At 34.5% G+C, this 66,840-nt stretch overlaps 2 protein-coding genes and 1 long non-coding RNA gene across 7 annotated transcripts; 1 reads left to right on the forward strand and 2 right to left on the reverse strand.

Annotated features, from left to right (window-relative positions):
- The first annotated feature begins 706 nt into the window (after positions 1 to 706).
- On the forward strand, positions 707 to 27,759 carry LOC140747000 (uncharacterized). 2 transcript variants are annotated; one of them, XM_073079221.1, is made up of 5 exons: positions 707 to 1,168; positions 14,005 to 14,091; positions 22,822 to 23,017; positions 25,046 to 25,296; positions 27,142 to 27,759. In XM_073079221.1, exons 1-5 carry the CDS (start codon positions 829 to 831, stop codon positions 27,222 to 27,224), a joined length of 957 nt encoding a protein of 318 aa, XP_072935322.1. In that variant the 5' UTR covers positions 707 to 828; the 3' UTR covers positions 27,225 to 27,759. The 2 variants fall into 2 exon arrangements, with proteins under 2 accessions (XP_072935322.1, XP_072935331.1); XM_073079230.1 differs by lacking the exon at positions 25,046 to 25,296 and having other exon boundaries at positions 710 to 1,168.
- A 1,562-nt stretch (positions 27,760 to 29,321) lies between these two features.
- LOC140747014 (uncharacterized) lies at positions 29,322 to 35,125 on the reverse strand. Its single transcript, XR_012102837.1, has 2 exons — positions 34,012 to 35,125; positions 29,322 to 29,519 (listed from the first exon to the last, which is right to left on the reverse strand). It is a non-coding gene; the product is annotated as an uncharacterized LOC140747014 (long non-coding RNA).
- A 319-nt stretch (positions 35,126 to 35,444) lies between these two features.
- Osi3 (Osiris 3) lies at positions 35,445 to 60,070 on the reverse strand. Of its 4 annotated transcripts, none has more exons than XM_073079314.1 (6): positions 59,868 to 60,070; positions 49,352 to 49,515; positions 45,513 to 45,712; positions 42,658 to 42,872; positions 42,169 to 42,226; positions 35,445 to 35,895 (listed from the first exon to the last, which is right to left on the reverse strand). In XM_073079314.1, exons 1-5 carry the CDS (start codon positions 59,934 to 59,936, stop codon positions 42,197 to 42,199), a joined length of 678 nt encoding a protein of 225 aa, XP_072935415.1. In that variant the 5' UTR covers positions 59,937 to 60,070; the 3' UTR covers positions 35,445 to 35,895; positions 42,169 to 42,196. The 4 variants fall into 4 exon arrangements, with proteins under 4 accessions (XP_072935415.1, XP_072935406.1, XP_072935430.1 ...); XM_073079305.1 differs by having other exon boundaries at positions 35,445 to 35,910; XM_073079329.1 differs by lacking the exon at positions 42,169 to 42,226.
- Positions 60,071 to 66,840: the final 6,770 nt, after the last annotated feature.

The raw sequence follows: 66,840 nt of genomic DNA on the forward strand, positions 1-66,840 counted from the left end.
CCTCAAGATTGCACCTTAAACTATCCACGAACGGAAAACAATTGGACGGACACGCGATATTGAAAGAAAAGTGTATGTATTAACAAGGTATAACGCCGGGAACCCGTCGACTTTTAGAAGAATAATATGTTTTGCCCCCATATCAATTGTTGAACCCGCAATAGAAAAGTGTCTTCATTATTTTTTGTAATTAAAAATCTTAAATCTTATTTCTTTCTGTGCTATTAACGTTTGTTGGAAATAATATTCAATCTTAGTAAAATTTTGCCTAGCAACGTCGTAAAAATGACAATTATTGCTTAGAAAATTGTCAAATTTAATTTTAATCGTTAATAATAGTCAGTCAAAGAAAAATTTATGTAACAGGTTTGCAGGGCCTGTATGATTATATAATATAAATATATTATGTGCATCTTCGATTAGAATTAGAACAAAATATTAATGTCCGATGTATTTAAAACTAGTTAAATTGATTATAAATTTAAATCAATAAAAAAGAAAAATAACGTAACATTTGTTCTGCGTCACATCATCACGTCACATATTAAAATATAATGGTAACAATAAAAAATACTTACATACCAACGGATACACGTTACAACTTTGTATTACACGAAGCAATGCATACACACGAAGCCGATAAAAAATAATGCACACACGGACAGCAAGGAGCAGTGCAGCGTGACGATGGATAAAAATCATCAACGGAGGAAAGCAGGACCCATTGACGAACAAACCACCAATGCAGGTGGTTCGGCACAGGGCTGTGACCCACAAATGGATTGGTGACAACGTGTGAATAGTGTGGTGGACATTGAAGTGCTCGATATGACTGCGTTTATTTACTTGGTCGCCCTAACGGCGTTGAGCCAGGTGAACGCAAGGATTGTAGAACTGAGTTGCAGTGATAATGCCACGTGTATAGATAATATGGCGAAGGAGTTAGCGAGGAGTGTGAGGCAGCAGAAGACGGTGCGGCTATTCGATCTGTTCACTCTAGAACCATTGAATAATAGACAAGCGAGGAGTAACGTAGACCCTTTGACGAGAATGTTGAAGAGCTACGCGATCAGCTTCGACTGGAACGACTTTACGTTTAGATTCTCCAATCCTGACGACGACAAACAGACCTTGGACCTAGAAGTACTTGAAAGCAGATCAGTTAAAGGTAAGCGTTAAGCTTTATTTACTTTAGTTAGCAACTTTATTTATTTGAGTTATCTATCATCGCAAAAGATATAAAAACGAAATGGTATTGTTTGTAAACGTTAGAGATGATTCCAAAAACTATTAGACCGGTTCTAATTATTCAAAGATATTTCCAAAGACCTACTTCGCAAATGATCTGAATTGTGGTCAGAAACTAGTTAATCGTTATGCTTAGTTTAATATCTGAACGTATTGTTATTACTAATAAAGATATTACAATTGAAAACGTTAGTAACAGAGATATAATTGAAAGAAAGTGAGGATAGAGAATTAAAGAAAACACTGTAGCGTTAGTTAAACCACCAAAGCAAGGAGTATTCATCATAATGACGCTTATTAATTTACTTCCCCATAAAAGTATCGTAAACGTAGATTATACGTTAATTGTGTATATTTTGCTAAAGAAAGTTCCACATAAGATCCCTATCCCGACAGTGATACTCAACAATCCGATAACGCTAATAAGTGTATACACAGGAATCTTAAACGCTATCTAAAGACCGATAATTAAAAAGATATGCTCTGTTGACTTCGCAGTTTCTTCGTAGTAAAGGCTTGCTCATGGTTGTACTAGAAATACAGATAGTTAATTATGAATTATTATTAAAGTGTAATTGAAGAATTACTAAGCAGGAAATATTGACTGATATTGAATAAAAAGTTAAGACTTAAGTTTCATCAGCAACCCATTACTGTCCCACTGCTGGGCACGGGTCTCCTCTCATAATGAGAAGGATTAGGCTATAGTCCACCGCGCTGGCCAAGTGCGTATTGGTAGACTTCACATACCTTTCAGTTTTTTTTTTTTATAAATCTCTTAGGTATGCAGGTTTCCTCACGATGTTTTCCTTCACCGTTTAGCAAGTGATCATTAATTTTTAATACGCACATAACTTTGAAAAATCAGAGCCTGGGATTTGAACCTCGGACCCCTCGATCAAGAGGCTGAGTTTCTTAACCACTAGGCTATCACTGCTACGTGTAGTGATAGCCTAGCTATAGATATATATATAATATAAGAAGATAGAGCTAAGACTTAAGTTTAGTGAATGATAAAATTTGATCGGTGATTTTGTTGACAAAATTATATCAATCGATAAGGTGAAAAACAATGTGTAAATAATCGTTTAAAGTAGATCTTTTTCTGTAAATCTTACGTACAGTAAGTTGGGAGGGAAAGCTTGTAAACCTAAAAAGAACTATAAATGCTGTTTACTCATCAGTAACATGCATTTGTATAATAGAAGGACGGATATTTCAATAAGAAATTATCAGACCAGAGATCAAACTTTGAACCGTTTGCATAGCGGGTGTATATTATTTATGAGGTGTCATATCAGTCCAAAGAATGATAACAGGTGAAAAACATCCTAAATGAAAGCAATCTGAAAATGCGAGTGATTGGCTCTTAATCTAAGAAATATAGTAAACCAGAAGGAAGAAAGGATACAAGTTAAAGATTGTAAAAAGGAAGAAGGGAAAGAAAGAAGGAAGTAAGAATGGAATAAAGGAATATAAGAAAGAAAACGGATTGAAAAAGTATGGAGTGTACTAGAGTTGGTATAGAGTTTAGACACCATACATTTCAAGAGCTACTAAATGAATGCATAATCACTAACAGTAATGATCCTGTGAATATAAATAATTCCAACAAGATCCTACTTAATGACAAGCATAATTTAGACCGTTACGAGCTTGAAAGATATTTGAGGCTTGGTTTAACTAAACCTAGTGTTTCTTGTCCTGTGAATTATCAAGTAGCATCGTATACCGCAGTTTAATCCCGTTGTATTAGTGTCACTCCCCTTTCAGCTCAGAATTTATTGTCCAAGGCAGCGCTTCTCAACTTTTAATAGCACGTCGGATGTAGCGAATAGATTCTTGAGAAATGCTTCAGACTTAACATTTCTGAGAATTTCAAGAATGGAATGAGTTGAGAAATAAACAAGCATTCCTTGAACTAGTAAAAGAAATATTTTTTAATATTTTACAGTCAAAACACCAGTCTTAAATTTTTATATAAAGTTTAAGGCTAGGGATTATAGAAATGGAGTACTTAATTATTTTTGAATTCTGTAACTTTCTAAATAACTTTTATACAGACGTTTCTAAAATAGAAGTATTTTGCACGTGTGGTGCATTACCAATAAAAAATATGTGAATTTGTTTGTTAAGACATAAAAATGACTTGACTGATAATTTCCCATAAAATTGTTGATTTGTTTTATGAGATAGACTTCCTTATTACTAAATTTATTAGCGGCCGTTATTAATAATTAATCTTAAATTATTTTAGGCAAAAATTGGTTAAGATTGATTAATATTAACAGAGTTTAAAGGGCGCAGTAGAAATCAAAATAACATATAGTTTTAAATAAAATTAACCCATATGCTCTCAGAAGTTCTATGTGGACTCTGTCTTATTCTACGTTTATTAACGTGAAGATATGTAATTAGTATCGTTGGTATCATGGCAACCATTACAACTTTCTTTGCATTACCTTCGCTTCTCATATTTCTTTCTCTATTGTGTTTTTATTATTTGATTGTAATTTATAGCTCAAAGTTTGGTCCTGGGTTAGGCAGGCTTAGTGAATTTATTTTCTCTTAGGGTATGTGTATTTGTGTACTAATCATTGTGAGTTTACGATAAAGTAAAAAAAAAAAACATTTAATTTTTAAAAACATTTAATAATATATTTGTAAAAACATTTAATAAATGTTATACAAATAAATTACTCTAATTATTCGAATGAACAATGTTAGTTGAATATTCAAAAATATCGGATGTAACTAAATATCCTAATAAGAATGATAAAGGAAATCTTTATAGTCCGACTCCAGGGGTACTCAATTGCCATATCTTTTTTGTCTAATAATAAGAGTAATAAGATATTTTGAAGGCCAGTATGTGAGAAATCTTTCATGAAACATAACAATTCAGTTTTCGGGATAGTAACGTATATGTAGCGAAATTAGGTTCTACATGCAATCCTATCTCGAGTCAAATACAGGTTGACTGTGTAAACTTACTTTTTCATAAAAAAAACTTTGAGAAACACTGGCCACAGGTGATCTTCCTTAATTAATGAATGTCCAGCTACTCTTGCTGTGCTGTTTTCTTACACTACACATTAATCCGTGAGCGCTTAACAACCATTTGTTCAAGAATTACTACATGATGTTGAACTCAAATGTATTTAGAACTAAACTTGTCTTTTGAGCTTAGTTATTCCTTGAAGTGGTGTTAGAATAATAGAATAAGTAACTACTGTAATATGGGTATAACTTGAACAAATTTTTTGATGTAAGTAAAATATAGGTAGCTATACCCCGTAACGATACGTTATTGTAGGTGATTTTGATAAGAATAAATAGGTTTCTTATATTTATTTATTTATTTATTTATTTATTTATTTATTTATTTATTTATTTATTTATACTTTATTGAACCAAAACATAATTGTGGAACAAAAGGCGGGCTTAATGCTAAAAGCATTATCTCCCAGCCAACCTTTGGGCTGTGCAGAAAATAATAAAAGCGGTACAACAATAAAAGAAAAGAAAAAAATTAATAATGAACTGATTATTATTATATTAATAATGAACTGACACTAGGCATGTAGTTCACCTTGTGGTGAGTGACTACTGTCCCCCATAGATATATGTAATCAACCCTAGATAAGATGTACCATATTTCAACCACAGACGCGTTAATACCCCTGAGGACTAAGTTGGTACGCCCCAGCCAAGTAGGTCTTCCTTACCACACCCTTCACACCAGAACACAGCAGCGCTTAAAATTGCTAAAATTAAATATAAATGAGTGGGGATGGTGATTCTTGAATCGATCCAAAAATAGTAAAGAAGGCAAAAATTGTAAAATTTTGTTGTATATTAGGCAAAAATTGTATAATTACTTGTATAATTACCAACGATTAATTAATTGTATAATTACCAACAACGGGCAAACCTATTTCCCGTAAGCGTGCTAACTTTCATTGTGCGGAATTCCAGTATTTTCTTTTCGTGCGTGAGGAACTTGACTTAGAGTTATTGGCACGCGACTTACGGTCTGCGGCTAATTTACATTTTGTTTAGGTTAATTAATGCTGGAAAAAGTATGTATCACGCTTTATTGCGAGTTCTGTAACATTCCTATGTGATGCATGCACTGACACGCCTATATCTGTCTAACAGCACTGTTGAGTTTTTGTACAAGAGCTGGGGATGAATAATGTGTGTGCCGATGTCTGCAGATGTACTTAAAAATTATAATGGAGTAAAATATTAGACTATTATATTGAAACTTAAAAAATACTTTATCAAGAAGTCACTACATGGCGTTGTATTAAGAAGTTTGCCAATACAACAAAAACACAAGCGTATGGTTGGAAGAACGAAAAATTAGAAAAAGACATCGTCTTTACACATCCAACTCAGGGGCTACTACCATCTCTTAAAACAATATTATTTTAATCATACTTTTAGATTTTTGCAGTAAATTTAACTTTTTAAGCAAAATACGACAAATTTAGTTTGTTTAATACAATGGATAAGTAAAAAAATAATAAGGGTTTAAGTTTGTTCAACTGTGTATGACGGAATATTTTACTGTTTTAAGGAGGAAATAAAACTTTTCCTGAACTATGATGGTGGTTTTAAAAGATGGTGGTAGCGCCCAGATCATAGTAGCGCTCAACAATAATGTTATTAATGCAGAAATAGTTGAGGTGGTACCGCCGGAGTCCTACAAAAGTATGCACCTTATTTATTACAATTTAACGTAGTTCTCACTTTACAAATTTGCAACTTAATATACATTATTTTCATATTTCATTTTCATTTCAGCTGACAATTTTAAAAAAGTATTTGAACATTTTTAATGCTAAATTCAGGGAAAATGTGAGTGCGTGAAACTTTTTTTTATAACATAAGAGTAGACAAGTCGGACGAGCATGCAGTCAACCCCAGATAGGATTAGATATTCCTACCTGAGGTCGGCCACAGATGCGCCGCTACCCCTGAGGACTAAGCTGGAACGCCTCGGAAAAGTATATCTCCCTTACCACCCTTCAAGAAGGAACACAGCAGCGCCTAACACTGCTGTTATTAGGCAGAAATAGGTGTGGCGGTGGTGCCACCGGAGTCGAACCACAAAGGGTTCTACCACCTTCAAACTTGCTGAAATTACACACGGATTAATCTAACGCGCAATACTAAGACTAACTTCGAAAACAAAGTTTGTCTGTAGGTCAAAGCCAATATGTTATATTGGTTCAATTACACAGTCTATTACATATTAATGTAAGGCATTACTCCGAAGAGTCCGTATGCCCTCTAGATATTTGTTTTTATAACTTTATAGTCTCTTAAAGAAATATGTAAGGCATATTCGTTATTTACTATTTCTAAGTACTTCATAATATTGCAAATGCTGGCTGACTTATTTTTGAGGAGATCATTTTAGTTCTCATGATTAATGCATCTGTGATGGGCTTCAGCCCCTGCTTTTTTATAATATATGAGTAGCGGACGAGCATGCAGTCCACCTGATAGTACGTGGCTACTGCCGCCCATGAACGTCTGCAATCAACCCCAGATGGTATTAGATTCCTACCTGATGTCGGCTAAAGATGCGCCGCTACCTCTGAGGACGAAGCTCGAACGCCTCGGAAAAGTATGTCTCACTTACCACAACCTTCATACCAGAACACAGCAGCGCTTAACGCTACTGTTATGAGGCAGAAATAGGTGTGGCGGTGGTGCCGCCGGAGTCGAACCACAAAAGGTTCTACCTTCAAATAGTTTTAGATATTCACGAATAAAACCGCAACCAGCTGCTTGTTCGCAGTAATCCAATTTCCGTTAGACCTAATAAAATTAGTTTGTTTGAAACATTGATTGTTATTGCCTTTACAAATGTTTGTAGAGATTACGTTTGATTGGACAGATTCAAATTGGATTTGGAAATTATTTGGTCGAAAGCACAATTTTGTATTGTTACAACCTACTATATCTGCGAATAATTAATTTAATTTCTAAATTTACTAAAATTTGTATACTCTCTGTCACGGAAAGGTCGACGGCAAGCTTTCGAAAATATATTAACTTCGTAACGTGAGATTCCGTTGGGACCTTATTAGTCCGTGTCTTATGGCATCTGCCTACTTTAAAATGTAGGTAAACATACTTTAGTACTGAAAGTTATTGGAACTTTTTATTGTTTACTGCGTTGACCCATAACGTGATGAAAAATTGAGAACATTTAATCTAAAAATTATTTATTTTTGGCCATTTTGAACATTTATATTTCCTGTTTAATTATCTGTACTCCAATAACATTAACTAACAAATGAGTTACCTATAAAAGCACTAGAACACGATAGTTCAATATTTTCGATATACCTAAAATTTATCAATATGTTAATGCGTACATAAAACTGTCTGGATGGTTCTGAATGGTCGTAAATTTTATGGGGCCATAAATTTTATTATCTGTTTTACGCTACGTGCATGTCTTCTAGCGGCGTGCTTTCTAATCTCTTATAGGGAAAGATCAAGCCAAAGTGAGACCATAGATGGTCTATGTTCTAATCAAAGATAGTCTTTTGCCAAGGTAGCACCATCGACATATATATTTCTTCCTATTAACAGCAGTGTCAAACGCCGCTGTGTTCTGATTTGAAGGGTGTGGTAAGGGAGATATACTTTTCCGAGGTATTCCAGCTTAGTCTTTAGGGATAGCAGCGCATTTGTGGTGACCTCAAGTAGTCATCTAATTTTATCTAGGGTTAACGACAGATATCCATGGGCTGCAGTAGCCACTTACCATCAGGTGGACTGCATGCTCGTTCTCTAGTTCGATATTAAAAAATTCCATGCGGTTTTTTTTCACAGTATTCTGAACATATTATAATTTAGCAACATCGGGCGGGGTTCAGTTAGTTGGGTAACCAGTAGAATCTAATGCTAATACTACTGTAAAAGTATACCAAAGTGTAAAATAGCAGCCACCGGTCAAATCCGCGAGCATAAACTAGTAATCTACTCCAAAACCCATTCATAACGGATATGTTTTACGAGTTAAACAGAATCCGTCACAACTTCTAATTTTTCTGGACTACTTACATTCGCGTGTGCAACACGGTATACTAACGGTGGTCTGAATAATTCATCCGATCTCATTATTTGTTATAATTGTTTGTTTAGCTTGGATTGAATGATCTGCTATAAGTATCATACTAGGTTCCGGATTTGTTTTCAGTTTAATAGAATTTCATGGTTTTAAGGAAGTAGGGACTTTTTCCTATCATGAGTGAAATCAGGATGATTCCATTGATTTTCGAACGTATGTATGTACATATGAAAGCCTATGTATGTCTATGTATGTACATCTCTTCTTTGGTATGCCCTACAGCACAAATGGCTGAAATGTAGCAGTAAAAATATTTGAAACAATCAGTTTTTATTGTTATTATCCATAGATTAGTAAAGATTACTCACTCGTAACAAGAAAATGTACCCACTTTTGAAAATTGAAATAGTTGCGTAAAAAAGTTATGCCACGTGTCCGTGCTATAAATAAGTGTCCCTAAAATATTTGAAATAATCATTTATTTATTATGTAAATTACGCAGTATTAGTTATTTATTCGTAAATTTTCTCTAAAAATGTTTTTATTTGTCAAGAATTCAAAAAAAGAACTTACTAATAAGCCGTTTGTGGCTTCATGCAATTTCAAGGCGGCGAAGTATCTTTACTAATCTATGTTATTATCATAAACAGTGTAATTAAACAAACCTATCTAGTCAATATAAAAATATGAATTATGAACATAATAATAAGCATAACATTGTACTAAACTTATGTATCATAATATCTGGTTTAGACCTAATTATCTGTAACAGACTGCGCAAATATCTTCAATTTATTACACCAAGAAAGAGAATTTCCGCCATATTTTTCGTAAAAAACGTCTTTTTTCGCAGCCATTCAGATATAATGGTCTTGTAACTTTGTGATTTCGTTTCCGTGAGATAAAAATATTATCTGGGATTTTCATACAGATATGAATATTTCTACTCCAGGTAATGTGTTTATTTGTTTTGAGGATATTTTCTGTAATACTGAAGTAGCAAACCTGATAGCAAGTGGTTATTGCTGTGAAAACTTGGGTTTTACCACCCTCAAATGGTTAAATGTATGTCTATGGGCCGTAGTAGCCATTTATCATCAGGCCCTCTTATTTTTTTTTGTTTACGAGGGAGAAACCTTCAAAAGGTACCCTATGCCGTGGGAGCGGCATGGGGTACCATTTGATATTCATATCTGAATATTCCTATCTGAGGTCGGCCACAGATGCGCCGCTTCCCCTGAGGACTAAGCTGGAACGCCTCAGAAAAGAATGTCAGCCAAACCATAAATTCTTCTACCTTGAAGATTATATCGGCTTTAGATTCTCATGCAAAGCTGTATAAAATAGTATCAAAAAAACACTTACTAAAATTTTTGGCTCTCAATATATCAGACATTTCATCCCTACACAAACAAATTGAATTTACCTTTCTCTCACATTACTACGCCATTTATTAAATCTTTTTTGATTTACTACTTTGTTAGTGCCAAGACAAATAACCTTATAAAATACTGTTATAAGAAAACCACAGACTGAAGCAGGAATAGAAATGTCATATTGACGGTGGTAGAACCCTTTGTGGTTCGAGTCTGGCAACACCACCGCCGCACCTATTTCTACCTAATAACAGCAGTGTAAGCGCTGTATTCTGGTTTGAAGGGTGTGGTAAGGGAGATATACTTTTCCGAGGCATTCTAGCTTAGTCAGAGGTAGCAGCGCATCTGTGGCTGAGCTCAGCGAGGAATCTAATCCTATCTGGGTTGATTACAGATGTCCACGGGCGGCAGTAGCCACTTACCATCAGGTGGACTGCATGCTCGTATGCTACTCCTATATTATAAAAAAGAATAGACATGTCATATATTATTGTCACTTGAATGACACCTGAATATCGAATATTATTTCTTGACGTATTGTTATTTGGAAAAGCGACGGATTGAAGCTTCAATAGCGCATAATATTATTGTCATTTTGAATGACACGTAAGTATTGAATATTATTCCTTGACGGGATTCGTAATAGCCACAGACTTAAGTTTTAATACTTATAACCCATATAATCGTTTCAAGTGAAACTTAAGTGTTGAATATATTATTATTGATTGCATGTCATTGTGGCACGGTATGCCACATGTAAAAATGTACTCGTATTTTACCTAAGCAAAATTATCGCTTATTAGTTGTTTCTAATTCGAAATCATTTGTAAAATCCTGAATACAACTTAATTAATGTTTTAAAGTTGACGGCAAGCTACTTCAGTACCCATTTTATACAATTAGGAAATCACATTTAATCTCAATTTTAATCTTCTAAATATATATAATTCAAAGACTGACTGACATAGTGATCTATCAACGCACAGCCCAAACCACTGGGCGGATCGGGCTGAAATTTGGCATGAAGGTAGATGTTATGACGTACGCGTCCGTTAAGAAAGGATTTTGATCAATTCTACACTTAAGGGGATAAAATAGGGGATGAAAATATTACTTCGTAACGCGAGCGAAGCTGCGGGCAAAGGCTCGTTGACAATATATACAAGACTTCTATTAGATTTAAAGTCTATGGACAAAGCTTTTTAGATAAATCATGATCTGGATTATTAGTAGTTTTCTTTTTTGAGATAAGTTATTTAGGTTTAAAGGATAATAAAATGCTTTAGTGTAGAAAATTGATAAAGAGAATAAAGTTATTATTTTAGTATTATTTCAAAAGAAACACTGAAACATTATCCGACCAATAATCCTATTTAGTCCTTTTCACGTGATTTTTATGCATGTGTTCCATTAACTAATTTGAAACAACTATATAATTGCTTTAAGAAACATTTATTTTATACATGCAAGAACTGAACATTACTATGTACCGCACCTTACGATGCCACGAAAGAATTGATTTATGACCAGTCGCCTGCTCAGGTTCGAAAAATTGCACAGGTCTATTAATACACATAGTCCGGTGCACCTGCGCAGGCATACCTGAACAAGTGGACCTCTCCGGTGCACCTTAGTGTGGCAGGCTGGTAACAATTAATCTTTACAAGATTTTGCTTACCAAAGATCGAAAGATAGAAATATAAAGATAGAAAAAAGATAGAAAGATAGAAAATGTACCTTGTTTTTCATCGAGGGGGAAACGTTCAAAAGGTATGTTATGTGGGATTTTTACCGCACTAAAACCGTGGTGGCCGTTCTCAACGCTTGTTGGAGAACTCCGGGATCTCCGACGAAACACAACCGGAGCCCTCTAAGCGCGATGCCAAACGGACTCTACCCTGGAGGAGCAGCTCCTCCCACACCATGTAGTGTTTACGACGGTATGCGACCACACATACCGCCGTGCTTCCCGGGGTCGCTTGCTGGACGATTCGAGCTCCCACTCTTGCCGCCCGCAACCCGGGAAGCCCCCTTTAGTCGCCTCCTACGACAGGCAGGGGATATAGTAGCCCTATTCTAGTCCCGGAACTACAGGGACAAAAGAAATGTGTACCTACTATCAGCGTACTAGAAATTTTCATATGTATAAAGGATGCTTGAAGTATATCTTACATGTATATTGCGCTCTTACTTAAACCGTACAATATCGTCCGTTTAATATTACTTGACATGAGGTTAGTTATAATTGTCTCGGTATACTGATATCCCATAATTGATATTCCGTATGTGGTTAACTATTAAGCTCGACGTAATATTAGTTACGGTATCAAGCGTATCGTGTATCAGATAATTATATCTTATTTGTATCATGTATCGTAACTGCTCATAATATAATTGTTTCGTATCACCATAATTATTATGAACATCAAAGACAGTAAGGGTGAAATATGTACGGTAATGTAGCCTTCTAAGTTGAATCATTTTTTTCTGTATAACGATTTCTTTTACATCGTTCAAAGTCTTGTTCGTTTTCACATCAAAAAAGGAGGTTCCGTATTCGACCTCTATGTAGGAATGTATGTATGTATGTATGTATGTATGTTCGTATGTATGTATGTAAGTTTGTACGTCTGCGATTTTCTGAAAAACTACTGATACCATTAAGACGAAATTCGGTTTTTGATAGCATGTTTTACAAGGACGGGTTTAGTATATAATACTTTAGGAATTTTTAAAAGATTCAAGTTGCAAACGAGCTCTAAGTTCACTTACTAAGTAGTCACTGACGCTTGCGGACATAGTGACCGCTTAAATAACATTTTCTACTCTAAGCTAATAACAGATGCGTTGTCACTTTGAAGAGTAAAGCCCGTTATTTATCATCAATATATTGATCTATCTAATGTTTTTTTCTCAAAAAATCGATTTTTGACAATTTCTACATATAAATTTTCAAACTTCGATCCTCAGTAGAAAACTAACGTAACCAACTCCATATAGAGTTGCATCTTAAGTCGATAACAAATGCGTTGTTATTCCTGAAAACTAATAATCACTTCATATCATTAAAGGTGGTAGAACCCTTTGTGGTTCGACTCCCGACCTATTTCTACCTAATAACAGCAGTATTAGGCGCTGCTGTGTTCCGGTTTGAAGGGTGTGGTAAGGGAGACAGACTTTTCCGAGGCGTTCCAACTTAGTCCTCAGGGGTAGCGGCGCATCTGTGGCCGACCTCAGGTAGGAACATCTAATCTTATCTGGGGTTGATTACAGATGTCCATGGGTGGGAGTAGCCACTTACCATCAGGTGGACTGCATGCTCGTCTGCTACTCTTATAATATAAAAAAAAAAATAATATGTGATTCAAAAAATTATGAGCATGAGCATGAACTATATGGTAATGAACACATATATGGCCGGTTTGAAGCAATACCTCTAAGCTCCATTCTACACTAAACATAATGTGTTCGTTCTAAAGTACTAGCTCGAGTGCCGTTCTTTAAAAGTATATTGCAAATCGTTCCGTTCCGGCCCATTGGGTTCTCGCATCGAGAGATTGGTTTCATCCCTGAAGTGTACAAGAACGTTTTAAACCGATTAAATTTTATATCATTTTGATTTTTTAAAGTGATAGTAAGTAATGCGTCATACCATGGTGATTTTCTTTTATAATAAGGAGTAGCAGACGAGCATGTAGTCTACCTGATGGTAAGTGACTACTGCCGCACATAGATATTCGTAAACAACGCCAGATACGATTGGATATTCCTACCTGAGGTCAGCCTCAGCTTCACCGCTACCTTTGAGGACTAAGCTGAAACGCCTCGGAAAAGTATGTCTCCCTCAAACCAGAACACAACAGCGCTTAACACTGCTGTTATGAGGCAGAAATAGCTGTGGCGGTGATGCCGCCGGATTCGAACCACCATATTTCTGCCTTACTAACAGCCGTGTTTCGCGCTGCTGTGTTCCGTAAAGGGTGTGGTAAAGGAGACATACTTTTCCGAGGCATTTCAGTATAGTCCTCAGGGGTAGCAGCGTATCTGTGGCAGATTTCAGTTAGGAATCTAATCTTATCTGGGGTTGATTACAGATGTCCATGGGTGGCAGTAGCCACTTACCATCAAGCGTATTGCGTGCTGGACTGCTCCTACTACTCCTAGATAAAAAATACACCTTTAACAAAAACCTAAATTCTATAAAAAATATTAAAAATCTTAAATGAACTATTTGTAAATGTTTGCATTAAAATACTTATCCATATTCTTGGTATTTTACAGAAGATTCGGAGAAGCTTCCTAAGAAATCGAGCAGCAAGGTCGAAGAGGAGGTGGCGGAAGACAAAAGAGGACAGAAAGTGGGTCTGAGTGAGTAAATTGTTTCTTAATATATTACTTTTTATATTAAATTTGTACACGAAACTGTATAATCTTCATTCATGATAATCAATAACTCATGAAGCATACGTAACGCCTTCAACAAGAGCTCCACACTTCAGTTATTTACATGATACGTATATGGTAGATAGGATTTCTCGGAGATAGAACGGAGAACCATGCCTCGCCATACAAATGATAACAGCAGTATCAAACAAAATTATTCTATAAAGAACCTATTTTCGCTTTCTTCAAATCATATCCTGGGGATTGCATAAAAATAATAATTAGTTCGGTATATTGATGCGTCCGCCACATTGTTTTAAAATGGGATTACAGCTCATCATGACGTCCTTTAAAGCAAAAGTGTATGCAAAAACTCAATCCGTTGGAGTTGATTTAAAATTCATTTGCGAGATTTAATCTTCACATACATACGAACTAACAAGGCAAGTTAAGACAAGGCAAGGCAAGACGACCCGCGTAGCGGAGCGGTCACGACAGCGGTCTGACGCGCAGAGGGTCCGGGGTTCGATCCTCAGCCAGACAGATATCTAAAAGATGAAATGATGAATTTAGGTCTCTGTTTCTGGGTCTGGGTGTTTGTGTATTTGTCAATGTATGTGTCGTTGACACTCACGTCACAGGGAATCCCAGTGTGGGGCTGTGAGTGTAACAAGCGGTAAAATTTAAAAAAAGGTCATCAAAATTGTATAAATGAGCACACAAACAATCCCTAGACACCCACATTCACATCATTTTATTTTTAACATGAAAACTTCTCAGAATAAGAAATAACGTGGGTCGTATGATACTTATTGAAATAACAGATCTTCTGTTTTAATTTAATTTCATCGCTAGACAAAAGTTTACTTTCTACGTCTGTAAAAATGAGTTATATATAGGATAGTATTGTAAAATAACATCATCATCAACCCATTATTGTCCTACTGCTGGGCACGGGTCTCCTCTCAGAATGAAAAGGATTAGGTCATAGTCCACCGCGCTGGCCAATTGCGTATTGGTAGACTTCACATACCTTTGAGATTTTTTTTTATAAATCTCTCAGATATGCAGGTTTCGTCACGATGTTTTCCTTCACCGTTTTAGCAAGTGATAATTAATTTCTAATACGCACATAATTTCAAAAACAGAGATGCGTGCCTGGGATTTGAACCTCGGACCCCTCTATCGAGAGGCCGAGTTTCTTAACCACTAGGCTATCACTGACTGTAAAATAACACTTGAACGGAAATACTTATGGTATTGATGATATACATAATATATAGTGGAATAGAAACAGTGGTATAATCCTTTGCGGTTCGACTCCGGGGGTATTACCACTACACCTATTTCTACCTATTACGAGTAACAGTGTCAGGGTAGATGCATTCCAGTTTGAAGGGTGTGGTACAGGAGACAAATATAGCCGAGGCGTTCCAAATTAGTCTTCAGGGGATAGCACGTGTGGCCGATATCAGATAGGATTTGAATCGTATCGATAAAAATCGATAAAAGCTGCATTTTTGGATACATAACTATGGTGTAGGAGAAATTCTGAAATTTAAAATCTGCAAACTAACTACTAAAACTTTTAAAATGTACAAATTAGTTCCTAGATATAAATTATCCTTTTATAAGAGTACAAAGTAGACCATACTACTTTTTGATCAACGGAGGGTAATGTCTCATACTTTGGCAAACCCACAGACCAAAAGGCTTAACCGATTTTAACATACGAGATTTCTTTGGATTCGTATAAATTTTAAATGACATAGGCTACATTATTTTGCTAGTTCAATCGATTTTTAAACAGGCAGATTTTTTCATATCATAATCTACTAATATTACTATGTATTTTATCTAACAAAATTTCTAACCAACACCACACAACATAAAATACGTGAAGGCAAATAGAATTTCCTTTACACGTAATCATCGTTCATATTTCGTATAACATATATACCTAAGATGAGTAAAATACATAGATTGATCACTCCTAACAAGAAAGTGTAACCAGGAAAGTGTAACCAGGAAAACATCGTGAGGAAACTTGCATATCTGAGAGATTTATAAAAAAAAAATCTCAAAGGTATGTGAAGTCTATGTATATGAAGCCAGCGCGGTGGAATTGAAATTGTTACGTAGATAAAGTGTTGCCACGTTTCCGTTCCGAAACGTTCCTAAAATGTTTGAAATACTATTAATTTTTACATGTTAAATGTTTTTTATTTGTCAAGAATTCACACAATAAATGATAGAATAATCCTTTTGTGGCTTTACTCAAATTTCAAGGCGGTGAAGTATCTTTCTATTCTACTTATCAAAAATCACATCAGCTAAATTATTACATAAAATTCTATGTTATTTTATTTAGAGCCTTGTATGCTTGTTTTTGTGTAATGAATAGTGTTTATGCTGTTATTATAGTCACGATTTATTTTGTAAGCGCGTTATAGCGCTTCGTAGGGATTATATCGTATATATTTTATATTATACAGTGGTTATTATAGTGCTAGGTTTTATTTATGTACCTTTGTTAAACCTTGAACGAAAATAACTATGCCTACTATGCAAATATTGTCTAACTTTGCGATCTTCATTAGACAAAGCAGTGCATAGATTTATTAATAACTAGCTGTGCCCCGCGGTTTCAGCCGCGTTAAAAAGAAACAGGGGCACAGCTAGGTCTAAAATAAAAGTAGCCTAAGTTACTCCTTATTACATCAGCTACCTGTCAATAAAAGTCCCGTCAAAAGTGGCCCAGCCATTTCAGAGATTAGCCAAAACAAACAGACAGACAGACAAAAATTGAAAAAAATGTTATTTTGGTGTTTGTACCGTATGTATAGTCATATGTATATAGTAAAAAGCGGTTATATCAATATTAAAAACAGACACTCCAATTTTATTTATATGGATAGATAACAGGCGTAAGTATATACTTAGGTATAAACTCCCATGTTAGTGATTTTGTAATAAAAGTGACAAAAGACACAACGAAATATTAATAACCTTTTGCCATTCAATTGGTATTCTATAGTAATATTATTTAAGTAAACTTACTTAGTACTTAAGTAATAGTACTAACATTCCTCAATGCAATATAGTTGTACCCAAACAATAGAGCACGTACCGAGAATCGAACGCGTTCTCGCGCGTATTTCATATATGGGATTCCTATGAGCCCCATTTCGCTATACAATTCCTTTTTACCCGAGTACGGAAGATAATGTTTTTTCGAGCGTATGTATGCCCTAAACGTTATTGTCCTAATGACTTAAAAAATTCTAAAGATTCATCATCTACCCATTATTGTCCCACTGCTGGGCACGGGTCTCCTCTCAGAATGAAAAGGTTTAGGCCATAGTCAAATCTATTTATAATTTTAAGTACGAATTACTTAATATTAAAATGAAAGTCCCAGCAATATTAATTTCAATGTTATCGAAAATCGCGTAACAAAAGAAGAAATTAATTAATTACTACACCACTTTATTGACGATAATTAAGTGAAAATTGGTTAATTGTTGCAAAATTACAGAATCAGTCAAACTGCGTTTAAATTAATCAAATTAAACGATGTAAATAATTATTTCTACGCGTGACAATTACTAGTAAAATACAGTTAATGATTATTACACATCATCACTTTCATTATATGACGTATTATTAATTATGATTATGTCCTAATCGTAATCATAATTAATAATACGTCATTATAGAGTGGTAAAAAACTTAGTGGTGTCAATCCGGAGGCGCCACCGCCACACTGTTTGAAGGGTTTTTTTTTATAATATAGGAGTAGCAGACGAGCATGCAATCCACCTGATGGTAAGTGGCTATTGCCGCCCATGGACATCTGTAATCAACCCCAGATAGGATTAGATATTCCTACCTGAGGTCGGCCACAGATGCGCCGCGACTCCTGAGGACTAAGCTGGAACGCTTCGAAAAAGTATGTCTCCCTTACCACACTCTTCAAAACGGAGCACAGCAGCGCCTAACACTGCCATTATAAGGCAGAAATAGGTGTGGCGGTGGTGCCGCCGGAGTCGAACCACAAAGGGTTCTACCACCTTCAATGTTTGAAGGGTGTGATGAGGCCAAAGTCTTTTAGGCAAGTGGGTTACTATCTAACAATGAAATTCTAAAATTAACTCTAAAAATCATGCTTTGGGGTCGAACGTTGCAACTCTAGGTTGATGGGTCAAATGTCAAACCTACACTACAACTTCTCCTAGGTCAAAACAAATTTTGGCTTTAAAAAGGAAATCAACTTAAGCTTGGCGCGATCACAAACGGTGCTATTGTCATTTGCCACATGGCATGATTCCAATTCGGTATAACTTTGTGACGAAACTTCTTCGAAATCTGGTCCAGGACGTCTTTGTAGCAACTTTTACTATAAAAGCCACATACAATAGAACTAGTTAAACATCTTTTGATTGGTACGATTTCTTGATCATTTACTAGTAGAACAAGAGTTATAAATATAACATTATGTTTATTCCTTTAGGAGACGAATTTGTATTTCTGCAGGCCATTTGTGTTCATCTGGGTTTCTACCTGAAGCTGATCACAGATTTTAAAGGTGGTAGAACCACACCTTATTCTGTCTCATAATCAGCGCTGATGTGTTCTGATTTAAAGAATGTGGTAAAGGAGACATACTTTTTCGAGGCGTTCCACTTAGTCCTCAGAGGTAGCGGTGCATCTTTAGCCGACCTAGGTGGGAATCCGGTCTTGTCTAGGTATGATTGCAGAATGCAGATGTCTATGGGCGGCAGTAGCTACTTAACATCAAGTGGACTGCATGCTCGTCTGCTACTTCTATATTATATACATAAAAACAGATGCATTGCCACTCCTGAAGACTGAGATGCTCGTCTCATATGTCAGTCGACACCCATCCCCTTCTGAAATCCAACTGAAATGCATCGCAGATTGCTTCACGCTAGAAAAAGATGTGAAAATAAAATACGTTCAAGTTTTTATGTTTAGCTATAAACTTTTGAAATGTAGTTAAAATCGGTTTATTAGTTTCTATACTATGAAGGTAGTAGAATCCATTGTGGTTCGATTCCAAAGCACCATCGTCACACCTATTTCTGGCTTATAACAGCATCGCTATGTTCGCTATGTAGGAGGACAAACTTATCTGATGTATTCCGACTTAGTCCTCAAGAGTTGCAATCCGTGTCCAACCTTAGGTAGAAATCTAATCCGATCTGGGGTTGATTACATACCATTAGAAGGCCTGCATGCTCGTTTGCTACTTGAATATAATAAAACAAATCTAGTAATATTCAACATCCTCATCATCAACCCATTATTGTCCCAATGCTGGGCACGAGTCTCCTCTCAGAACGAGAAGGATTAGGCCATAGTGCACTGCCAAGTGGTAGACTCCACATATCTTTGAGGTTTCCTCACGTTAATAATCACATTTTATATTTCCCTTCTAAAATAAATAATTTACGTCTTTATTTATTTCGTTCTTAACACCGGTATAAATAATCCAAACTCCTAAAAGTTTCGCTTTCTCATTTATAGATTTTAAGGCTTTGGTAATAGCTCCTTTGAAGCCACAAAGGATGTTTACGTTTCTTTGATTTCTATCGCGAATATATTTCATTCGATTGTTTTATTGTCACGGTCGTAAATTTATGGATATTATGTATCGTATTTTATGTATCAGTGATACAAGGAAAATTGTAAATGTCTTTTACTATTTTAGGGTTCCGTACCCAAAGGGTAAAAACGGAACCCTAAAAATCTTTAAAAAATGACAAATTTTGGTGGCTGAACCCTCCGGGTGGGAGTAAGGCTAGCACTAGGCACATTCTTTTTAAAATATAGGTAGACAACAGGTAACGTCGAGTTGTGCTAACCCAACAAGCAAAGGGTTTTTGGTTTGATCCCTGGCTAGGCCGACGTCGGAATAAATTTAGATTTCTGTAATGGGTCTGGGTGTTTGTGTACTTATTAAATATAATTAATGTGTGTGTGATTGTCATGACGCAGAGTGTGTGGTTTATGTCTAAAAAGTGCCAATACAAAATAATCTGAGGGAAGATTATAAAATATCACTATTAAAAAAATGTAGCTCTTGCCTTTAATATTTGCAATGTTGAATAAAAAACTGCCTTTACGAGAAAATAAGCAAAGACAAAACAACATAAAACAATTTATTTTATCTCTGTGCATAACGATTGCAATTATTATTTAAACTTTAGCAAAAAATGTGATTTTATGAAGAAACGTAAGAAAAAAAGCCAGTTAATAAATCGTTTACAATTTACAATACCAATCGCCTATGATAATCGAATTAATAAGTCAACAGTCTAATAACAATAAATCAACAACTCAACAATCGAGTAACAATAAATTCTCGTATATGGTAAACAATTGGCTTACCATAAATTGTCAGTTGTTAAAGCATAAAAATTTATGACTTTGTTTGTCGTTTTCTGTTGTATAAAATTATTTGAATTATGAACTTTTACTTTTTATTTTTCGGAGTTATTTTGTGAAGAAAAATCCAGAATTCAAGCTATTTATTGAACCAATTGGTAATAAATCGATATTTTTATTTCTCAACCGTCAATCAATTCGAGATATTGTCGGTGTGAAGAGGATTGTAAATTTTAGTATTCGATTATTACAATGGCTACTCTACTGCTGTGTTATTTTTTTCTCTGTGTTATGTTATGATATATTTTGTTTGTTATGTTATATTTTTCTGTGTTCGGGAGTCATTCACAATACTGAAGTTTAAATGCTTTGCACAAGAGCAAACGATAAATTAAAACATAGGTGCAGTGGTTGTTTATTTATTATGTACCTATAACTTATCTCATTACATCTTTTTCGAAACACCTTTGCTATCTAGGCAATTTTGGGTAAAGATGCGGAAATAATTAAATGCAATATTTTATGTCTAAATTACTCGACTAAAAAAGCCGTGAAAATTAGTAGAGTCTCTAAATTGTGTAATTATTCAATTTGTCGGCGAAAAAAGGTCCTGCTATCTGAAATTTTAGGTGTATTTTTTTTAACGTTATATTTTCGCATCACAGAGTTATTCGGTAGGCCACCGGGATAAAGCTGAAAATGTGACAGTCCCGTTCAAAACGAGACGTATAAATTTTGATGCAATTTTGAAGATGGTAGAACTCTTTGTGGTTCCACTCTCGCGGCACCACCGCCATACGTATTTCTGCCTATTAACAGTTCTGGTTTGAAGGGTGTGGTAAGGGAGACATACATTTTCCGAGGCGTTCCAGCTTAGTCCTCAGGGGTAGCGGCGCATCTATGGCCGACCCCAAGTAGGAATATCTAACCCTATCTGGGGTTGAACAGATATCCATGAGCGGCAGTGACCACTTAACATCAGGTGGACTGCATGCTCGTCTGCTACTCCTATATTATAAAAAAAATGTCCAACATCCGTACTTATAATACAACACGGACACTTCACGCTTCATTTAACCTTAATAATGTAATTAAAAGGTAATAAACGTTAATAACATTAGTGGAAAGAAAAAAATGAATTTTAAAAGGCAATGATCCATGTCTACTCGTTACTCATATTGATCACTCATTATTACAAATTAATTACTGACTTAATGACACTTACAATCATTAGTTCTGTTACTACCTAAATTAGTATGATTGATCGATAAAATGTGCAGTTTTAATGTTTGTTCGTATCATTATGTCTAATACATAAGCAATTTTTCAAATTTTCATTGTAGAATACTTATTGATAAATGGCATTTTTTCTTTTTATGACTGCAGTGAGTATTATTTCTACGTATGTACTCGTATGTATATCAATGGACGTATGTATATAAGCATATGCATGTATATAACGTATGAAGTGTCTTTACATTATTTTAAATTAAAATGACTATATTTTTAACCAGTCGGGGTTTTTTTTTTTTAATAATTCTGTAACTATCGAAATTTCTGGTCCTTTCTTAATCTGAGGGTTTAGTTTGAATAGAAGTAGGAAAGAGGAATTAACTTAATGAATTGAAATTCTCTGCCAAGCCTTAAGAAGAGATCGTACTTTTCTGTACAGTACGTTACATTCGCTATTAGAAATGAGTAGGCGTTGAAATATACTTGTCTGGAGTTGTAAGGAGAAGGGGGGGAATAATGGGAATTATTTATATGTGAATGACCTGCTAGTTTTTTATAAGTAAGTAACCAACATATATTATATAGAACTAATGTTCTACCTCAAGCCAATCATAGTAGTATACCTGAAGACCAAAATTGTTGTCATATTGTTGGGGGTAACTCCAATGAAAGACTTAAATCCAGCTAGTTATTTTTAATTAATACCAAACCTCCACAAACATCGTCCTTGATATCTGCCGTTTCTCGCCATAATACGCTTTTTTTTATCACGTATGCAGTGTTCCAGCCAATTAAATATGTGGCCAGCATTATTTTTCGAGAGAAAGGTTTAAAACTAATTTTAAAATTATGTATTTTTATAATATTCCACTAACGCTGTAAGGTATAATAATAAAGGTGACCTCACAATATAATAAATGTAAGTCAACTGGCGTCCACACCGGGAATCGAACCGGGCACACACAAAATCCACAAAAAGGCATACACTCTTTCACACACGCATGCATACAAAACACGTAACAATAACAAGAAAACAACAAACAATAAGAAAACCTTATCTCATTATTTCAGAGAGGAGAACCAGGAAAAGGAAGGTTCTACAGGCAGTTTTCCCAATGCTTTTCGGTATGAAATCAGCTGGGGCGGCCATCTTTGCGCTGGCAGCGGTCACGGTGTTGACCTTGAAGGCGTTCTTCGCTAGTAAAGTGGCACTTGGCATCACCGTCTACATGGCTATGAAGAAGTTCTACGAAAGTTATGGCAATGGGTGAGTAACAGTTTATCAAAACAGAGATTTTTTAGCAATTTTTGCTTTTACTTTTGCGACACACGCAAAACGATATAACCCATCGTAATGTTGAATTCCAAAATTATAAAGTTAACTTTAAATTAACTTTGTTACTTATTTTACATTTAAATGAAATAAAGATAAATACGGACATTTTAATGCTAAGAATGACAAGATTAATAAAGAAATAAAGACTCAAATTAGTTCCACACACTTCCGTGCGTCTAGTTTTTGCTTTTTATAAACAAGTATGTTTTACAATTGAATAACAATAATTCTTTTATTTATTTTTATTCATTTTTATCATTCATTATTATTAAATTTTATTTTAATTTATAGTTTTGAAATTTTCAATTGTATTCATTGGATGCCTACACTTGCACAATATTATTCATCGACCTATTTCTCAATAATTATAATCAGTTTACGCAAGTTTTGTAAAAAATACTGACAATCATATTGTGAGTGTGGACATCTAATTATTAATTGTAATAAGAACTGACAAATGACAGACAATGTAAATACATATCGGTATCATATTCGAATTTCGAAATAAAAAAGAAAGTACAATTATTATATTGATAGCTCACTCGAGCGTAGAAATAATTGAATGGCAACACTTGGAACGGTGATAGAAATCTTAGCAAAAAGTTCGGTGCCGATAGTGGAACGGAACGCATGACTGTTCATTGTCACGCATGATACATTATGTATGTAGTTTCACTCGATTCGACTAACTGTACCGTTATGGACTTGACTGTAACGAACTGGACTGATTTTGTATACAGAGACGTTGAATTTTACAACGACGGGTAATAAAGAAGCACAGAGCACGTTCGTCAAATTTGCGCCATTCAGCTGGTCCAGCCGAAAGCGGGCAATACAAACTGTTACGATACTTTTTTGCAAGGAGTTAAAGTAGAGCAGATTTGCAATTAATTTAGTCATATGATACCATGTCTGAAACTTGTGTGTTTCTGAGTTAAGTATTATAGATTTAAAGATTTTAAATGAAGCTAGTAAACTCCACAATATTATTTCTTAAAGCTAAAACTTATGAATTATACAGCTGCACGAAAAAACGTACATCGTTGATAAATAAGCAATAATTTGCCAACAAAATATAGGAAACGCTGTGTACAAATTACTAAAATAACTTCTTTCGTTCATTAGCTACAAACACTAATATGTTAAATATATTTATATAAAATATATAAATATGTAATTGTTAATAACGTGGTAAGTAAGGAGTAGTTCTTTCCGCAAGCACTACTCTATGTTGAGAGTTTTTAGTTTCAAAACGGAATGTGGGAAGTCAAATTCGTATTTAGAATAAATTTCGATTAGAATCGACTTTAACTTTTTCTGACAGAAGACTTGGTACAGATTTATACAATAGAAGGCGCGGTAGATAATCGTTTCAATAACTTTGATGTATATTGCATGCATGTAGTTAATATATTTAGACTAAATGATTCTGAGGTGCAATTAGCACTGTAAATCTCAAAATAGACCAATAGCGTGTAAAAATAATTAAATAATGCATGGTTACAGCTATTGTAAATTTCATTAAATGCAAATTTTAGATTCAACTTAAATAACTTTAAATCTTTTAAATAAATAATATATATTAGCCAGATATTTAAACAATATAATAGGGGATATTATTTGTGATAGTATACTATTAAAACCTAGATAGTAGCAAACTTCGGATGGACAGAAAATCTTCTACCAAAAAAAATTGGAAAGAGTCATAGGCATCGTAATATAAATTTAAAATCTAGCAAAAAAATGAACTACCATTAAAATAAATAAGACGTTGACGACTATAACTTACAATCCGATCCGATCGACTATCGACAAGATTGGCGATTGACAAGAGTGGCACCAAAGTAACTAAATTAACGACACGACGACAAATATTACGAAGACTTTACTGAAGATGACAATCGACAAGACCGAAGACTTAACAACGTGGTGTAATAAAATATATTGTTTAAATTCCAGCGTCGGTTTGCAAAACCATCCGTACCTTTACTCGCAATATCCGATCGATTTTCCGAGCGCCACGTCGCACGCATACTCCGTAAGTGGAGTGAGCTCGCAGTTCGCATCACCAGAGATGTATAGCCCTACAGCACTGGCAGCAAACACGCACACACACGAGATGCTCCAGCAAAGTGACGCGAGTGCTCAGCAGTCGCAACAGGCGCCGACAGTTCTCGTTAACTCGACCAGAGCGGCAGAAAGGTGGGATGGTAAGTCAAAGTTCCTACGATTACTCGAACCGATGTTTGACAAAATAAGAAGCGTTATCGACCCAATCGCTACGGTCTTCTACGACGCCATTCCGGCTACTTTCAGAGGTCTCAACTCGGATGTATCTACCGCCAAAAATGCCGAACCAGATGTATCGACTGAAGAAGGAATCAAGAAGCCGAGAGAGATACTAATCCCTCAGCCACGACACATAGCTCAGAGGAAAATGTTTCGAAAAGGATATCGACAACGACCGAAGAAATACACGGAATTGAAATTAGATCTAAATAGGCTTAAACAGAACAAAGATTTACACGACTACGTCAAAACTAAGAAATATAAATACAATTATCCTCAAACGTACTTTTATCCGAGAATTAAGTATTTTGTTAACCCAAATTATATTGTTAAACCAAATAATAGTAGACTTATGATGTATAGGAAGTCTTCTACCAAGGAAAATTTATCTACAACCGATAGAAATATTTTGAAAAATGTTACTACTGAATGGAAACCTATTGTTAAATTCCATCCTATATTAGATTTCAGCAATGAGACGGTAACTAATAGTGATTTTAATAGTATTAGACGTAAAAGAACTAAAAGGAATGTAGATGTTTTTGCTAATGCTGAATTTAATAAGAAATACGTTGAAACGACAAATGCTGATAAGGTGGTAAATAAATCAATTATTACTGGTAGAGGATATAGTTTTTTTGATGCGTTTCTTGATCCTTTAGGTGCTTTGGTAAAACAAGCGGAAGATTATGCTAAAGGCGCTATGAAACATTCCTTAAAATCTAAGAAACCACCAAAATACTATACTATCACGTACAGCCTTCTTATGCAGTGTCTCGAAGTAATTGATGGATTGTTCGAAATACACAAAGATGTAGAAACTTACTTGTTTGAAGATGAGAAAAGTAAACGTAAAACTAAAAGAAAAAAGACTAAGAAGAAGGGTTCATCAAAGATTTCTACTCCTACATATGATAATGAAAATGTAACAGACTCCGTAAATTCATAATTTTATAGATTATTTTGTAGCATTTACTATTTATACACGATGCATTTAGACAATGATATTTATATATATTTATAGTTATTGGTACTTGGTGTTGGTCTCGTTCTGTTTTAAATGTAGTCAAATATTATTATTTTATGAAGAAGAATGGGATTATTTTGTAAATATCAATAAGAATGTGTACTTATAAAATTAGAGCTAGAGAATTGTCTGAGCTCGATAAGTTTTGTTGTTTTTAAAGTTTGAATCTCAAATACAAAAGTTTTCGTCATTATAATTTTATTGAATTCTTAGTATTTATATTTGCAAACGAACATTATGATAAACAGAATCAAGATGGATTTAAATCAACTTTAATACTTCATGTTTATGAAATCCGCCGTTATTTTGAATCAATTTAACTTTTGGGGCAAAGTAAACAAAAGTTATCGAGTTGGGCTTGATTAGTACGTATCAAAATAGATATAAATCAATAGATATGCCTTGCGGCCTAAAGTATTGTTATTGAAGTGCACTTTATGTAGCTACGTTTGCTGTCAAAGACCGTTACTGTCTTGTAATTCCAAGGTTACTACATTGTTTTCTGAATAGTACTTAATTAATTTCTATAGATATTAAGAAATATTTTTTGAGAAAATTGAAAGAAATTGAGAATCTTTTACAAGTATCTTTTCTTTTGTTTACTCTGTTGAATTACTTATATTTTCAATTTGGCTAGGCATATCCTATTGATTTCAATCTAGGTATGTTAGTATAAAATTAATCATATTTGAATTGATATTTGCAACTTGTTTAATTATAAAATGATTGTTGTGTGCAGGGTACCGGAGACGTCCAATGTTTTATGGAACCTCGCGCGCTACTTCAGATTCCTATTTGGCCTCCCAGAAAGCCCGCAGTTAAGTGCACCTTCGATGGCTATGCCAATGTATGTCATGCCTCAAATGGCAGGCCAGATGCAAATGTACGCAGCCCCTACAATGGCTGCTCCGACGCAGTAACAAAATTGGACATCTGGTGTTACATCAATGGATCAAGTGGCGTCATTTAGTTTCATATCAGCTAAATGTCAGATTGCCACGTGAGCTTGGTCCGTGTTGGTTTGAACACGTGGTGATCTGACATTTAGCGAAATTTGTAAAGCAGTCGCAGTGATTCAAATTTCTGGACTGATTGATAAATTACTAACTCTTGTACCTTCGATTCGTTTGGGATCGGTCTGGTTGTTTTAATCACTGCCCAACTGCTCAAGTAGTTCATTTAAGACTGAACTTAGTTCCCTTAGCTTGTTAGTTTCAATCTGTGGTAATATAAGCGCGAGCCCGTCGACTTTATTTATTAATTACGATAAGTACGATAATAATTTATTTTAAGTTAAGCGTTGTTGTCATAAGAATTATTTATTCAGCATGATGAAATAAAATATGAGGAGTGCAAATCTTTGTTTCAATTACACTATGATGTATCCTTGATAGACGAAATGGAGATGAAAAAGTATTACACTGTAATATAAATTGGAATTAAGTATTTGAAATGGGCGGGTACATTAAAATAATACAAAATTAACAATTGTTAGTATTTTTTTTATTTAATAACTATTTTGTAATTTATATAATTGTAACTAATTATAGCCAAAATAAAACACATAAAGATTTAAATACCTACATAATAATAAAGCAGACTTCATGTTTATTTTGTTCCATGTATAAAAAATCAAGAGGAACAAAGTTTGAATTAAATGTTTGATTCCTAATATATCACTTTAAAATATTGCTTGCGTAACTAACCTCAACGTTACTTCCATAACTAAAAACTAACGACAAATTAATAAAAGGTCTATTTATAGAGGATTAGAATTAATAATAAAGCTGGTTTAGAAAGACTAGATTTAATACTAAAATAATTAAAAGAGGTAAGTGTCATAAAGCGGAGAGGAAGGATCATAAGGAGGGAGGAGGAGGTCATAAAAACTTAAGACATATCGTTTCATACTTCATCAAGATCATGCGCCATGAGGCTCTTAATCTTTCTAATTTGTGCGTACAGACAACAGTATCATCATCAACCCATTACTGTCCCACTGCTGGGCACGGGTCTCCTCTCAGAATGAGAAGGATCAGGCCATTGTCCACAGCGCTGGCCAAGTGCGTATTGGTAGACTTCACATACCTTTAAGATATATATATTTTTTTTTTATTATAAATCTCTCAGGTAGGCAGGTTTCCTCACGATGTTTTCCTTCACCGTTTAAGCAAGTGATAATTAATTTCTAATACGCACATAAATTTGAAAATCAGAGGTGCGTGCCTGGGATTTGAACCTCGGACCCCTCGATCGAGAGGCCGTGTTCCTTAACCACTAGGCTATCACTGCAGATAACAGTATATCGGAGTGTAAGTTTTAAAGATTTATGGTACCTTTATATGTAACTGACATTGCAGGTGACTGGCTGAGGCAGACATAAGATATAATATTATTATATTTGATTTATGTATATGAACCTATTAATATCTCCCACCGTGTAGACACAAGCCGTGACTGTCTAAATATTGTATACAAAAATGTGTTTGATAGACGCGACGTGTTAAATAAATGTATATAAATATAATTGGAACCTAAAAGTAACCATTTCATACTTCGTTGTACCGATACCACGATACGAGGAAAAAGTATCATATGAGGGAATATTTGAGTCATAAAATCTTGAAGTTATCGTTTCGTACGTCATCAGGCATGCGTGTTATGAGGTCGAGGTTCAATCTTTCAATTTTTGGGATACTGAAAACCCTGTGTAAAAATCCGAAGAGAGAAATATAAACCTTTAAGATTTAAAGTTATAATTTCATACTTTCTTGTACCAATACACATGGTAAGGTTCTCAATCTTTCAAATTAAGGGGTACATAAAAAGATGGATAGGAATTACAACAGACGAGGTAGAAGTCATTAAGATACTCGTCATTTCATATTTAGTCGGACAGACATCATAAGGTTCTCAATCTTTCTACTCGTAATTTGGGGGTACATGATATGTCGAAAATTTGTCATATGGGGGAATGTATGTGTCGTAAATACTTGGATTAATCGGTTCATACTTCGTCGGCTCCATGTACGGCATCAGGTTCTCCAGTTTCTTCTTCCAGTTCCAGTCTGGAGACTTCTGGGAGTCCGTGAAGACCTCGTAGGTAACATTCTTCAACTGTTAATAAAAGTTAAAGTAAAGAAATTAAGTAAAATGAGACATAATATTTTTGGGTAAAAATTATCGCTTACATTACTATTCCTGTCAGGTATATTATGTTATCGTACATGCATGAGAAAGGCTTAAGGCTATTATTTATTAAAACCTTACCTTGTACCAGAAATCCAGCATGACTCCTGTGAACCACGTAGACTCATACATAGAGGAGGTCTATTAAACGGGCCGCAAATATAAATATTTACATACATGCACACATACCCACAAAACGTCATAATATAAAAATGTTTTTCTAATTTTAAAATGAAAATTATTTTCCACAGTTTTAGTAAGCAAAAGGCTGTGCCTCATTAACTTTGCCTCATAATTACAGCATAAAAAAAATTCAAATAATTTATTTAGATATTTTAAATAATCTATTTTATTACTTTTAAATTAAATATCATGTTCATTTTTCTAAGTACTAGTTATAATTATTTAGAGCTTTCATAAAATGATGATTTATATATTAATTTTTGGTTTTAGATTAAGGTAAAATTCCCATAAAAGTATTTATTTCACCCCTTTAAACCAGTATACAAAGCAGAGGTCAATGTTACAAACACTATGTGATATAGGGTGGGATTAGCTGTCGAACCATTCCAGCATTCCACGAGATTTAAAAAAAATCTCAAGATATGTGAAGTCTAGCAATACGCACTTGGCCAGCGCGGTGGACTATGGCCTAATCCTTCTCATTCTGTGAGGAAACTCGTGCCCAGCAGTGGGACGATAATGGGTTGTTGATGATGTGTTTATTGTATATTTTACCGAATAAACTATTTTATATCTTTCTTTCTTTCAATTATTGCTCATAACTAGTTTTTATAGTGTTTCAAATGAGCCTGTAATCCATTTGATGATAAGTGATCTGTGATCAACCCCAGATGAGTTGCTCCATCTTAGGATAAGTATATCTCTTATACCACCCAGACTGCAGCGCTGAACACTGAAGTTAATAGGCAGAAGTAGGTGTGGCGGTGGTGCCGCTGGAGTTGATCCTACAAACATTGAGACAGAAACATGAAATCTAATCACTTAGAAGTCTACCTGGCCGGGAATCGAACCCGGAACCCTCTAAACCAGTATGGGGGCAGCTCTGCAAGGCAAATGCAGAAGCAGAAACAAAACATAAGCTTCCATTATTAAACATTTCTTCATTATATCTTTAATTATATTTCTCGTATTTATCTCGGATATAAAGCCCTTTTTATACATCAAAAATATACATAAGAAAAGCTACGGTTTGTTATTTCATTATCTTCATGTTCGCCTGAGGCCTGAATGGTTGTTAAACTAAACAACCTTTTGCTCCTGTCTTTGTTCAAATGCTCAGGGTGTTTCAAAAATACAGTATTATTCATTATGTTTATATATATTTTTCATGTATTAGTTGGTGTACAATAAAGCATTTTTGTATTGTATTGTATATGTATTATTCTACAATAATCAACATTTACAATAATACATACGGTTTGACGCGCAATGGATTCCGGACTTTTACAATATGGGAGTAGCAGACGAGCATGCAGTCCACCTGATGGTAAGTGGCTACTGCCGCCCATGGACATCTGTAATTAACCCCAGATAGGATTATATATTCCTACCTGGAGTCGGCCACAGGTGCGCCGCTACCTGAGGACTAAGCTGGAACTCGGAAAAGTATGTCTCCCTTACCACACCCTTCAAACCAGAACACAGCAGCGCTCGACGCTGCTGTTATGAGGCAGAAATAGGTGTGGCGGTGGTGCCGGAGTCGAACAACAAAATATTCTACCTTCAAACCATTCGATCCCCGGCCAGAAATAGGAATGATTACTGGGTCTGGGTTCGTTTATATGAGTGTCCATGGCACTCACAACAGGAAATCCTAGTTGTTCAATACTTCCAAGTTTTGAGTGTCGAAATTTGACAATTTAACTAGATATAAATTTTTAAAAACTAACTTTAGTAGACAAAAATTGTTAACATTGATTTTTAATAACAAACGTTGACAGATGTTATTGTTAGTGTAGTGAAAAAAGCACGCTGAAAATCATTATAAACAGTTTTCGACGATAAAATTTTAGTTGATTTGGTTATATAAAAATAATTCAAGAATTTTACGATAGACAGCCCATAAATGCAAAGGTACACGAACTTTGTTATTACGTATTTTAATATAGCAATTTTAATAAAGCCGTTGTGAAAATATTATTTACCTCGAAGTTTTAAAATTTAGGTACGCATCATCTTGAAAATTCATTTTATACAAAAGTTAAATTTCACTTGAAATAATATAAATATGATTTTAAATTTATGGTTTCATTCAATTTCAATTTCAATTTCAAGGCGGCGAAGTATCTTTACTGGTCTATGATATGCATGTGCATGTTTCATGTATTGTATCATTATTAATGCGTTAACAAGTAGTGGATTGTGGTATATATATTGTATCTTTTAAGGTGTACAACTATCCCTATCCACGGGAACACTGCCGACAAACTGTTACACAGTTTGGCAGACTAATAATATATGTTTGAATGTACCTTATGAGAGAAAAAAAATAAAAAAAAAATACTAGTAATGTTTATTGCAATAATGTATTCTAACATTGTTTATTTAAAATTCTTAGAAATATTAAATTTAAATTCTTAATAACTTTTTATATAGGGACTACTAAATGTTTAAAATATGATTTTTGGGTATATTTTTTCTATAACGAACTACTCGTCTATATAATATAGGAGTAGCAGACGAGCATGCAGTCCACCTGATGGTAAGTGGCTACTGGCACCCGTGGACATTTGTAATCAACTCCAGATAGGACTGGATATTCTTATCTGAGGTCGGTCATATATACGCCGCTACCCCTAAGAACTAAGCTGCAATGTCACGGAAAAGTATGTCTCCCTTACCACACCCTTCAAACAATACCACAGTAGCGCTTTCAACTGCTGTTATTAAGCAGAAATAGGTGTGGTGGTGGTGCCGCCAGAATCGAACCACAAAGGGTTCTACCACCGTCAAGTAATTTCCATAAAGCTAATTTGTAGACTAAACATTCTGTGTTTCTCTTATTTACCAACTGAAGTTAAATAATGTTCGAGTCAGAACTTCATTGGAGCAAATATTTGGCATATTTTAATTTTCCACGCCTTACATTTTCAACTTTACTTTGAATACTTTGAAGGTGGTAGAACCCTTTGTGGTTCGACTCCAGCGGTAGCACCGTAACACCTATTTCTACCTAATAACAGTGTTAGGCGCTGCTGTGTACCGTTTTGAAGGGTTGGGTAAGGGAGACAGACTTTGCCGACGCGTTCAAGCTTAGTCCTCAGGGGTAGCGGCGCATCTGTGGCCGACCTCAGGTAGGAATATCTAATCCTATCTGGGGTTGATTACAAATGTTCATGGGCGGCAGTAGCCACTTACTATCAGATGGACTGCATATTCGTTTGCTAATAGTATATTATAAAAAAAGGTATTTTTCTTATTTTAATAGTAAGATTAGGTATTAAAATTAACTGGGTTGGTAGTATGTACAGTAGTTACTACGAAATATTAAAACTGATAGGCATATAAAACGGGCGTTTACAAGGTGGTAGAATCCTTCGTGGCTCAACTCCGAAGGCATCACCGTCACACATGTATCTGCCTAATAACGGCAAAAAAACTAATTCCATTTGTTTATATAGTAGTAATTAATATGTATAAACTAATACATATTTATATCTCTCCTTGTAATTATTTAGTAAGAAAAAAGGCTCTTTTATTTTATTTGTAGATGCAATTTTAAGCGCTGTATTTCGGTTTGAAAAGTAATAAAGGGGCGGCATACTATTCGCTATATAGTAATATAATTAGTGTTCAGACTTACATATTTATAATAACTTTGGCAATATAATCTAAATATTGTTTCTCTTAGAAGATTAAGATTTACTAATAATAGTATATCATCCATCAACATGTAAGACATTACTGTAGCACTACCATGAGTTTACAAAAGTATTACTCGCTAGCGACTGCGTAAAATAAATGTATGAAAAATTGTACAGCGCCTCTGGTGGTTACTCGTAGAACTAAAATCCGTAGTGTGAGCCACTACATACGTAAAAAACCTATCGAAATCAAATCGCTAGCGAATGTCATTATGATCTATTGCCATACAAATTCGGTCCCATGAGTCATTAATTTGACAGACGTTGTCAAGAAATACCGTAACGATAGTAGTTATGTTATTCACTAGCAAAATGACAATAGTTTTCTATTTACTATTTCTATAGTGGCGTTTCTATGTCAACTCATGGTAGTGCTACTGAAGTAAGTTTCAGTTTCAATGAAATTATAACTTTCATTATTCATGTTACTAGATTCGTTCATCATAATAGATTGCTAACTATACATATTGCTAAATATGATATGTAAATTCATTTGCTAAATAAAACGAAAATAATGTTAAAATAATACGTACCTAATTATCAATCCTCACAAAATCAACTTTATTAAAAGTAGTCCACTGCTGGGCATAGGTCCTCTTTTATGAGGCCATAGTCCACCACGCTGGCCTATTGAGGTGGGCGGTGGCGGCGTGCCTGAAATTCTTACCGTTCTATTTTGAGAGGCCGCGCTTCTAACCACTTGGCCACAGTATAAATATCTGTACGGTATTCTATCTTCATACAAACGCACGGAACGCCAGTTATACCTACGCGCCTCGATTTCGGTATGCACTCGGTATGCGAAGAGGTGCGAATGTGCCACAGTGATGAGCGGTCGGAGTAATAGTTTTTAGGCAGTGTTTTTTTATTAAACAATTATATAGCGTCTGTACTAGTAGGTACCATCACAATTTGTTTCTTGTTTTAAAAGATTGCTATTTCGATTTTTTATCTAGTAAAATACCTGGATAAATAAATAAATGATTAGGATGAAGAAAAATGGCATACGAATGATAATTTAGCATTAAGAAATTATAGCTACACATTTCATACCTACTAATTTGCAACTTATTTATTATAACTTATTATTTTCCACTAAAAAAAATGTCAGTCAATCTCTCGCCTACTAAGGAGTGGCTATGTAAAAGCTAAAATATAATAATTAAATTTAAAAAAAAAACAACTAGAAGAAAGTCAGACGTAATTAAAATACTGTAGGCGCGCAGCCCTAACGCTAACTCTCGCCCAGCGACTCTGTAGGTATATGTATAATTCAAGGACAGGGCCGAGTTACAATACTTATACACTTATACTGTGACTTGGCTGACTGCTATGAAATGAGTACTGAAGCGCTCCTGCCCGAAAATAGAGACAAATGTGGATCATTTATTTGAGATTTATAAAGTAGAAGGAGTTATCTCACGGAAGTACTGTTTAGCTCTGGTCAGGATTATACATGTATCAGTAGGTACATGCATATTTTGGATTCATTGTCAGGGCCTTCAAGTATTTTTTTAGATTTCGCTCGCTCCTTAAGTATACGCAATAATACATGATGCATGACAAGATTTAGGTATATTTTTGTGAGATTTTGGTAAATATTCAAGGTAAAATTTTCAGTTCTGACGCTTTATCCTCGAAGTGTTGTTATTGAAACTACATATACTTACTCTGACTTTTAGGTCTACACTAAATAATTTGGACTAGAATCTTTTATAATTACCTTGTGCCTTATAACATTGACGGAGTTATCTACAGTGAAGTGACAGATAGTAATGATACTTTAATGTTTTGTTACTGTAATAATAATTTATTGTAATATTAACAATAGTTAATTCTTGTATTTAAATAGTAAAGTAATAAAGCGGAGGTATATTTGTTGTTACGTTAAATAAGCTGTATATATTTTATGTTTAATAGATTTACAGACATAAAAAATAAAGGTTAATAAATAAAAATAAACACATTAGTGAACATCTCGTTTAATCCACAAATAAATAATCGTTAGTACAATTAATGCAATAAATTAAATAAATAAATTATTTTAATGTTATATTAATAAGGCATTCCTAGCTTATTTGTTTAAATGCGAAACCAGCTTTGTAATTGTTAGAGAAGATTAAAATAAATAAAATGTGTTATTTACATTCGGTAAAGTAAACTGGTATTATTATTAAATTCATTATTGCAGTATTATTTAATAATACTCGTGAATTAACGGTAAAATTGTCAGATATTTATTTTTAATGGCATTTAAAAATGTGTTATTTTATTTTTATGTTATTTTTTCGTTATTATGCGTCTGAGTTTATAAATATGCTGACAAATTTACAGTTTTCGCCGCATATGCTAGAAGTTGAGGTAAATCCGTAACCATGCCAGTCTCCGTCAGGTGTTAGTCACGATATGATCTATTCCTTTTTGATGATAGCCTGTAAAGTGTATTACTTTGAATGTCTTTAGAATAACAGTACATTTTAATAACAACATTATAGCAAATTATTTACAAAAATAATTATAAAAAGCGTCGTTATAATTAATTAAATAATAAGCGTTATTAATAGTAAGCGGCTTAAAAACTTATTGTAAGCTTTCAATAACAAAAGTATATGGTGATTGTCTTTCTACATTATAATTTAAACAATTAGAGGTGAATTGGCGTAACATGCATTTTTTAAAATACCGGTGAGGTGCTTATGAATGAGAAAATATTTCAAAAGTAACAGTAAATTAGATGAGATATAAGATGTACGTAACTAACAGTATTGTGCTAAAAATATACATTTAATAACATTTAATGATAAGTTTTTTTTTCTTTTTTTTTATATATTTGAGCCTAACGATAAAGCAGACGGGCTTTCTGATGGAAAGTAGTAAACGTCGCCTATTAACATTTGCAACACCAGAGGAGTCTCCAATGCACCGGCAATGCATTTGAAGGAGAGCTCTTTTTGCACAGCATTCTAGGAATACCTCAGGAGAAGTTCAAGTATTATTTATATTATTATTTTTGTAGAAGCAATCGAGCAAGTCTAATAGGACAAAATCCTACCTAAGTCTGGCCACAGAAATATTTCTATCCCTGAGGACTAAATTAGACCGAATCTTACAAGTTTCTCTCCATTACCCGCCAAAATCGTTAGCCACGTAAATAAATGACGGTCGTGTTGACCTATAAACCAAATCCTAATCAATACCCGTAAATAATTACTTCTCCACTGAAGCAGTAAAATTCTGCTTAGCGCTGAAATAAGATTACTTACCCACTTATCACAGAATACCCCTCAGGGTAATAAATTGTTTAATACGAGTAAAGACAAAATTAAGGTAAAGTGGGATGACACTTTGTGAGCTTAAAAACTTGTTGTAAAGTGAATAATTTGCCTTGTCAATTATATGTCTAAGGAATGTTTCTTGTATATTTTATTCCCTTTTTGATCACGTACTACGATAAAACAGAAAGTTCCTAACAAAATACGCTTTCAATTTCGAGAGAAAAGTGAGTAAATTCTTGTCAATTGGCGGGGATGTTTTTCCCCGAGAGAGATATTTTAACCTTAATAAATCTAGTTTGAATTTAAATAGAACATTCCTTTAGTTCTTAAAAAGAACTTAGAAAGAAACACACTTCTTATTCCATTTAAGTTTTAAAAAAAAATAAACACAGTGAAGTATAATTCAATTTCAGTTTTCAGAGCATTCTACTTCAGACTTAAGCTTAGTTGTATGTAGTGATGTAAGTTGCAATAAATTTATATTCTGATAAATTGTTAACGACATAAGAATTTGTACGAGTCAACTGTACCAAAACGAACTTAAATTTCGTGTAAAATAACAAATAAGTATGGCATATCTTTATATATATATTTCTTATGTGCGTGTGTATGTCACTGAACTCCTCCTAAACGACTGGACTGATTTTGATGAAATTTGTTGTGCGTGTTCAAGGGGACTTTAGAATGGTTTAGATTCACAATTTAGTCCGTGGAAAAAGGTTTTTTTAATTAATTTTAATTCGTAAGTAGTTATAGAATCGGAAACTATGCATTTGATCAAGTGATGATCTCTAGCAAAGTTGTTGTCCAAGAGCCCACGAGGGTTTGGGAGTTGGTAAGACCAATTTTCGACAGATGGCACCACTGTCATTCCAATGCAGGTACAAATTTTCCGTTTTATGTATGTCATATTATTTATTTAAAATGCGGGCGAAGCCGCGGGCACCATTATCTATAATAAATACCATAATTAGAATATATATATATTTTTAAATTAAAGATTTTTATTTATTCAATACTTATTAACTTACTTATTGGGATTATTAATTTATTTAAGGCTTACATGAGAACTTATTATTACTAATAATTTGGAGCATTTTTTTTGCAAGAACGAGTTATATTTATTTTAGTAGTAAAGTAGCAAAAGTACGCATCTAATAAATAAGTCTCGTGTTTCGTTTGATGGATGTATAGCGGAATATATTATTTAACAGGCATTTAATATGATGTTGCTCGTAATATACGAAATATAAATGTGAAAAGGGTCTCGAATTATATTCGTGTAGCTGTTGTACGTTCTACAACCTTTCTGTTTTTATAAATAATGCACGAAAATAGCTTACCCTTTTTTATTCATCCAAATATATAATTTGGTGCTAGTAAAGTAAGGAGTAATGAAATATTAGCATTGGATTAAATTCTGATCAAGCATATAAGTTCCTACCTAATAATATGGTACCTTGCTGTGCGCTAGACTAATAAGCTCTAAACCTTACGATTCTGTAGTAAGGTAGATAAGGTTTAACATATATACAACGAAATTACAGGGGGTCAAGAATGGCCTGAACTGCTTGGAGAAAAGAATGGTACGGTCATGCCGCTTTTTTTGGCTCGACTTGGCGGCGGCACTGCCGTGCCTCCAGATTTATACACATACATTACATCAAACGTCTTCAGTTAAAAATTGAAGTCTGTGAGATTTTGCAAATTTGGGTAAGTATAATTTTAACTTAAATAAAAAGTAAGTAAAAGTGTTGGCTGTGAAGTTAATAAAGTTAGATTAAAATAAAGATATAGATTTCAAAAGGCAAATATTTAGGAAAATATAGAAAATTATCTCAACAAGATGTTAAAATAAAATCAACTGTCGTGTCTATTATATTTTAATTGTGAATCATTCAACATGCCTGCATGCATAGAGATAAAAATATGTACAATAAAAGATATTGAAATGTCATAATTTAATTTAAAATTAAATAATTACATTTAAATTACCCTATAATAAATTATTATCAATAAGTATATGGTACAAAGACGTTATAATAATATGTGAATTTAAAAAAAATAAAGTTTTAAATAGATTGTTTGTCTGTTAAAAAAATATTTTCAAACATGTTATATTATTTATTTGAAAAACTTATTATATTATATTTTTTTGAAAAACATTTATAAGAAAAGTCTCCAAGTGTGTTACCAAGTGTGAAAATGAAAGGGTGTTACCAAAAATATACCATAATTTGAAAATAAAAAAAAAAAATTATTAAAGACTTCCCGTTAAATGTCACTTAAATTTGAATACATTAATTTTCGTAAATGACTCACCCTGTAGCTTAATAGGTATACAGGGTGAACCCATTTTGTGACCTTATACAACATTCAGTAATAAAACAAATAAAAATAGATTTAAGTTCTCTAAGTACCTATATAAAACGTTTGTGAAAATTTACATTTATAATTTTTAATATACAATATGGAAAATGTTTATGGCTATATTCTCGAAAAAAATATTTACTTGCAATCAATGATATATTAAAACTATATATCAATGCTTGCAATGGCTATGCCATACTGACAGACGAACGTAACGAAAATAAACAATAGAATTTTGAAAAATGACTCCATTTTATTTAATAATTACATTTAAATTACCCTATAATAAATTATTATCAATAAGTATATGGTACAAAGACGTTATAATAATATGTGAATTTAAAAAAAATAAAGTTTTAAATAGATTGTTTGTCTGTTAAAAAAATATTTTCAAACATGTTATATTATTTATTTGAAAAACTTATTATATTATATTTTTTTGAAAAACATTTATAAGAAAAGTCTCCAAGTGTGTTACCAAGTGTGAAAATGAAAGGGTGTTACCAAAAATATACCATAATTTGAAAATAAAAAAAAAAAATTATTAAAGACTTCCCGTTAAATGTCACTTAAATTTGAATACATTAATTTTCGTAAATGACTCACCCTGTAGCTTAATAGGTATACAGGGTGAACCCATTTTGTGACCTTATACAACATTCAGTAATAAAACAAATAAAAATAGATTTAAGTTCTCTAAGTACCTATATAAAACGTTTGTGAAAATTTACATTTATAATTTTTAATATACAATATGGAAAATGTTTATGGCTATATTCTCGAAAAAAATATTTACTTGCAATCAATGATATATTAAAACTATATATCAATGCTTGCAATGGCTATGCCATACTGACAGACGAACGTAACGAAAATAAACAATAGAATTTTGAAAAATGACTCCATTTTTACTGACACTTTCACGCCTAACCAAGCATGAACGCTTTGAAAACATTTGCGTTCTAAATGTCGGGAAAAGTAATATTGTCGAATTTTAATCTGTATCTTTGACATTTCCGCAAGTTAGCTGACATTATGAAAAAAGCTGTCAATTATAAAAATACAATAAAGAAATCATAAAAAAACATTCCATGCACATGCAAAAAGGAAAAAAGACAAATGTTTCTTACCAGAAATTATGACATAATGTCAATTTTATTCTAAAAGAAAAAACATTCAATACTTAAATTAAAATTAAGGTGCGTTACCCCTTTAATAGGAAAAGTCACTGTATTACGACAATTTCGAAGTGTTGATTAAGACAAAATTTGGGTTAAATGCCTTCGACGAAACTATTTAAGTTCAATTAATAAAACTAATTAGTTCGAAAACTGTGTGAATTTGTAGTAATTAGTTTAGTTCAAGTTAGTTTCATCCCTAAACAAAGTAATCCAAACTTTGAATTCGAATTTAAAAATAAACGTACAGACATGAGATATGACAAGAATGATTTCCAAAATTTCAGTTTAAATTATATACGTAAGCAAATTTTTGTTATGAAAAATAATATTAAATTTCCAAAAATATTTAATTAATAAAGCCATGCACATGATGTAAGATTTTTTAACCGACTTCAAAAAGGAGGTGGTTCTCAATTCGGCCGGTATATATATATTTTTTTATGTATGTAGACGAATTCGCGCTCATATTAGACACGCCGTTTACATCGTTATCCAACGAAATATATTGAGCGCCGACTTCAGAAATATGTACTAAACCAACATTTATTTCAATTATTTTTTACTTTGTAGTGACATAGAAGTCGGTTGTATTTTATTGTTAAAAATTTTTTTAATCGATAACGGACATTATAAATAAGCTATCCATATTTTTTTGCCTACCAAAGATCGAAATTTAACAATGTATAAAATAAAAAAAAATACATAGAGCCTCCTCGTTTTCGAAGTCGGTGAAAAAAAAATTAAACCGGTTAAAAAAATTAAGTTGGTTAAAAAAGTAAACCTTCGATATTGGAAGGCAAAACATTGGATAGATTGAATATTAATAATGAACTTTAAACTGATTCCACGTTGAAATGTCCAATTCGAAAATCGACAGTACCAGTAGCGCCACACTTTGAAATGTGGAGATGAGATCAACTGTCGTGTAAAGAATTTTGACATTACATATACGAACATCGATTATTACATGACTATGGAGGGTAATGTTTTTTGAGCCTACTCGTATGTATGCGATATCTCATTCATACCCTTTTGCATACCCTACAGTCCAAACTACTTGATGGATTTTAACATACGAGATTTCGTTTAATTTGTCTCAAACAGCCGGGTTTTGTTTTTATATTAGTTAACTAAATAATTTTAGTTTCTCTAAGCAAATAGTGTTTAAAACTCGAATTCCTTTTAGTATTTTTCAGAAACATGCTGTAGTTCTAGAATGATAATGAAGTCCGCTAAAATTCCTCAGTCATAATATAATGCAGAATGTTAGCTGGAAATATGACATAGTTTTTCAACAATCTGTAATGCCGTACCCAGTGACCTTTTCTTCTAAAGGTAAATCGGAGACCAAAAAAAAAAGACATCGCCTCGTGAAAAAAATACTTTGATACTCGCACTTGTGTGAATAAATTTGATAACTTTAGTTTTTTAAATGTTGCAAATTTTAATTTTTTTAATCATTTCTTGAAACATCATGAAAATATTTTAATTTTTTAAAGTATTTAATATGATACAACAATGTAACGGCTGATCCAAGATTTTTCGTTGTATTAAAATTATAACTAATATTATAGTTATAATTTCTGCAAAATAAAAATTAGGTATATTTTTTATAAACTATACAAATCTATAAAACTATTTATAATATATATTTTATTTATGGCGCAAATCGATAGAATTGTAGAATGGTGGAACCATTTAGTTCGAGGTGAAGTCTATCTTTTTTAGTCTGAGACGGAAACTAGAACACACAAGCCATGCAGACGTGCTTAATTAACATCCCTATGGCTTTGTTTCTGGCAAAAGCTCTCCAGGACTTTTTAGCAGAAAGTTTGAGGGTGCATCCCATTTTCATAGTAATTACCTATTCATTGTGTCAATTATTTCTCGCATCACCATTTTTCAGCAGCCGCGATCGGTGCCTATTTTGGCAAAAAGAAAACAAAAAATAAGATTCAGTCAGTTGATTGACTTTCTACCAAAAAGCCAAATGCGCCCGTTCTTAATATTCGATCCATCCAAGTCTTTGCTTACCAAAGATCAATATTCGATTGCATATTGAAGTTGTCAAATTTGGATATTTGGTAGGAAAATTTTGGATAGATTTTCCCCGTTATTAATAATCAACCTATCATAGTTTTGCCTACCAAAGATGGGCATTTTTTTCAAACTAGACATTAATAGAATTTCTTCATACTAATCATTGTGTGAAAAAAATATCAAATGATTGGTAGGCAAAACTAGGATAGATTGATTATCAATAACGTACATATTAATAACAGGCGATACGACACAACAAAATCGACATGTACCACACGAACACCGCATGCAGGGAAACTTTTTAATCGGTCACCTGAGGAGAAAATAGTTTCTTGAGTCCGATGATTGTGGCGAGGAGGAGCGCGATCTTCGAGATGAGAAGGGCCTTCCCTACCATCAGGTAGAGGCCCTTGAAGGTCAGGGCGCCGAGGAGACCGAGCTTCATAGCGGCTGCCGCGAGGAAAGGACCGAAGTTCTTATTACGCGCTCTGCCGCTTTCGATCGCCTTTGGTGCTTTCATTGATACACCTGGAAGAGATATTCATTTTGTTTGATAACAGTACGGTAATAGTATATATAAGGTTGTTTAACATTAGTTTTAGTGAAACGAAAAATAACAATACATTCATAATGCATGACGTCATAATGACTATGGTCTAGTTCAGTGTCTAATATTGGTCACGCCGTTTACGCCATTATCCAACGAACTATTTGAGCACCGACTTCAGAACTATGTAATAAACCAACATTTATTTGAATTATTTTTTACTTTGTAGTGAATAGTGTAGAGTGAGTAGAGTAGTGAATGGTTGAATAGGTCACGTGACATAGCGTCGTTTCTGTTTCTGCCTCAACAAAGTAGCTGTTACGTTTTGGTTTGAAGGATGTTGTGAAGATGAGACATATTCATGAGGCATTACAACTGAATTTGTTTCCTTGATAGTGACAATGCTTGTGACCGTATTCAGTACCCTTACCATGAGTTTTTACGTTTTAACAAATATGACTATTTTGGTATTTATTTACGTATTTGCCCATACAATTTCCAATCACTTAATTATTGTTACGTTTACTCAGTCTACTGAAGCAAACGGAACAGAATAATGGATTGAGTAAACGTAACGTAAAATTGTGAGATGTTTTGAAAACTCATGGTAAGGGTACGGATAAATATTCTATTTTTTTTTTCTCTAATATGAGAGTAGCAGACGAGCATGCAGTCCACCTGATGGTAAGTGGCTACTGCCGCCCATGGACATCTGTAATCAATCCCAGATAGGATTAGACATTCCTACCTGAGGTCGGACTCAGATGCGCCGCTACCCCTGAGGACTAAGCTGGAACGCCTCGGAAAAGTCTATCTCCCTTACCACACCTTTCAAACCGGAACACAGCAGCGCCTAACACTGCTGTTATTAGGTAGAAATAGGTGTGGCGGTGGTGCCGCCGGAGTCGAACCACAAAGGGTTCTACCACCTTCATTCTATTCTATTTGGGGTTAATTGAAGAACTTAGTACGACAGCAGGCAATAACCATCAGATGGACTCTATGCTCATTTGCAACTTCAATTTAATTAAAAATATTTCATTAAAATATTATAAAACACTAATCCTCCCCTGCACAAGTTTCATTAAGAATATAATATCGTGAAGAATATAATATGAACAGGATTTTAACCAAACGAGGAAACCCTGTAGCGACAGCCGCTGCGAAGAATATTGAATAACTTTAGAATCTCCGATAACGAATTTGCATATTATAATTATGCGGTATTACAACTTTATTTAAAAATATTATAATATAATGACAACATATATTTTAGTTGTCATTCAATTATTCATATTATTCAGTTATAGTTTTTGACCTATGATCGCAAAATCCAATTTGAACTATCATATACAGAAATAAAAACAGTGTGAGCGTAGAGGTTGAAATTTGGGATCTAAAGCGAGGGGTACGAAGTTCGAATCCCACGCACCTATGATCTTTCATAACAGCTAAGAGATCTTTAAAAAAACAATCTCAAATTTAATATATGTGAACTTTATTAATACACACTTTGCCAGCGCGATGGATTATGACATAATCGTGAAAAGAAAATGTGCCCAGCAAAATTAAGCTATTTTTTGGTTTGAAGGGGAAGGGTAAGGGAGACATACTTATCCGAGGCGTTCCAGCTTAGTCCTCAGGGGTAGCGGCGCATCTGTGACGGACCTCAGGTAGGAATATCTAATCCTATCTGGGGTTGATTAGGAATTTACCTGGACTTGACTACAGATGTCCATGGGTGGCAGTAGCCACTTACCATCAGGTGGACTGTATGCTCGTCTGCTAACACCTATATCATTATAAAAGAAGACAACATTTTCAGGCGAAGTTTCGTGTATAAACTAGTATGAAATATAATATTTACCAACACTCGCAAGATACTCGTAATTTATTCAAGCCATAAATCAATGACGGCGGTAAATTTTTAATTAAACGTCACACAGTGGAGACTGAAATATCATACCCTCAGTCTCCCTTTACTTTGGTATCAAATTAATCGTTATTCGGGTACCTACCCACCTTTGTTGTATGAGAAGAGGTTTAATCAAAGATTATACAATATTATACTTGTTAGTAGAATAGTATTTGTATCTTATACCTAATAATATTTATAAGATTGAAGTAAGGCAGGAGTATCAGACGAGCATGCAGACCATCTGATGGTAAGTGGCTACTGCATCCAATGGACATCTGTAGTCAAGTCCAGGTAAATTCCTACCTGCGGTCGACCACAGATGCGCCGCTACCTATGAGGACTAAGCCGGTCTCGGAAAAGTATGTCTCCCTTACCACACCCTTCAATACAGAATACAGCAGCGTTTAATACTGCTGTTATCAGGCAGAAATAGCTATGGCGGTGGTGCGTGCAGAGTCGAAGTTGTAGTGAAGTACACCTAATGATAAGTCACTGTCGCTCACGGACGTAGTAGATAGAAGTAGGTATGGCCATGGAACCTCTACATGGTACCTCTAAAAATATTTTTTATTTGTCAATAATTCAAAAATAACTGGCAAGTCAGTTTTGTGGCTTTATCCAATTTCAAGTCGGTGAAGTATCTTTATATTTTACTTATTAAAGCCCCCTATACGTACAAGAAGAAGCATACAATAATACGTACCAACACCAAGACTTCCATCCTTGTCCTGCTTTCCAGCGATCACAACATCAGCGTTATCCAGAAGCCTGTACCGGATTGACCTCGTGGTGGCGAAGTTCCACAACTTGTCCATAATCAGCTGTTGTGCTTGGTCTTCTATCGACGTGCCTGCCCGTGCCAAGGATTCTGGTTTCACTGGAATTTCAGCTCCCGCTCCATTACTGAAAGAAGAAGAGTTTTGGACCGTGTAAGTACGCTGGCGATGTAAGTGATTGCAATAATTAGTGATTCTTGATTTGTCAGGTAGTAGACCCAGTAGACTCAAGGTATTGTTCAAATGTTACGTTGACAATGACCACATTGCTTCTTTTGTTTTTTTTTTTATAAGATTGAATTAGAATCCATGCAAACGCTTCACTTGACAGTAAATGGTCAATGATATAAGATATGTTCATGATCATTGGTCAATGATATCGGACATCGTTAACCAACTCCATATAGACGGAGTTGTATCTGGAGCTGATTACAGAATCGTCGCTACTCCTGAGAACAAAGATGGTAAAGATGTAAGTCAGCCGCCCTGCTTCTGAAATTCCAGATCAGCTTAACGCTAAAATAGGTGTGGCCTTGGTACAATCCACGTAGCAACAAAAGCGGTCTTACGACCCACTCGTATCTAAGCAAATGTATGAAATTTTCAGGCCGTAATTTTGTAAGAAATGATTTATTGTCAATTTCTCTAAATATGAAGAAAAAATGTTATGGTCAACTACTAGATAATATACTCAAAATAGTCTTTCAATGCATATTTATTCATTGAATTATGAATAGATGACCGTTCGTAGCAGTTGGAAATATAAAGCAGTTGGAATATGTAGCATATGTAATAATAATTGAATTAATTTTCATTTTTGAACTTTCCACCAACGCCTTAGATGAAAAATTTTTTTACTTAATTATTAGCTGAAAATGGTAAATTCAGGTTTAATGGAAGTGACGTGTAATGTGATTCCCAATAAATACTGAAGAGAAATTCCGTTAAAACTGGAAATGTGATGCAAATAAAAATCAACGAAATGAGCGGAATTCGAAGAATTAATTATTAATGTTGGTTTTCAGATGCAAACAAAGTGGTTTGGTAGAATTTTCGAAAACAAAGTAAAGTTGAAAGAAAAGAGAAAAATACGAGAATAATAAAACTAAATTTTGAGAATAGATTGATCTCATGAGTGCGATGGGAATGTAACATTTGGTTATTGGAAACATAAGTTAATCACATCTTTTTTTATATAATATAGGAGTAGCAGACGAACATGCAGTCCACCTGATGGTAAGTGGCTACTGCCGCCCATGGACATCTGTAATCAACCCCAGATAGGATTAGATATTCCTACCTGAGGTCGGTCACAGAGGCGCCGCTACCCCTGAGGACTAAGCTGGAACGCGTCGGAAAAGTCTGACTCCCTTACCACACCCTTCAAAACGGAATACAGCAGCGCCTAACACTGCTGTTATTAGGTAGAAATAGGTGTGGCGGTGCCGCCGGAGTCGAACCACAAAGGGTTCTACCACCTTCAAATCTCATCTATCTAAACACAGATACGCATAAACTCGTCACTTTTAGATAATTTACATATCTATTAAGTTATTATTTATATATCTATTAAGTCCGAAGTATCCCTTCATTATATTAGATTGTGGTAGAATCCGATTTATTGAACTTGGTCCATTACATTTGTCTTACGCTTTTTTCTTATCAACATTGGAATATGTGTAATCAATTCGAATACAACATTTAACAAAATAGTTTTATATAAAGTTTCAGCCTGCATTACAGGTGAGATTTTGATGAGATTTTAATGGAAAAATAAAGAACTTTATAGGGAGGGAGTACCTAACGGGTAATATTTAACATGACAGAATAAAGACATGAAAACGAAACTAAAAAAAGCGGGGCCAAATATATTTCAGATAATTTAAACAGCTCCCTTATCTCGAGCCTCGAAGACCCCCAACATGTCAGAACACAGATTGATTACTTTTGACACAGACAAAGTTAATATTACATACAACAATGATTGATGATGTGAAATATATCGTGAAATATCTACATGAGTATACTCGAGCCAAACTTTTTTTTTATATTTATACCTAACGATAAGGGAGACGGGCTACCTAGTGGAAAGCAGTCACCGTCGCCTACGGACATTTGCAACACCAGAGGCGTCACCAATGCATCGCTGGCTTTGGAGGAGAACTCTTTTTGCACCCCTCATGAAGAGCGCCATATCATAACGCTCAGGGAATACTTCAGGAATATATACCTATATACCAGCGGACTGGTGCCGGGGAGTCCCGCGCTGTCTTCGTCCCGCTAATATCTTCAATTTACTGTTGCGTCGCGACTCGTTTCTATATTCGAAGCGGATTAGCACTTTGGCGCGGACTATACCTACCCGTATTTATTCCAGAGAAAATGTTAACATTTTGTTCAGATACTTATTTAGATTTCAAAATCGGACGTACCCCGTGGAGGGGGTCACCACACCGGTCTGATGAGCAAAGGGTTCTGGGTTCGACCCTCGCTAGACAAACATGTGCATGAAGAATTTGGATATCTGTCTGGGTGTTTGTATATACGTCTTTGCGTGTGGTAGAAAGCCTCTTTTTTCGTATTGCCCTAATTTCTTTTTTCAGCCCTAATTTTCATATTTTCTTAATGCACTTTTACCAATTAAACTGTTGATGTTGAAAACCACATTTCTTTCCAGGTATAAATTTAATATTCCTTTACGATTTCGAAACAATTAAGTGTTTGTTAGGTTAGCTATTCAGCTTTTTCGTATGGTACAGATCTAATAATTTGTTTGTATAGTTTTTGTATTTGTGTGTATTTGGATTTGGCAAGCTATGATTTTCAAGGAAAAGGAAAAGTAGCTTGTAGATATTAATTAAGTATTTTATGTAATGTGATCTTACTATATAACTTACTGCAAGTTTGTTTGCTTATAAGATACTCTGTGGTACAAAATACTTTAAATAACCTTCCCCTCTATGTATCTAATGCACAGACTTGTTGAAACATTATCAAAGACAGTATCAAAGAGGCCAACAAAATTAAATGTCTTTTAACTAGCTTCGAGATGGAAAAGCTGATACAACTTTCATAAAACTCTTTATAAAATGTTTATAAACGACCCATTTAAGCTCAATATTTCAAAAGCATTATGCAAGCTCATCAGTATTAGCATTAAGGATTTATCGCAGCAACGCTGAAAACTTTACCGTGAAAATCCAAAAACTTTGATGAAAATCTGAACTTCAGCGAGCAGACTATTAGTGTTGTATCTTGAAAGCTTTCAATAAACAAAGCCCGTATTTTAATATGAAAATTGAACTATTAATTGATTGCAAATTATAATTTAAAAATACACTTTTCGCATACTATTTTGATCAATCAGAATATGATTGTAATTAACAGTCAATAACTCAAGTATCTGAGCTGCTAATAAGAAGTTGACATTTTGAAGGTGGTAGAACCCTTGTGGTTCGACTCCGGCGGCATCACCACCACACCTCTTTCTGCCTAATAACAGCAGTGTTAGGCGCTGCTGTGTTCCGTTGTAAAGGAGACATACTTTTCCGAGGCATTCCAGCTTAGTCCTCAGGGGTAGCTGGGTGCCCAGCTGTGGGACAACATTGGGTTGATGATGATCCAACACCATGCCGAAATAGGAGTTTTGATTGTAAACTGGACTAAATAAACGCCTAGAAACTACTAGATACCTACTCATACCTCTCATCAACTACCATGATGCTGAGCTCCAAAAAAAATAATACCTAAAAACTGAGATACCCACCTTTCATCAACTATCATCATGTCATCCGTGAGCTGGACGGACGCCGTCCTCAGCATCCTGTCAACGTAGCCGATCAGCTCCGAAGCTATACACGAAGACGCCTCCCGCGATGCGCATTTGGTGTTTATGAGACGTCTCAGCGTTTCTTCCGATGGCAAAGATGTCTGGAAAGAACGGAAGACCGGTTCAGTAGACCATTGGTAAAAATCTTCTGCCGTTGATGTTAGATTCTTGTTAAGTAGAAACTTTAAAATTGGTGAATGACAAGCGATGTAGTGGTGGGAATCATCTACGAATAACATAAAATGATGTAATCAAGTGTGGTTCAGAATTAAAACTTTCTTTTACGCCCATTACTAATTATGAATCCATACAATTTTAGTTACAAATGATCAAAATTAGACAATGTCTAGTATAAAGAAATTGTCACATATTAAGTCTTGGTACTCGAACCAAATCAAGCGCTCTGTCTATATATTTGAATTTGTAAAGGTGTTATGAGGCCAATATTATGAATGTTGTTTGGGCAGAGAGATCAGGAGGTTAATACAAAAGTATTTACAAATGTAATGTATGCATACACAAATTTCTACCATCTTTTATATATTTGATATTTTTTCGCCTCTTATGTGTTCCAAAGCTCGAGTTAAGACGAAACCCTTGAAATTTTAACATTGCTCATCACTGTCATTCATGTGTTTTATGTCAGTCCAAAATGCTTATCTCGAATCAGGAAACGTCACACCCTCTTCTGGCTTTGCTCCAATTGCGATACAATATATCAAGAATGATAAACCCGTTCCCATAGTTACATGACTTTCTTCACTGGCGAAGGCCAAACTACTAGAGATTAACGATATTTTTTTATAAAATACCTGATGATGATAAGTAACTATTGCCGCTAATCGACATCTGTACCTAATCAGCCCTAAATATGTTAAGAGCCTCCTTTCTGAGGTCAGTAGTTTTTACGTTGTGGCAAATATGACTGTTTTGGTATTTGTTTACGTATTTGCCCATGCAATTTCCAATCAGCGCCTCTAGCGGATTGTATCAGAACTATAGCGTCAGTAACGTAACATTAAATGTCTAAATTGACAAAATGGCGCTTTATATTTTGTCTTTCTTTTTTGCGAAAATGCGAGGTAGACAAAAAGTTCATCGTCACTTGAGCACTTACTTATTGTTACGTTTACTCAGTCTACTGAACCAAACGGGACAAAATAATGGATTAAGTAAACGTAATGTAAAATTGTGGGATGTTTTGAAAACTCATGGTAAGGGTACAGCTATAGATGTGGTGCCACATGATGTCTCGGATAAGTAAATCACCCTTATCACACCCTTAAAACCGGAACACAGGAGAGCTTAACACTTCTGTAGGCAGACATAAAACAGTTGTTTAAACGAATTGGTATAAAACGAAGGGGATAAAATAGGGGATGAAAGTTTGTATAAATCTCCTTAGTTAATAATATTTCTTCGTAACGTGAACGAATCCGCGGGCAAAAGCTCGTTTAGATATATGATTAAATGCGGTAGAAATACCTATAAATAATTTATGGAGTATCATTGATAGATTTCAACATTCGTTGAATTTCATTATGTTCAATTATGTAGTATAAGTGGAATCAAAATAGGAATTTACAGTATAATTACTATTAAATATTCGGCCAGATAATTGCATAATTATCATACACATATAACCAATTATCTGAATTATTTGTTTCTACTATATACGAGCAGTGATAGCCTAGTGGTTAAGAAAATCGGCCTCTTGATCGAGGGGTCCGAGGTTCAAATCCCAGGCACGTACCTGTGATTTTTCAAACTTATGTGCGTATTCGAAATTAATTATCACATGCTAAACGGTGAAGGAAAACATCGTGAGGAAACCTGCATACCTGAGAGATTTATTAAAAATAGAACTCTAATGTATGTGAAGTCTACCAATACGCACTTGGCCAGCGCGGTGGACTATGGCCTAATTCTTCTCATTATGAGAGGAAGACCCGTGCCCAGCAGTGGGACAGTAATGGGTTGATGACGACTATGTAGTTGTGTTCTGATATTTGGTTTATAAAGTTCGTAGTTAAAAGTTTCTGGTGAAACAAGAGTCTTATAGCTCACTATTCACCTCAAAATTCATTTTTTCCTGTTATTTACATTTCATCTCATTCATTCCTGGCCGAAAATATCTGGATTTTAATCCTACATTTTTATGAAAAGCAAAAAGTCTGTAGTAGAATTTAAATATGCTAGGTTATTTTTATTAAAATGAATGGGTGGGTGCTTTTGGCTTATTTGTAGTCTGAAAAATAATGATAAAGTGGTTTTTGGTATTACCAAAACACTACCATACCCTTTCTCTCTGTGGACTCCTCAACTTCATTACTGTCATTTATTTATTTATTTTATTGATCTAATTAGAACGGCCAAAGCCACTTACACGAACTAGACAAATCTAACATGCAGACATCTCACAGAACTGCAAGCATACAGACATGATCAGCTTCCAGTCATCAGCAAGCACATCACAGTTCGGATAACGATCCATGAGCGCGTTCAATGTCGCAAGTGTGCGAGGAACAGGTGATTTAGCACGCGACACAGTGCGGGAAGGCGGAACCACAAATAACTTGTGCTTTCGGCTTCGTCGATAATTGTCTATCATAACTAGCTGACCCGGCAAACGTTGTGTTGCCATATTAATAAAAAATGTTAAGGGGTAACAACCTTTATCACTTAGGGGTATGAAAAATAGATAGTAGTCGATTCTCAGACCTACTGAATATGCACATAAAATTTGGTGAACATCGGTAAAGCCGTTTCGGAGGAGTACGGTAACTAACATTATGACACGAGCATTTTATATATAAGATATCATAATACGAGTATAAACATTATTCTAAGAACACGTGTGCATAATTTTATGCTACCAATTAGTTTAAGCTGTTGGCTGTCAGCTAGATTGAAAATTAATTAACGCTACATTAATTAGGAATTTATATTTACACGTTAGTTTTTACACGTGGATTTATCGGTATAAAATACCGGAATTTATAAATTCACGCAAGCATAGCCACGTGAGACCCAGTATCATAAATTAACTGTAAAAATAAAACTGACTTTTTGCCATATACGAGTACCTATCGACTTCATCGCGATTTTCTTTTTATAAAATTAATATATTATCTTGAACTATTTATTTTAAAATAAAGAAGTAGCAGACGAGGATGCAATCCACCTTTTTTATATTATATATGAGTAGCAGACGAGCAGGCAGTCCACCTGAAGCCACTGCCGCCCATGGACATCTGTAATCAACCCCAGAGGTCTACCTGAGGTCGGCCACAAATGCGCCGCTACCCCTGATGACTAAGCTGGAACGCCTCGGAAAAGTATGTCTATCTTACACACCCTTCAAAACGGAACACAGCAGCGCCTAATACTGCTGTTATTAGGCAGAAATAGGTATTGTGGTGGTGCCGCCGGGGTCGAACCACAAAGGGTTCTACCACCTTCCAAATAAAAATAGCACTAATATACACTATAATAACTTCAATACAAACGGTCGATGTACATACGTCGTACATATGTACCGAAGGTACACAAAACCGTAAAATGAAATATTTTTTACAAAACATTATGTTTTACGCAAAGCCTAGTTCTGACCATGATTCAAATTTATGCCTGAAGTTATTTCGATTCACTTGGCAAATAAGTTTCGGCGCGGAAAAGTTTTTGCTCGACTGCGAACTTATTTTGATTTAATAGCAAAAAATTGAGGTTATACAAAGAGTTTGAGCCTTTTCTAGGTTTAATATTGTTGAAGAAAGAGCCCTTATATTTTCAATTACTTTTATTTAATTATCCGCTCTCTTTGAAACAATTTTACTTGTTAAATTTTCCATTGTTACATTTATGTCTGTTTAAAAAAATATTTAATAGGTTTGTCCTTTTTCTTGTCACGCCGTCTTTATGTCCACGTGCATATCCGCATGTATGCATTTATTTGCATTAGAAAAAATATTTATGAAATAATAGAATGTGAGTGTCATGCATTCGTTCTAAAATAAAAGTATCTTAAAATAATAAATGCGTGGGAAAGGCACGCATGCGGGTCAAAGCTAATCTGACCTGATATGACATATCAGATCAGATCAGCTGTTTGATTTCACACATTGATCTTGTACTGTGTACCACATTACAATCTGATCAAATCATACTACAAACCCACGTGATAGGAAAAATCCCCTAACCACTGTAACTTAGCGTTTTTTGTATATATTTTGGAAATTAAATTTAAAATAATGACAATAACCGTCATTAATAATAAGATAATTTTCAAATCAAACAGCTAATCTGACCTGATATGACATATCAGATCAGATCAGCTGTTTGATTTCACACATTGATCTTGTACTGTGTACCACATTACAATCTGATCAAATCATACTACAAACCCACGTGATAGGAAAAATCCCCTAACCACTGTAACTTAGCGTTTTTTGTATATATTTTGGAAATTAAATTTAAAATAATGACAATAACCGTCATTAATAATAAGATAATTTTATCAAAATTATTAGAGATCGCTTCATCAATAACAAGTTAGAACATGTTCTGTATGAAAATTATCGTAGTTTAAAACAATTTAATCTATAAATACATAACCCTCATCACATTTCACTGACCTAATTATTTCCAACTTGACACCTTCAATTAAAACTCGAAAACGATCGATGTTACTGTTAATAAGTTATATGTGGAAGCGGATTAATTAGCCTTTTGTCTATAGGTAAGTAAGATTATTAAGTGTTTATAACCAAAGGGGCTATAAACAGTTAAGAAGTAAATAGTAGAATTTTTGATTCGACTGTGTCGGTATCATTGTCATGTTACTTCTTTTAACAGAGGTGTAAATCTGCTGTTCTGGTATAAAGGGTGTGGTAATGCAGTTAAATATATGAATAATAAGAATGTTATTACTTTTTTTAATCCTTACCCAATTCTAACTTGAATCAGGGTATAATAATCCTTTTAGGTACCGAGAGAGCTTTTCATGAGATATTTTCAGCCTTTACAAATCCACTGCTCGACATGAACGATTGAACATCTGATGGTACATACCATAGCCCCATGGCTACTGCCGTCCACGAACATTTGTAATCAAATCCAGATAGGATTTAGACAACGCTGTTATTAGTCAGAAATAGATGTGGCGGCGCTGCCTTTAAAGTCGAATCACAAAGGGCTCTACCAACTTCGCCATTGACGCCGTTAGATACACTACATCGTTAATACTAGATGCACTATATCATTAATTAAAGTGCATGCTTACGCTTTTGTCTTGCACCAATTGTCACACAATACGAAGTATCAATTATACGTGGAAAGTGGAAAACTGGGGCGTGTTCAGACGGGCGTTCTTTCCCGTCCATGCACTGTGGATCCGCCTGCGTTCTTGCCCCTTGGAGCTAATGTGAAATTAGTGTGTTTCTAGCCTTTGTTATCATAACCCATAATTTAGTAATTAGATTTGCCTGTGTACTTGTTATAACGTTTCTTTATTGCCTAATAGTTGATCTTGTAATTAATGAGGGGAGTGAATGCTAATAGATTTCTGGTGGGAAAAGCGACATGGTTTCTTTTCTGTTGTTGGTACAATAGAGAGGTCCGAGACCGGACTTTCACCAGCTAATGTCCAAGGTTTTCTGGACGCCTTTGTCGGGACTGCGAGTATGGATATGCAATTCTTTGACAGCGTAAGTCGTTCTTCAGGGCACGCTTCAGATTATGATGAGTCTGGAGCTACTTCATCCCGTGTTCTTTGTGGAACACGTCGAGATGTCGCGCATCTCACTCATGGTTTGATGAACTTGTTCGTAGTACACGGGATGTACGTAACTAATAGATACCGCATTGTACAATTATTAATATACACTACATCACGTTGTAGTTCTATTGCTGTAGCTGTACAAGATCTATAATTTCACCAGAACACAGCAGCGAATTCACAACGAGGATATTATTAAACATAAAAAGTTACATTTACTTTCTACAAAATCTGTGATTTGAACACCTCATTTCCTATATCGACCGTGCTATGCACACGAAGATAAACACATAAAGACCCATAACCAGCACAGTAATCTAAATTAATCGTTTAGGTATAGTCCGCGCCAAACTGCTAGTCCACTCTGAAGTTGTTGCGAGCAGGTGTAAGTCATACAATTTGCTATGGCGACGCGATTCATTTCTATATTCAGAGCGGACTAGCAGTTTTACGCGGACTGTACATACGAGTATGTATCTGTCAGGCCGGTATAGTCACCGCCTCGACACGCGTTTGGGTAATCACGATGAAGACGGGAATATAACCTTCATCCTCGACAAGGTCCTTAATCTGTCTCAGGACAGATTAAGGATGTACGGAAACGCACAATAAATTTAACTAATGATCACCCATCCAAAATCCGGCCACGCCCAACGTTGCTTAAGTTTATAGAGCAGTAACGATCTATCCGCGGAGCTACACACGCTTCCATATAAACCTATTAATCCATTATCTACAGACAATGACTGAAACGTTTTGTTTTTACAATAAATGCTGTCTACGGAAACGTCAAGAAAGTGTTAGAACAAAAAGTTTTCACAGTATTGTTCTAGCGCATTTGTTAGTAAGTATTCAATGTGAGATGACAAGTTCCGATTGGAGGATTTTTGAAGTTATTCGTCTTTCTATGTCTCGACAGACATTGATCAGAAAGTGTGTTACTAAACAGTGCATATTTTAAGTGTTACATAAGTTACACAGCACATTCGTGAAGTTTTTAAAGAATTATACAATCAACTTTTTCAAAGTGAAGTTTTACATTTCATTAAAAGTCTAAGCAAACTACTCAACTGAGAGATATTGGCCTAATCCTTCTCATTCTGAGGGGAGACCCGTGCCGAGCAGTGGGACAGTAATGAGTTGAAGAGATACTAAGAAACAAGAAATATTTTTAATTTATTAATACCTCAAATGCAGTTTTTTTCCACCACATTAATCAACAACGGTTACAGAAAGCGGTGATAGATCATCGTTTGCACGCGTGCCTGAACAGCTAATCAGTATTGACGAGATGCGCTGCTGAGTATATCACTTTGCGGTATTAGTGCGATACACACTGCTGTAGCGAATTTTGAACAGTTTCGTTTATCAGCAAGGACATGCAATATTGTGGTAAGAGGATAAACTTCTTAATGGTTCGACTTTGAAGGAAATACCGTCATACTTTTTTCTGAGAGATACTTAGCCTAGGCGTTTCGAATTAGTCTTTAAGGGTTAACAAGATTATCATAAAAATATCTGATCCGATTCATATTGACACCATCTCGGATTGATTGACTTTAGGCGCAACTTTTAGAACAACTTATTAATAGTTGGTGGAAAGTCGTGTAAACAATAAACATTTCTATTATGCAGAAATAGGAGTGGAGTTGGTGCCTTCGGACTCTTATCACAAAGGGTTCTACCAGCTTAAAAGTTTACTTATTATATTATTTTTATTTTACCAAATTAGTACTAACCATCCTTTATAGCCACGTGTTACTAATGTGTGGGTGGTATCATAAATATGTATTGTTTGCGTTAATAGCAACGTGCCGTGACAATGAGATTTACATTCGATGCTCTAATTGCTTTTAGAAACTGTTAATAAACTTTTTATTTTGCTACTAAAAGATAATCAAGCAAGCTCATATTTAAGCCATAACTGTAATTCTAACATTCTTTAACTATTTCGTATTTACTTGGTTCAACTTACGAGAGCTAAGCAAATCTATGCTATGAATATCAAATAATTTATTGGTGAATTTGACAACTTATTGGTGAACTTCCTTACCTTAGCATACTCGCATATCTCTGATAGAAAGGCCGCTCTAACTTCACCCGATGGCAAAGTCTCTAGGAACGATGGATTCTAACCGAACTTCATTAGGACAGGAGTTCAAGAATTCCTAAGAACTAAGTTGGAAATTGTCGATTAATATTTGATTACGCCACTTCCCCTGAGGACTGCTGGAATGCCTCGCATGAGTACGTCTATATACGTATTTAATAATTTCTGATATAAATTAACATGGGACTATAATTAAATACTAGTGCTATTGTACTAGGCGCTTCTTAAGAGGTGTAAGAAGAGATCTCCTCAAAACCCGGCAACGCATTGGCCCTTTTGATTTTTAACAGACTTCCCAAAAGAAGAGAGGTTATCTATTCGACACGTATATTATTTTTGAAGTCGGCGCTCATATTGGACACACTGTTTACGCCGTTATCCAACGAAATATATTGAACGCCGATTTCAGATCTATGTAAACTAAACCAACATTTATTTGAATAATTTTTTACTTTGTAGTGACACAGAAGTCGGTTTTATTTTTTTGTTAATATTTTTTTTTGTAAATATCCATAGGCGTCGGTGACTACTTTTAATCAACGAGCCCGTCTTATCATTAGGTCTAATTTTAGATTTCAAAAACTAATCAAGTAGAGTACTGTGCTAGTATAGTATATTACATCTTCGTAAACAAAACTACAAAGCAATCACTCATAAAACTTAGCCAAATGACTTGCGAAGTGTAGGATTAATTATTAAGGGTGTGTGGAACACGTGGAACATCGAAAATTCATGAGTTTTGGTTTACGGAGCTCAATGTTACGTGGATGAGGGTAAGCCTATATTTGTTAGTGATTTAGCGGTTTTAGTTAAGAAATTCAACTTCTTAAGCTGAATTTGGAGTTGAAAATAAAGTCGTACCTCAAATTTTTGAAACGGTAGGAGAGATTTAAATTTGTGAAGGAAAATGTCGTGTGGAAACCTATAAAAAATGCTTCCTACACTCACAGTCCACACACACATAGACACACCCATAGACAAATACCCAAACACATGGGTGTTCGTGCATTTCGTAGATCCAGAAACCGAAACCTAAATTCATAATTTAAATATCTGTCTGGCTGGGGATCGAACCCGGGACCCCCTTTTGAAAAAAAATATCAACAGTGTATGAATTCTACTAATTCGCACTGGGCCCGAGCAGTGGACTGTAGTCAAAACCTCTCTCACTCTGAGAGCAGACACATACCCAGCAGTGGGACATTAATGGGTTGTCTACAACAAATGGACTACGGAGCAATTATTGCATTTTTTTCTTCTGTGAAATGGACAATATATGGTGCTAGAAAACGTTGATAGTTAATGTGGGCGATATACGAAATAAGTTTGAGAACCTCTGGTGTAGACAAATAAATACGAAACAAGAATAAACTTTTATAAGACAGAGAAAGACTTGCATTTTGAAATCACGATTTATTTGTGCAGATAATTCGTGTTTAAGACAACTTAGAAAATATTGTTTCTGATAGTTTCTTTGAGAAACTCTCAGTTGACTTTGAGAATCCTTTTCAGACGTATTTTACCTTATAGTATTTCTGAGAATGTCTTTTAACGACGCTTGCAAAGAAACTTGTAAGCTTTTCAAATGATGTTTGAAAATGTTGCCTCAATTTTTTCAACATTTATGATTGTGTGATTATGGACCAATATGAGAATTGGAGGAATAATAATTATTATATATATAAAAATAAAAAAATACCGACTGCTCAAAATAAACTGAAAATGGAAGTAAAATTGCCTATGTGGAACCTACAGTGTAGACGAGTCAAACGATACTTCATTATAACCTCTCTTCTTTCGGAAGTCGGTTAAAAATCTGTCTAGCCGTTTGTACCTTCCGCACTTGGATGAAAAAAATAGACTTGTTTTACAACTTTATGGTATTGTAATGATTTGATTAAATTTCCTAATGTTTATAGTAAGCTTGAAAGACGTGCAAATATATATATATATATATATATATATACATATATATATATATATATATATATATATATATATACTTTTTTATTTGCAAATTGTTAATTTGTATTATTTTGAATGTGCAGAATATTACATTTTGTTTCTTTTCAACTGAAGACAATATTAAATTTAGTTTTGTATCTTTACGTCTAACTATAAGCTTTGTAATACATCAAGCTTTTGCTGGAATGGTTAAAAGTTTGAAAAGTATTCTGAACTCACAGGACCAAATGAATTGAAACGAACAGCTAAAATTATGTTATTTATAATGCAGCATTAGAAGTCGCGACAACGTCTTTTCAAATTTATATTTTGATTTTTAAAGGTATATATATTTTTAACTACGAATTCATTTTGTTTTACTGATAAAAATATATCTTCACGTGGTATGGTAATATCCCATCTACATTGTCAGACATTTTATGAAATATTAAAATATAATGTACCTTTTTGTCAAATCAGAACTTATTTTTTAGCACAATCATAAAAAAAATAATCAAATTAAATGTTATCTTCATTAACAATCATACAATCACTATAATCAAGAATATTATCATCATTATGATCACCCTTTATATAATTTTATCCACTATTATCCAACTCACCTCATTATCAATCTCATTCGCCCTGACGATCCCGAAAAGGAGAATCGGTAACAGAAACGCGATCTTCATTGTGTAGTTATAAGTCCCTCACTTCACTAGCACACAGTGCTGTCACTATAATTCGAGTAATTGCTATAATTATAACGTACACATGCAGTTAGTTAACTGCAGTACTTAAGTAGTATGGAGCAAATGCTAGAACGCACGAAGCAATACAGTTTTATATGACCACGCTTCAGTGATCTCGCAGTGGGGTACGGGTTTTGATCAAGCTGGCTTCTAACCGCACCGTTAACAATGCTGTGAGTTGAATTTAATTCTGAATAATCGATTTAATAATAATCTGTATTAGTTTAATTAAAATTGTCATTATCGGTAAATTTTGGTTTTTCAAGGACGTTTAAACTACAGTACAGGTGAGAATTAATGTAAGTTATTGAACGAAAATTACATTTAAGTTAATACATTATATACTTTTTACGCATGTGTACCAAAAAATGTAGTTAATACATTGTTTTTATATTATACTAATATTTCATGTAATTTTCGAATTCCATTACTTTTACACCCTACAATCAATTATTTTGATTGGTTTCCACATCAAACATATTTTTTGCTCCGTTTCTATATATCTTTAATCCGTTTAATGAAAACTTCACTATATTTTTCTTAACCACTGCTAAGGTAACCCAGTGCTCTAATTGTATAACTTTCTCGCGTTTTTCCACCTGTATCTCGTTGTGAAAATAGCATCATATTTCTTCACTACTTTCGCCATCTGGTGTGTCGAGAAATTTTAAATTTATTACAGTATCTTCTCATCTAGACGGCAATGGTTAGGTGCAAATTGTTTGTAGTTATAAAAAGAGTTATCCTAACTGACGGATTCATCGCAGAGCCTAAACTACTAAAGATAGAAGTATTGAATTCGAACAATTGGTTTCTTTTACGACGTAAGCGCACACTACGAGAAGATTTTTTGATATTCCACCTCTTAGAGTAACCTTCCGAAAATTAATTGTTTATCAAGTTCTAAAAAACTAAATATTTGGCTTTCTTTTCAGAAATAATTAAACACCTATTTCACCGTTGTTAGAAATACAACCCTAAGGAGCTAAATAAGGGCTTAAAGTTAGTATTATATACATACGAAATCGCTGGTAAAAGCTACTTAATAATAAAACACCCTTTAATGATTATAAGTGGTTACTTGTATCAAATTGAAATAAGGACTGGAATCCTATCTAAAATTGATTACGTATACGTTTTGACCCTCGAGATAATAATATTCCACCATGCGTGAACTAAGAAGAGTTATTGCGATATTATTAACAAGTTTTATTTAAATTTATATATTTCATAGTTGACTTTAACAACGGAAGGTTATAATACACAGTTTTAACATAACAATATAATAACAGTAATTATAACTATCTTTTTTACTTTACTATTAAGTTGGTGATAAGGTATGTATGTTATATTTATGTATATTTTTTAGAAGGAAATTTGTTCCTTATACAGTTTACCTGACAGTATTAATTATTGCCGCTGGTGGACAACTGTTTGATCACAGATTAAAGTCTGTCCATAGTTTTTTTATATTGCGCCCAAAGGAATATGGAATAGGGCAACCCTTTGCGGAGGGAGGCAGTTGAATGCTCAAAGCACCCCCAGGAGCAAAGGGAGTGTAGGACTCATCCTTAAGGGATGCCTACCCACTAAACACCTCTTTCAAGCTATAGTCCTAGCGGACTCTGCACCCGACATCGGACTGCGATCTGTTATTCAGGAAACAAGAGGCGCTAACGGTTCTCCATGCGACCGCCGTGTCCATAGATGCGTTGCTTCTCCTGTGCACTAAGTTAGAACGCTTCGCATAAGTATGTCTTCCTTACAGCACTCTTTAAACAGGAATACAGCAACGTTTCGGAGGCGTTCCAGCTTAGTCCTCAGGGGTAGCGGTGCATCTATGCCCGACCTTAGGTAGAAATATCTAATCCTATCTGGGGTTGATTACAAATGTCCATGGGCGGCAGTAGCCACTTACCATCAGGTAGACTGCATGCTCGTCTGCTACTCCTATATTATAAAAAAAAGTTTGGTGCTGTTATTAAGCAATAATATATATACCCCTGGAGTCGAATCATACCATAAAACTTAGAAAAAGCGGGTAAATCTTATTGGATTGTTTTATTTAACATTTGTTGTCATAGCGGCTGCCGTATGTGTAATATGCTTTGTAAAAAAATCAAGAGTCTACCTATTACGGTTCAAAAGACATAGCCCTGTGAGATAGAAAGAGAGCGGGGACTTAGTAATAGTGTTCCGTTTTTATCCTTTGAGAACGGAACCCTAAAAAATTTAAGAAGCACCAAATTTTATTTAACCTCATATAAACCTGAGTGTCACGTCTCTGCACTGCACTGTGAAATCAGATTTGAACATACAGACGTCAGTCACAAGTGCTTTTAGAGTGACAAAAGAGATTCAGGCTCAGTAGCACTACCATGAGTTTACAAAAGTATTACTCGCTAGCGACTGCGTAAAATAAATGTATGAAAAATTGTACAGCGCCTCTGGTGGTTACTCGTAGAACTAAAATCCGTAGTGTGAGCCACTACGTAACTCGATACGTAAAAAACATATCGAAATCAAATCGCTAGCGAATGTCATTATGATCTATTGCCATACAAATTCGGTCCCATGAGTCATTAATTTGACAGACGTTGTCAAGAAATACCGTAACGATAGTAGTTATGTTATTCACTAGCAAAATGACAATAGTTTTCTATTTACAATTTCTATAGTGGCATCTCTATGCCAACTTATGGTAGTGCTACTGTAGAGCTTTCGTTTTATAAAAGTTGTAGTTGGAAATGCATTCAAATAAATTTAGATATTGAGCGCCTTTTGAAACCGAATGCAACTTTCGCTTGATTTTGGGGAGCAAATGGTTGCAATATTCTGAAGTGCGCACCATCTTTGTGTGTCCTTTGACTACTAAGAAGGAATATTTTCTTACTATATTTTCTAGAATCTGTAGATAAAAAAGATGTGTTTGTCTGTTTGTTTGTAAACGTCCGTCACGTAAAAGTTACCGGCTGACTATCTATACATTTTTTTGTTGACCATCTTATTTTTACACTTAAAATTGGTATATAGGTATATGACTGTGTATATTGTGAAAATGTTGTATGTATCGCCGTTGGATTTCCTAAACAAATTATTGAATAAATATATTTTATCTAGATAAAATATAACAAAAACGACCTTCATGTAGTTATGTAGATTTTAATTACTCTCTCTTCGATCCGTTTTTCTCACCACTGAGGGTCGTGACCGCCATGATTCGTGTTCAGCACAGTTCGGATAATGTCGCGCCATTTGCTGCGGTTCTCGGCTGTTTGCATAGCATCATGAACTGAGGTGTGGAGAGATGACCGAACTTGATCGGACCAACGTGTCGGGCTTTTACAAGATTTTAATTACAGGATTGGTTAATTTTGGGTAGTGGTCATTGGACATGATACTCGTAACAGTACCCTTACCATGAGTTTTTACGTTGTGACAAATATGACTGTATTGGTATTTGTTTATTTATTTATATATTATGCCCATACAATTTCCGATCAGCGCCCCTAGCGGATTGTATCAGAACTATAGTGTCAGTAACGTAACATAAAATGTCTAAATTGACAAAATGGTGCTTTGTGTTTTGTAGACAAAAAAGTTCATCGTCACTTGAGCACTTACTTATTGTTACGTTTACAGTCTACTGAAGCAAACGGAACAGAATAATGGCTTGAGTAAACGTAACGTAAAATTGTGGGATGTTTTGAAAACTCATGGTAAGGGTACAGTTTGAAATTGGTAGGACTCTTTGTGATTCGACTTCAGAGGCACCATCGCCACCCCTATTGCCGTCTAAGATGTGCTCAAAAGTGAGACAGTTATGGGTATCGACCATCGAGTCACAGTTATAGAAGACCCTATGTTTTTATTAGGACTATGAGGTGAAAGATATTAAGGAAGTAGTAAAAAAAAATGTGAGCCGTCACGGGACGCCTGGCAGATGTGAAACATCAACATTATTTTGTAAAAGTAATATGCAGAAAAGAACATATTGTGATAGCAACTAAATATGTCATAATGATAAAATAAAATATTACGATTTTTTTCCAGATAACGATGACTATTTATTGAATAAACAATTATTTTCATGTGGGAGAGAATCGCACAGTCGATTGCGCATGGCGACGCGTCGCCACACCGTACACACTACAGCATATAGACTGTATATATGTATATACCACCGTATAGCGTGGCGACGCGTCGCCACGGTATGCGTCGCCAAGCCAGAAATCGGTTTACGTGCGGCTATAGATGTTTCACATCAAAATCATGGTCAATATTGTCAAGTTAATGGTCAAAGTTGTACCCACTAGCGTCAGATATTAGGCACCACACAAACAAAGTAGCGGGCATGAGCTAGTGGTACATAGACGTGACTTTTCTACTGGAATACAGATTTTTCTCTCAAATTTTGAGCAAACAAAATGGTTTCAATATTTTAAAGACGCTTGTTATATCTTTGTATGCGGTTTTGACTACTAATCCGTTACCCGAAGAAGGATTAGGTTTTTAACCGTGCGGAGGGTAAGGTTTCGAACATATGTGTGTATATAATGTATGCATCCAAACAGCTTAAAGGACTTATGAGATGTCGTTGGATTCGTTTTTATTGTTGAAGTAATGAAAGCTACATTTTTAAATGTCGAGTTTTGTATATAATAGTGTTTATTCGAGTCTATCTTTGAATATATGTTATATTTTTTTTATCTTACAAATCTTACAATCTTACTCTGATACATTATCTTCTTTAAAAAATAAAATTTTAGCACATAAGTAGCACTTATCATCATCATCAGCAATCCATTACTGTCCCACTGTAACACTTATATCATAGTTAAATGGCACAGATCGAAACTAGTGGGCAACAGTTGCGGTTGTTTCAGTATTACCACAGTATAAGGATATACAGTATTTTATCTTCATACAAACGCACGAAACGCAAGCCACGCCTACTCGCCTCGAGGTAAGTAATCACTCGGTACACGCAGTGTCGTGAATGTGCCACGGTGACGAGCGGGTGATGTGACGGTTTTTTTTAGAAGTATATTTTTTTGTTTCATGAATAATATGGCGAAGAAAAGTTATAGACTATATTGTGCTGTTTTTAGTTGCTTCAATTCATCAATAACACATCCAGATATAACATTTTTTAAACTACCTGGAAACTCCGAAAGGTAAGACAATTACAATGATTTTTATGTTAATACTAGATACTTAATCTACTAGTAGTACCTAGTAGTAGTAGTACTACTAAATTAGATTAGTTTTTAATTAATATAATTTGATATTTAAAAAATTACGTATTATTGTTGTAATTTTGGTTCAGTAGACAGGTGTTAGTTTGTTATTTGAGGTTATCCCTCTTCTAAATTAATGGAATAAAACTATATCAGACGACCCGCGTGGCGGAGCGGCCACCATACCGGTCTGACGCGCAAAGGGTCCAGGGTTCGATCCCCGGCCAGACAGATGTCTAAATGATGAATTTAGATTTCTGTTTCTGGGTCTGGGTGTTTGTGTATTTGTCTATGTGTGTGTACATGGCACCCACGACACAGGGAATCCTATGAGGGGCTGTGAGTGTAGAAAGCGTTTATTTAGCGTTTATTTCTTCGACCAATTTACAACTTTTATTATTCCCGCGCAAAATAAAACTCGAAACTGTTGATAAACGAAGGGCTTGCTTGCGCAACGCACGCGTCGTATTTATTCGTCGTCGCGCGGCGCAACAAAGGCTTAGGGCGTGGCTTAGCAGCCTTTCGGCACCCGTTTGTTCGCGCGATATGCCGCCGAGGGACTATTCTGAATGAAGTAATATAAATATTAGAAAATGAGAATTGATCTTAATTTATTTAGATCAATATTTTATTATTGTTGTATTATTTTAAGATCGTCAAAAATAAGAAACTACCATTTGAAAAGTATTTTCTTGATAAGTCAACACCTTTGTTTACATTTTGGACACCCAATTATGAATCGGAGTATAGATTATATTAAAATTATTATTAAATATTTAAACTAAATTTTGCATAATTTGTGTTAATTTATAAGCTATCATGTCGAACATATTTCATATTTTATTGTTGTAACTGTCAAGTACCCAATTATAAGAATAGTTTTTATTACGTAATAACATACATAACATACAGAAACATAACATGCATTTTCATTCAACACTTTCTATATAATTAACTATAGCATTCATTTGTTTAAATAAAAAAATACAACATTTACAATCAAAAAATTAAAAAGAAAGTCAAGTATGCAGATGTAATTAAAAAACTGTAGGCAGGCAGCCCTAACGCGTTACCGTGCCCAGCGCAACCGTAGGTATCTAATTCAAGGTCAGGGCCGAGTTAAATTACTGTATATCCTTATACTGTGGTATTACCATGCTTAGTAAGCATTATAATGGTTGCGTATGGTTCGATTTGTTCCATACACATTAAAATATAAACTAATATATAAACGTTGTTCATGCCTATAATTGGCACTCATACGACCCTTATTATTATTAATACTACTATAGTGTACATCTAAGTACTATATAATGTATTGTGTGTGTTGCTGTTGGCATGTAAATAAATAAATAAATAAATCGCTAGCATTTTTATTATTCACTTTACGATTTTTATTATTCACGTGTCGTTAAAGTCTTCGTTCGACCTAGTTCGACGACGTTCGTTCAAGTGTTAGTAGAGATTAAAATTAGTTGAAAAATGGCATTGTGATATGCAGTGTCATTGCATGCATTGCTTGAAATGAATAAAGTTTGTAATTGAAAAGATTTTTAGAATTCTGCAGTATATCAATAGTACTATGACTACCCTATTATTATTTT

The sequence above is a fragment of the Epargyreus clarus genome, unplaced genomic scaffold (assembly GCF_041222505.1).
Source record: "Epargyreus clarus isolate Ecla_fem2 unplaced genomic scaffold, WU_Ecla_fem_2.2 ptg000002l, whole genome shotgun sequence".
Lineage (NCBI taxonomy): Eukaryota > Metazoa > Arthropoda > Insecta > Lepidoptera > Hesperiidae > Epargyreus > Epargyreus clarus.

Bases quoted from the DNA above. Each gene is read 5' to 3' on its own strand.
- LOC140747000 (XM_073079221.1), top strand. From the start codon at position 829: ATGACTGCGTTTATTTACTTGGTCGCCCTAACGGCGTTGAGCCAGGTG. The intron at 1,169-14,004 runs GTAAGCGTTAAG...GGTATTTTACAG, and splicing joins TGAAAGCAGATCAGTTAAAG to AAGATTCGGAGAAGCTTCCT. The intron at 25,297-27,141 runs GTAAGTCAAAGT...TGTTGTGTGCAG, and splicing joins AGCGGCAGAAAGGTGGGATG to GGTACCGGAGACGTCCAATG.
- Osi3 (XM_073079314.1), bottom strand. From the start codon at position 59,936: ATGAAGATCGCGTTTCTGTTACCGATTCTCCTTTTCGGGATCGTCAGG. The intron at 45,713-49,351 runs GTGGGTATCTCA...TTCTTCTTTCAG, and splicing joins ATGATGATAGTTGATGAAAG to TAATGGAGCGGGAGCTGAAA. The intron at 42,873-45,512 runs GTACGTATTATT...TATCTCTTCCAG, and splicing joins GGATGGAAGTCTTGGTGTTG to GTGTATCAATGAAAGCACCA.